General features: G+C 44.7%; 1 protein-coding gene across 1 annotated transcript; it reads left to right on the top strand.

Annotated features, from left to right (window-relative positions):
- Positions 1-17,684: 17,684 nt before the first annotated feature.
- On the top strand, positions 17,685-49,178 carry COMMD8 (COMM domain containing 8). The gene is made up of 5 exons (XM_056557417.1): positions 17,685-17,842; positions 20,118-20,273; positions 24,727-24,879; positions 40,731-40,886; positions 48,724-49,178. The coding sequence occupies exons 1-5, from the start codon at positions 17,777-17,779 to the stop codon at positions 48,742-48,744; spliced, it is 552 nt and encodes a 183-aa protein (XP_056413392.1). The 5' UTR covers positions 17,685-17,776; the 3' UTR covers positions 48,745-49,178.
- The last annotated feature ends 22,911 nt before the right edge of the window (positions 49,179-72,089 follow it).

Genomic DNA, 72,089 nt, shown 5'->3' with positions numbered 1-72,089 from the left:
ACAGCTTAGTGATATGTGTAGGACATCCTGTGGCCACATGTGTTGCCTCTCATGGCAGGGCTTTCTACTGGAACTTTCAGCATGATAATACTTACCCACACACAGCGATTTTTCAACACTTCCTTGGCCTGCATAGTTGCCAGATCTATTACCAATGGATAATTTATGGTGCCAGCTTTGGCAACTAATGAGTGTGCAGTATCTACAGGCCCTTCTGCAACATCTGTTAGCAAATGTGCCACAGAATTCCATATGGAACCTGTATACCTCCATGCCCACTGTATCTCATCTTGTATCCAGGCTAGAAGAAGCCTAACGGGGCCCTAGAGCCTTCTTCCAGTTGCACAGTTTTCCCCAATAAACTTCTGCTTTCGCTCTAATATTGTAATCCTTCCTGTATATCACTGTTAAATTCTTCCGCTTTTTATTAAGGGGGAGATTTATCAAAGCTTGTGTAGAGAAAGAGTGGTGTAGTTGCCCATTGCAACCAATCGAATAGCTTCTTTCCTTTTTAAAAAGGTTTTGCTAAATCTCCATTGTTATTATTTCTTTTTTGTCAATGCATGTAGACAGAAAGTGGATTATGTTATCATGTACACCAGTTACATCACATGTCCCCCCCCCAACTGTCCCTCTTATCAGTCGCCGATATCTCTCTTTTTGCCCCCAGCTATAACAGAACGAAGAGCCATTGGCTTCTCTTTCTGCCAATCTATCTTGTGATTGTTCTGTTCATGACCCGTCACCTCCTGATGCCGGCGGGGCTGGGATTTGCATTGCGGGACACGCCCGCATGCGAATCCCAGCCCGTCACTTACCTAGTGCTTCTCCTGCCTCCTCCTCTGCCTCTCTGCTCTGGCGCGTCCCTGTCACCTAGGGTGCGCGTGCGTCGGAGCTCAGAGATTTAAAGGGCTAGTACGCCCAATAATTAAGTGAACACCTGTGGCTCAGTTATAAGTTCCTCCACCTTCCACACTTCCCTGGTGGATCTTTGTTGCCCTAGTGCCTGAGAGAAAGTGTTTCTGAGTATTGCCTTGCTGTGTATCGTACCCTTTGTTCTGTGACCTGACCTTGCTCCTTTGCCGTCTGCCTACTGATCACCTGCTACGTTCCTGACTTAGCTACTGTGCCGCGTGCCCTGACCTTCTGCTATCCTGACCACGAGTTGCCGTTCCGTACCTGTGCCTCGAATTTCCTTAGCCGCCTGTGTTTTCGAGCTGTGCCAGGGGTAGCGACCTCGGTGCCGCCTGCCGCAGCAAGTCCATCCCTCTTTGCGGCAGGCTCTGGTGAAAACCAGCGGCACCTTAGACTCCATTCCCTGGTACAGTCTGTGTCATCTGCCACACAGGTCCAGCGGATCCACTACCACCGGTGTTCCTGTCTACTGAAACGTGAGTGTTTCAGTAAGATCCGGTCATGGATCCCACTGAGGTACTCCTGCCTGAAGTTGCGGATCTTCCCTCCATTTTGGTGCGACAGTCGCAGCAGTTGATCCGACAGGCGCAGCACTCAATTGTCTGCAGTGATGCAACAACAGCAACCTGCCCCCGCGTCTCCTCCTGTTCCAGCTGCGTCTTCTGGCTCCAAGCTACGTCTACCTCTACCCTCCAAGTCTGCTATCTGGAAAAGCCTTGGCCTTGGCTACTCCTCTTTGGGACCATGGGGACCTGGTTACCTCCAACTTGACGGCGTTTCTGGCCAAATTTCACAGTGTCTTTGAGGAACCCGCACGCGCTTCTTCTGCCGAGATGGCTCTACTGAATCTCAACCAGGGGAACCCTTCTGTTGGGGACAACATGGTTAATTTCCTAACTCTGGCTTCTGAGTTGGCAAGGAACTATGAGGCCTTGTGTGCCCCTTTCAAAAAAGGAGTGTCTAGCAGAATTAAAGACGCCCTTGCTCCCCGAGATCCTCCGTCTTCCTTGTGTGAATTGATCCATCTTGCTACACGTATTGATGTGCGTTTTGCCAAAAGGCAGGAAGAACTACGCTTGGAGAGGGAACCTGCTCGTACCAGGCGATTTCCTCACTTGGCTCCTGTGTTCCAAAGTTCATCTCTACAATTTGGTTCTTCACCGTCTACGGAAGAATCATCTCAATGCTATACTGGAAAAATGCCCATTCGAGAAATCTAGTCTACCGTTTCTTGGCTACATTGTCTCTCATCAAGGCCAGCAGATGGATCCAGATAAATTGTCTGCGGTATTGGATTGGCCACGTCCTTATGGCCTACATGCTATTCAACGCTTACTGGGATTCGCTAACTATTATCGTCAATTTATCCCACATTTTTCTTCTTTGGTTGCTCCAATTGTGGCTCTCACAAAAAAGACTTCTAATCCTAAGTCTTGGTCTCCAGAGGCCGAAGTGGCCTTCTCCCATTTAAAATCTGTGTTTTCCTCTGCTCCCGTGCTTACAAGACCTGATCCGGAGAGGCCCTTTGCTTTGGAGGTTGATACCTCATCTGTTGAAGCCGCTGCCGTTCTTACTCAGAAAAACGCCAAGGGCAAGACTGTAACTTGTGGGTTCTTCTCCAAGATCTTCTCTCCTGCTGAGAGGAATTACTCCATTAGAGATCGTGAACTCCTCGCTATCATGCTTGCTGTGGAGGAATGGAGACATTTATTGGAAGGATCTTCTCATCCAGTCAGCATCTACTCCGACCATAAGAATCTTCTATACCTTCAGTCTGCTCAGCGTTTGAACCCTCGCCAGGCAAAGTGGTCACTGTTCTTTTCTAGGTTCAACTTCTTCATTCACTTCCGTCCAGCAGACAAGAACATCAGGGCTGATGCTCTCTCCAGGTCCTCTGACGTCATTGGTTTGAACTCCACGGATAGGCATATTATTCCTCCTGATTTCTGCCGCTCATGCAGAAATTCTGCAAATTCCTCCAGGAAATCCTTTGTGCCCACCAGATTGAGATGCAAGGTACTGAAATGGGGTCATTCTTCCTTGACTGCAGGTCATCCTGGAATACATAAGACTCTACTTCTAATCTCTCGGCACTATTGGTGGCCCCATCTTGAACATGATGTTTCTGATTAGAAATTAGCGAACTTTTGAAAAATTCTATTCAGCCGATTCACCGAACTTTTCGAATCTATATTAAAAATGGCTATTTCTGGACTACAGAGAGCCTCAATGGGGGTGTAGAACACTTTGCTTTGTTCTAACACGCATATGGAGTGTGCTGGGGTAGTGAAATAATACTGTTATTCAGTATGACATGCTGATTACAGGCATCGCTTTAAGAATCACTGCGGCAGAGCGGCACAATGACAGAGCCTGGAGGTGGCATCAGTATGAGCAGACCATATAGTGGCTGAATGACACAGCGTGGAGGTGTTGGCAGCATGAGGAGACCATATAGTGGCTGAATGACACAGCGTGGAGGTGTTGGCAGCATGAGGAGACCATATAGTGGCTAAATGACACAGCGTGGAGGTGTTGGCAGCATGAGGAGACCATATAGTGGCTGAATGACACAACTTGGATGTGGCTGAAGCATGAGGAGACCATACAGTGTCTGAATTACACAGCGTAGAGGTGTTGGCTGCATGAGGAGACCATATAGGTGCTGAATGACACAGCCTGGAGCTGGCAGCAGCATAAGTAGACACTAGGGCTTCACAATCCCTAAGATTAAAAGATTAATTTTGAAATTTAAATTGAAGATTTATGGTAGCTAATGCTACCATAAACATTTTTAGGCAAGGCCCAGTAAACTATATATTGGCTGAATGACACAGTCTGGAGGTGGCTGAAACATGAGGAGACCATATAGTGGCTGAATGACACAGCCTGGAGTTGACTAAAGCATGAGGAGACCATATAGTGTCTGAATTGCAGAGCCTGGAGTTGGCGGCAGATGAGGAGACAATAGGGCTTCACAATCTCTAAGAATAAAATATGCAAATCATAAAATGTTGCAGTATCTTGTAATACCTTTTTTTATTGGACTAACAGAATTTTGTAGAGACAAGCTTTCGGGATTCCTCCCTTTATCAAGTCCAAAGAATAAAATATGAATTTTGAAATTTCCATTGAAGATGTATGGTACCTAGTGCTACCTAAACATATATAGGTAATGTCCTAGGCTCAGCAGCATCACTAAACCATGTAGTTGCTGAATGACACAGACTGGAGCTGGCTGAAGCATCAGTAAACCATATATTGGATGAATGGCACAGCCTGGAGGTGGCTGAAGCATCAGTAAAACATATATTGGATGAATAGCACAGCCTGGAGGTGGCTGAAGCATCTGTAAACCATTTATTGGATGAATAGCACAGCCTGGAGGTGGCTGAAGCATCTGTAAACCATATATTGGATGAATGGCACAGCCTAGAGGTGGCTAAAGCAACAGAAAACCATATATTTTGTATGAATGGCACAGCCTGGAGGTGGCTGAAGCATCAGTAAACCATATATTGGATGAATGACACAGCCTCGAGGTGTTGGCAACATGAGGAGACCATATAGTTGCTGATTGACACAGCCTGGAGCTGGCAACAGCATGAGCAGACACTAGGGCTTCACAATCCCTAAGATTAAAAGATTAATTTTGAAATTTAAATTGAAGATTTATGGTAGCTGGTGTTACCATTAAATTTTTTAGGCCCAGGCCCAGCAGCATCAGTAAACCATATATTGGCTGAATGACACAGCCTGGAGGTGGCTGAAGCAGGATGAGATTATATAGTGGCTGAATGACACAGCCTGGAGTTGGCTGAAGCATGAGAAGAGACCATATAGTGGCTGAATGAGACAGCCTGGAGGTGGCAGCAGCAGCATCAGGAGTCCTGAAAGTGACCCGGTGACAGAGTGGTGCGGTGGGTGGCATTGCCAGTACCCGGTGACGAAGGTGAGTGAAAAAAGGTCTGATGCAGAGGAATATTTGTAACTGGAGAGCCTTAATTCTGTTTGGCACTATCCATATTTGTGAAGTGTTGGTGTGGCACCATGGTCAATCTACTCTGATGCATCAGGCATTGGTGGTTGGAAATCCTGGCTGATCCATGCCTGATTCATCTTCACAAAGGTCAGTCTCTCCACATTTTTCATGGACAGATGAGTTCTCCTTGGGGTGACTATGGCCCCCGCCGCACTAAACACCCGCTCTGATGGCACACTACTGGCCGGGCAGGAAAGCTTTTCCAGGGCAAACTCTGCTAGTTGCGGCCAAAGAGCAAGTTTGGCTGTCCAGAAGTCCAGCAGATCTTCAAGGTGTGTTGGCATGGGCATGTAAAGGTATGCCACCACCTGCTGGTTCAGGTCCTGCTCCAGGTGTACCTGCTGCTGATCAGTTGCTTCACTTTGCGGGTGAAGAAAGCTACTCATCAGCGAGATTCAGGCTGCTGCTGATGGAGCTGGTACTGCTCCTGCCACCCCACCCCTCCTCAGCAGCCTTGGGTGGAAGGTGAGCGCAGGGGGCCCCCTGATTCAGACGTGCGAGAGGATGGACAATGGCGCCGATAGGCATCGGCCAACTGACTACATAGGATGCCTCTGTAGTAGGTCACTTTGTCCTCCCTCTCAGTGGGTGTAAAAAAGGCCCCTATTTTGTAGCGGTAGCGAGGGTCCAATAAGAAGGAGATCCAGAAGTCATCCCGCTGCCGAATGGTGATAATTCGGCTGTCACTATGCATGCAGGTGAGCATGCATCGTGCCATTTGTGCAAGTGACTTGGAGGGACTCCTTGCCTTCATCTCCACTGCATACTGCCAAGGTGTGTCTGGGTCCTCTGTCTCACCTTCCTCATAACCCTCTAGCTCCTCTGGCTGCTCCTGCTTCTCCTCTCCTGTCAGATCACTAGAAAAACTGCCCATTTGGTGAAACCTAAACTGTGCTCCACTGTGCCCCTCCTCCTCCAGTTCAGCCCCCACAGGGCTCATGTGGCCGTGAGATGTAGGCGCCATGTCTCCAGTGCCCTGACCAGCCATTGTTTTCAACACATGTGTAAGAACTGAAGCAGTGGAATGATGTAGTTTATCCCGTAATCCTGGTGACTGACTAATAATGTGGCTTCCTCAAAGGGCCTGAGCATACGGCAGGTGTCACGTATGAGCTGCCACTGGTTCACACTGAAGTTACACAGGGGAGTACCCCTATCCGCTTGGATCATCAGGAAATCGGTGATGGCTTTTCTCTGTTCGTACAGTCAGTCCAACATATGGAGGGTGGAATTCCAACATGTGGCAACGTCACAAATCAGACTATGTTGGGGGATACCGTTCTGACGCTACAGCTCAAGGAGGGTGTGCTTTGCGGTGTATGAGTGGCTGAAGTGCATGCAAAGTTTCCTTCCCATTGTTAGAGGTCTTGTAAATGGCGGGAAGACTTCAGGAACTGCTTCACAACCAGATTGAACATGTGTGCCATGCAGGGCACATGGCTCAGCCTTCCCAGTCGCCACGCATGCAAGATGTTCTTCCCGTTGTCAGTCACGATGGTTCCCATTTCCAGTTTTCGTGGAGTAAGCCATGCTCCAATTTCTTTACGAATGACTGTTAGCAGTTTATCCCCTGTGTAACTCTTTTTGCCAAGGCAAACCATGTAAAGAACAGCGTGACACAGCCGTGCCCTGCACACATGGCATGCTGAAGGGCCAGTGAGACTCGTCCGGGCAGTGGAGGCTGAGGACACAGTGGAGGATGAGGAGACGGAGTCGCACACTGTCACAGGACCAACAGGCTGAAAGCGTGGAGGAGGAAGCGGCGTGACCTGTCCAAGTTGGTGTTGTGGCTGTGCAGGAACCACATTCACCCAATGAGCCGTAAAGGACATGTATTGTCCCTGACCATAGTTACAGCTCTAGACGTCGGCACTGCCGTGCACTTTGGTACACATACCGACAGGCTCAAGGACTGGCCCACCTTCTCTTCCACAAAATTGTGCAGGGCTGGTACTGCCTTCTTCGCAAAGAAATGATGGCTTGGTACTCTCCACCTCAGCTCGGCACAAGCCATCAGTTCTCTGAAAGGTGCAGAGTCCACCACTTGAAAAGGGAGGGACTGCAGCACCAGCAACTTGGACAGGAGCACATTCAGCTTCTGTGCCATTGGATAAGTGGGCGCATACTGTTGCCTCTTGGACATGGCTTTGCCGATGGATTGTTGGTGGAATAGCTGACTAAAAGTAGGAGGAGCAGGAGCATCTGGAGTGACAGAAGGAGGGTATGACACACAGCTCCCTTCGGCTGAGGTGCTGGAGCCTTGGCTGGCTGAGAGAGGGAGCGGTGTGTCACTGGGTGATGCAGCAGGCTGGACCACTACATCAGAGCTACGGTTCTCCAGGCCGCTTTATGGTGGCGAAGCATATGTTGACGCAGGGCCGTGGTGCCAACATTGGGACCCTGGCCACACTTCCCCTTCTGCCGACATATCTTGCATGTGGCTATGTGAACCTCCTCCGGATGCTTGATGAAAAACTGCCACACCGCCTAATAGCTGATTTTCCCATCAACAGTCTGCACTAATTGACTGCTTCTGTCGCCGTCTCCAGGAACCCCTGTTACACTACCTCCGGGGAAGGTAGGCTGCCGCAAAGCAGGTGGTCTTCCTTGGGCACATTTGGCTCCAGAATTTCCACTTCTGCCACCATGCTGACTGCCAACCATGCTACCACCTTGCTGGCTCAGCTGCTGCCTTACAGGCAACCTGCAACTCTCTTCTCCTGATGATGATGAAGCCCCTTCTGCACCCGGCTCCCAATTGTGTTTGGCTTCATCATCATCAACAAGTGTCTGCATGTCACTGATGTCTTCCTCAGGTTTCTAAACAGTGTCCGCTTCAGGACCCTGGACCCTGGCAACACCGCCTCCCATGTCACTCTCCTCATCACTACTTGCCCGCCTAGCGGGGGAAGCGGCAAATGTCTCCTCCACTTCTTGGCTGGGCAGTAGCTGCTGACTGTCCTCTATTAGATCGTCCTCAGTGAATAGTGGAGCTGAACCCACATCATAAGATACATCTTTAGGGGAGGAAACAACATAGGACAGAGGCAATGGGAGGACAGGGACTGCTCCTGGGCCATGCCAACTGAGGGCTGTGTCTGAAGAACCCACCGACTGCTGACAGTGGGCATCAGATGTCACTTGTGATGAAGTGGATGACCGTGTTAACCAATCGATGACGGCAGATGGGTTGCTGGTCGAGACACGACTGCAAGCTGATAAGCTCAGGCCTCTCGCTGCTGCCACTCGCACTTAGTCTGCTGCGACCTCTGCCTGATGAATTTAGGCCTCTGCCACTCCTCTGTGCATGTCCTGGCAACTCTCTGCCTGACATACTTATTGCGTATATGAGGGGAGTACAATACGCTTCACTACGCTTAAAACAGTATTTCACAGTATCTAGGCCAGAAAAATGCGGTACAGTACGCTTAAAAAACTTATTGGAGTAAAACACCAGCTAGTGATAATTTTTGGCTGTCCTTTCACAGTATGTAGGCCCTTGCCAGATTGACAGGTACAAAATAGTACACTACTTAGATGTAGATATGTGGTATGCATTTATGAGGGCAGAAAAATGTGCTACTGTACGCTTCAAAAATTATTTGCGTAAAACACCAGCCGGTGATTACTTTTGCCTGGACTTTCAAAGTATGTAGGCCCTTGACAGATTAACAGGTACAAAATAGGACACTACTTAGATGTACATATGTGGTATGCACTTATGAGGGCAGAAACATGCGCTACAGTACACTTAAAAAAACGTGTTTTAGTAAAACACCAGCCGTGATTACTTTTGCCTGGACGTTCACAATATCTAGGCCTTGACAGATTAACAGGTTTAAAATAGTACACTACTTAGATGTAGGTATGTGGTATGCACTTATGAGGGCAGAAGAATACGCTACAGTATTGAAGTAAAACACCAGCCGGTGATTATTTTTGGCTGTCCTTTCACAGTATGTAGGCCCTTGCCAGATTAACAGGTACAAAATAGTACACTACTTAGATGTAGGTATGTGGTATGCACTAATGAGAGCAGAAAAATGTGCTACTGTACACTTCAAAAATTATTTGCGTAAAACACCAGCCGGTGATTACTTTTGGCTGTCCTTTCACAGTATGCAGGCCCTTGACAGATTAACAGGCACAAAATAGTACACCACTTAGATGTATGAGGGCAGAAAAAATGCAGTACAGTACGCTTAAAAAACTTATTTTAGTAAAACACCAGCTGGTGATAACTTTTTCCTGGACTTCCATAGTATGTAGGCCCTTGACAGATTAACAGGGACAAAATAATACACTACTTAGATGTACGTATATGGTATGCACTTATGAGGGCAGAAAAAATGCGGTACAGTACACTTAAAAAAAAACTATTTTTGCACAACACCAGCAGTACACAACAGTGCAACGTTTCGCCAATAGGCTTCTTCCGGCTCACTGGTATGACGTGGTGTCGGCGCACTAGATATACGTCTGCGACAGCCGGCACCATGACAACCAGGATACACAAACCTACAGCGTAAGCGCCAACAGGCGCTGACACTGAGGTATCCCGTTAGCACATGCGCAATTGCGCCACAGCACCAAGACAGGTAAGTGACAGTGACAATAATATAAATACAGTAAGGTAAATAGAAAAAAGAATACAAAATACATTAAAAAACAATATGTAAAATAACTTTTACAAAAAAAACACTCACGTCATTCTTATCATTTAGTCCAGCCGGACCAACGGCGTCTGTTCTCAGGATCCAGGTGGATTCTTTCTGGAGCAATCGTCTGTTGCGGTCGCCACCATCTTTTATTGCATTAACCACCTCCAGTCCTGAGAAAGACAGTGCATTAATATTTCCTAAGTGCATAGTTCTTATATGCTCTATTAATCTGGTACAACCCTTGCCCGTATGGATGGAGCGCAAGTGCTCCTGTATCCTGATATATAAACAGCGGATGGTTTTACCAATGTAAAACCTTCCGCAGGTACATTTAAGCATATACAGTGGTCCCTCAACATACGATGGTAATTCGTTCCAAACGACCCATCGTTTGTAGAATCCATCGTATGTTGAGGGATCCGTGCAATGTAAAGTATAGGAAGCTGTACTCACCTGTCCCCGCCGCTCCGGACCAGGTCCTCACCGCTCCCGATGCTGTCCCAGGGGCTCCCGATGCTGTCCCGCTGCTCCGGTGTCTTCTTCGCGATCCTCCGGCTTCTTCCGCATCTTCTGCAGGGTCCGGGCCTTGCTTTCTGGTGTCGTTATTACGCTGCTGCGCTGGCGCGGCGTGCATAGTGACGTAATAACGACGCCGGAAAGCGAGGCCCGGACCCTGGAGAAGATGCGGAAGATGCCGGAGGATCGCAAAGTGGACCCGGAGCAGCGGGAATAGGTAAGCGAACCTGCCCGGGATGCTTAAACTGCTATCCGACAGCAGCTTAAGCATTTTGCGCTGTCGGATAGCAGTTAATGTGAAGGCCATCGTATGTCGATTTTATCATATGTCCGGGCCATCTCATGTCGGGGGGTTACTGTACACTGCATACTTTGTTTTACAGGTAATAAATTGTGTCACAGTCCACTCAATACCTCCCACTCTGCAGAACTTATTCTCGTTATTATACTGGCACATTGAACAATGCCTACATCTAAAATTACCTCTGGGTGCAGACCTCTCTAACCAGTTTTTATCACTATCTACTAGCCGTGTGCAACGGGTGTGGACGGATATTTGATTGGGGTAGTCGTAGACAACAGAGGCGACGACACGTCAACCCTGTAAAAAGGTGCAAGAATTCTGGACCACAGACTCGGACTCCAGTATCTCTGATGATCAGAATGCTTCCGCCAGACCCCAAACTCCAGGTACCCCCCCTTTAGGCGGAGTACAAGGCGGGGGCACCGCAAAAAATCCATACCAAGGACGGGGAGGCTTCAAGAGGAAACAAGTAATATAGAGACACTAATGATGTCGGGTAAGCCCAATATTGACAATGTAATTAATTTATCTGGGTCTGAACTATCCCCTGATTGTCTGTCATTACTATCTCGGGGACTTAATTTTTGTTTACCTGAAGACTTTGATTTTGCTGATTTCCAAGTGGACTTGTTTAAGTCGATACGTAAAATGGACCTGTTCAAGCATTTTGCAAAAAAAGAGATATGTATTCCCTCTAAAAAACCTTGGTCCCTATCACCATTGGTTCATTGGGCTTTAGCATCTTTACTGACTTGACTCAGGATGTAGAGGATACTGCTATGTTACTATGCAGTCTGAATGATGCACATATGTTTGATGAAGACCCAGGTGACATAACAGGTGTAGAGCCATTTATAGGTGAAAATCCATAAACTTTCTGTCCCCCCAAAAAAAATTATGGGGGTTGTTACAGAGATGTTTACTAAATTGGTTACTAGTGAAGTGTGCTCTCTCATGTATCCTGTAACTGCCAAGAATCTATCAGTAAGTGAGCAACATGCTTTGAAATGGCTCAAAAATCAACATCACCTAGTTTTCCGCAGAGCGGATAAAGGGGGCAACATCGTGGTGCTGGCGAGAGAACAGTATATTGCTGAGTCTCTTCGCCAGCTCCACGATGTGGAGGTTTACACACCACTTAAGTCCGACCCAACGGTAAAGTATCAGGATCTACTTCAGTCACTCCTGCGTAAATATGTGGAAAGGGGAGCAATTTATTTTAACACTGCTGACAAGCCTTTTCCTAAGTATCCACGTAAGCCATATTGGTATCATCTCCCCAAGGTTCATAAGTCGCTGAGCCACCCCCCGGGCCGTCCTATCTACTCGGGGGTTGGCTCAGTGACTGAGAACCTTTCCAGGTATGTGGACTGGTTAATCTCCCCAATGCTAAAACAAATGCCAACATATCTTAAAGATTCTGGCGAGTTTCTTCGAGCAGTGCAGGACATCCATTGGCAGAATGGGTATTACCTCGGGTCCATTGACGTGGAAAGTCTCTACACCCGGATCCCCCAAGTTGAAGGGGTCCGGGTGTTGGGACAATTCTTGCAGGATTTGAACAAGCCCCAGGTGGTAGTGGACTTCATTTGTGAGGCAATGGAGTTTATATTATCACACAATGCGTTTAGATTTCATGACAACTGGTATCGCCAGGATTCTGTTTCAGCGTTCTGTTTCTTTTGCTAATCTTTTTTTAGCAGCGTTTGAGAAGAGATATATTTTTTCTGACCATAATCCTTTTACTGGTCAAATAGTCACTCTTCTCCGCTATATAGACGATGTTTATTGTATTGCCCCAGTGCAGTTTACGGATTTTATGGAATATCTGAACAGGGACACTAAGATGAACATGAAATTTACTTCGGTATTTGGAGATCAGACCCTGGACTTCCTGGACTTGAGGGTGATTGGGACATCGGATGGATTAACCAAGACAGGTTTTAGAAAGAAAACGGCAACAAATTTGTTGCTCCATTATGATAGTCATCATACCCCTCACGTCAAAAAGGCCCTGCCATATGGGCAATTTGTACGCCTTAGGCGACTTAATAGTGAAGACCAAGGTTTCGAGTTACAGGGACGAGAATTATCCATACGTCTAATTGAGAGAGGCTATCCCCCCAATGAGATAGATATTGCATGAAATAAAGCTAGGGCTCTAAGTCAAAACCAACTTCTATTCCCTAAAAAGAAAACAGAAAAAAGTCAAAAGAGGTTTATTTTTTCGTTCCAGCATTCTTCCATGAATAACATTATCCAAGCCGCCATTAGGAGACACTGGCATTTAATCGAAAATGATACCGACCTGGGGCTGATAGCTAAAAGGCAACCAATTTTTTCCTATCGACGGACGTGCACGCTGGGCAACCAGCTTGGTTGCACCCGGCTAGTAGATAGTGATAAAAACTGGTTAGAGAGGTCTCCATCCAGAGGTAATTTTAGATGTAGGCATTGTCCAATGTGCCAGTATAATAACGAGAATAAGTTCTGCAGAGTGGGAGGTATTGAGTGGACTGTGACACAATTTATTACCTGTAAAACAAAGTATGTAGTGTATATGCTTAAATGTACCTGCAGAAGGTTTTACATTGGTAAAACCATCCACTGTTTATATATCAGGATACAGGAGCACTTGCGCTCCAACCATACGGGCAAGGGTTGTACCAGATTAATAGAGCATATAAGAACTATACACTCAGGAAATATTAATGCACTGTCTTTCTCAGGACTGGAGGTGGTTAATGCAATAAAAGATGGTGACGATCGCCACAGACGCTTGCTCCAGAAAGAATCCACCTGGATCCTGAGAACAGACGCCGTTGGTCCGGCTGGACTAAACAATAAGAATGACATGAGTGTTTTTTTGTAAAAGTTATTTTACATATTGTTTTTTTAATGTATTTTGTATTCTTTTTTCTATTTATCTTACTGTATTTATATTATTGTCACTGTCACTTACCTGTCTTGGTGCTGTAGCGCAATTGCGCATGCGCCAAATGGATACCTCGGTGTCAGCGCCTGTCGGCGCTTGCGCTGTAGGTTTGTGTATCCTGGTTGTCATGGTGTCGGCTGTCGCAGATGTATATATCTAGCGCGCCGGCGCCACGTCATACCAGTGAGCCGGAAGAAGCCTATTGGCGAAATGTTGCTCTATTGTGTACCTGCTGTACCCGTTGTGTCTCGAGGAATAAAGCTGCAAGATTCATCCAGTGAGTTGCCGTCTATTCTATCTTTGTTGTGCTATCATTGAACTTTGGTCTGTTGGACTGAGCACCGCTGGAAGCGGGACCCGAGACGGTGTATATACAGTGTCCTGTACGTGTATAACATTTGACTGCTAGTTGTTTGCTCGTTAGCGGTATTGGTGCTAGCCTGACTTCTCCATTGCCCGAGTACACAACAGTGCTGCAGCACAAAAAAGCAGTGTACTAAACACAAAATTGCACTCTGTCAAAGACTATTAGGAATGGACTGCGGGGTATTATACCATCTACAGACTAGTATAACAAGCAGATGATTTGTTGTGGAACAAAGACACAGAATTGCGCAGAAAAATTATTCCTGCCTCCACTGCTAAGGTTTATGAAGTTGAGGCAGCTTGTTTAAATGTATGAGGCAACACACAGCTATCTGCCCCTCTCTGGAATGCAATGCTGAAGAAGGTGACTGGGAGGTTAATGGCTGTAGTAAAAATCCATTTCAGTGAAAATAACACTCTGTCCACCAGAACGCTTATGTGACTAGGATACAAAAAACTCTGCTGGAATGAGCTTTTCTATGTAACACACGCATGCTGTCCATCCTATCTCTCTGCAGTGCAATGAATGATATGACGAGCCGCAAAATGGCTGCCGAATATATAGGGCTGTGACATCACAGGGGTGACTGGCTGCTGATAGGCTGCATCCTGCATGTTTTTCAGGGTCATCCCGCCTACTTCCTTTCCCGCCTTCTTTCCCAGCGTTCTTTGTCCCATGTACTAACATGTGGATCCGTCATTTTAGATTCCCTAGCGCCTGGGCCGCAGTAAATGGAGTTTAATGAAGCGATTCACGCAATAGAATCGTGGCGATATTCACATTCGTTGCAAATCGAATATTTCATGAAATTCGTAACGAATTCGGGTTCGTCAACTTCAATTTGCTCATCTCTATTTCTGATTTTGGCCGTTCCTGTGATACTTGTGCCCGTGACAAAACTCCTTGGCAGAGACCTGCTGGACTCTTACAGCCTTTACCCATTCTGGAGACACCCTGGTTCCATATCGCTATGGATTTTATCACCAATCTGCCACCATCTCGTTATTACAATGTCATTTGGGTCGTTGTAGACCGGTTTTCCAAGATGGCTAATTTCATTCCCCTACCAGGTCTTCCTTCTTCCCCGCAGCTGGCAAAGTACTTCTTGCTGCATATCTTTCGTCTACATGGTCTTCCTCAGCATATCGTTTCGGATCTTGGAATGCAGTTTGTCTCTAAGTTCTGGCGGGCCCTTTGTACCCGTTTGGACATCAATCTGGACCTTTCCTCGGCCTACCACCCTCTGTCCAACGGTCAGGTGGAGAGGGTTAATGAAATTCTTGAGACTTATTTTCGTCATTTAGTTTGCTTGCCAAGACGATTGGGTCGACCTTCTTCCCTGGGCTGAATTTTCATATAATCATAAGGATTCCGAGTCCACGAGGTCGTCTCCCTTTTTTGTTGTCTACGGACTCCATCTCCGTTCTCCTCTTCCACTCCCAGTTTCCTCCGGAGTGCCTGTTGTTGATGAGCTGGTCCGTGACTTCTCCACCATCTTCGCATGAAGGTGCAGGCTGATAAGAGTAGAAGACCTCCTCCATCCTTCTCTCCTGGTGACATGGTGTGGCTTTCCTCCAAATACATTCGATTAATGATCCCCTGCTATAAGCTCGGTCCTCGCTACCTTGGTCCCTTTCAAGTTTTGCAAAAAATCAACCCAGTCTCCTACAAACTTTGTCTACCTTCTACGTTACGTATTCCCAATTCCTTCTACGTCTCTCTCCTCAAGCCTCTTGTCATAAACTGGTTTTCTCAAAAGAATCTTGTCCCTACGCCAGTCTCCGGCTCTTCTGATATCTTCAAAGTTAAAGAGATTCTTGCCACAAAAAACGTGAGAGGTAGACTATTTTTTCTCTTTGTCTGGGAGGGTTACAGTCCTGAGGAGAGATCTTAGGAGCCAGAGAAGAATATTCTGGACCATGACCTTCTCAAGAGTTTTCTGAACCGTAAAAGGAGGGGGAGACCAAAGAGGGGGGGGGGGGGTACTGTTATGATAAGCACTCTGGCCATCTCCTGATGCCGGCGTGGTTGGCATTCACATCGCGGGACGTGCCGCATGTGAATCCCAGCCCGTCACTTACCTAGTGCTTCTCCTGCCTCCTTCTCTCCTCCGGTGCGCGTGTCCCAGTCCTCTAGAGCGTGCACGCAGGAGCTCTGGGATTTAAAGGGACAGTATGCCCAATAATTCAGTGAACACCTGTGGCTCAGTTATAAGTTCCTCCATTTCCCACACTTCCCTGTCGGATGTTTGATGCCCTAGAGAGAAAGCGTTTCTGAGTATTGCCTTGACGTGTATCGTACCTTTTGTTCTGTGACCTGACCTTGCTCCTTTGCCGCCTGCTTACCGACCACCTGCTATGTTCCTGACTTCGCTACTGTGCTGCCTGCCCTGACCTTCTGCTATCCTGACCACGAGTTGTCATTCCCTACCTGTGTCTCGAATTTCCTCAGCCGCCTGTGTGGTCGAGCCATGCCATTGGTAGCAACCTGGGTGCCGCCTGCTGCAGCAAGTCCATCCCACTTTGCGGCGGGCTCTGGTGAAAACCAGCGACACCTTAGACTCCGCTCCCTGATATGGTCCATGTCATCTGCCACACAGGTCCAGTGGATCCACTACCACCAGTGTTCCTGTATACTGAAACGTGAGTGTTACAGTGATTGCTGGATGCATTATACGACAGTCACAAGGGGCCGCTTTCCACCTCTCTGACACACATGCCATCGAGAGCAGAGGAAGGAGAAAAGAGGATCAGCCATGCTCTGGACTACACGGGACCCAACAACCAGGTATGTTTTTTCTGTTTTCTTTTTGTTACTATTGATGGGGTAACTACCTATAGGGGGGTGCTACCTATGGAGGAGCGGGAACAACTATATACAGGTGGGCAATTATATATAAGGGGGTAACTATACACAAGGGGTGCTATCTGGGGGGGGGGGTCTGCCTACAAGTGGAAACTATATACAGGTGGGCAACTATCTACATGGATACAGCTATATACAAGTGGGCAACTATATACAAGGGGCACTATCTATAGGGAGGTCTGTCTACAGGGGGCAACTATATACAGGGGGGCAACTATAAACAGGAGGCCAACTATATACATGGGTGCAACTATCTACAAGGGGAACTATCTAGGGAGGTCTGTCTACAGGGGGTAGCAATCTAGGGGGCTCCACCTACTCGTGGCATCTACCTAATGGGGGGAACTAAACTAAACCTAACTACGTAATGGTGGGACCTACCTACTCTTCCCTAACCCACTTATCCACCCACAATTGTAATACACCAAGGAGGGCATTATTACTGTTTGGGGCACTGGTCTTGGAAAGAGTCTATAATGTTTTTTCCAGTCAAGTTCTGCAGAGACGTAACTGAAAGAAATCATCATATTGGTCTGAGCATGGATGGAGAATAAAAAGTGTGCAGTGTTTTTATTTTGTGTATTGACTTGCGCCAAATTTTATTTTCGCAATTTTTATATTTTCTGGGCCGGTTCTTATTTTTTTGCGGTTCCAGGGAGCAGAGTTAGCGCTGCACCAGTTGGTGAATTTATCACTTGAACTCAATTATTATTATTTGTGCAAATGTACTCCAGTGACCTAATAGTCTAGGAATGTTTGTGAGTTTTTCATCTTTTTTTTTTTTGTTTTTGTTTGCACTATCCAGGGAATTCTGTCAAGTGACGTACGCCACATTTTACGCAGTAACTGGGAAAACCACACGCATGCGCAGCTTGTTTTGCATTGCACACAAATCTGTACTAACGATAAGGGGCTGACGCTAATTTTGCGCTGCTAGTAAGCCCAGATTCAGTCTGTGAACAGACAATCACATCACTGTCTCTGCGCACTGTGGCCACGTGACGTCATCAACTGCCTCCCAGCAAGCCTGAGTTTTTCTACTATCCAGCCCGCAGCTTACGTCACACACCCTCGCCCCGTTCACGTGACTCAGGCAGCCGCCGCCTGTGATTGGCTGTGGGACTAGGAAGTGTTAAGCTGCTGGTCATGTGATGAGCGTGAGGCTGCGGACATGGACGGGACTGCGGAGGGCACACTGGGGCTTATTGAGAAGCTGCCGGTAGCTCAGTGCCCGCAGGTGAGTACAGCTCCCCCGTCCGCTGAGTCAGGGGTAAGACAGGGGTGCTGAATTATACCTGGGAATTGTAGTTCCTGTAGAGATGAACGTCATGTCTGAGATAATGTCAACTCTAGCACTTCTTGTATTACAAGCGTAGGGACACCCTAGAACAGTGTTTCCCTACCAGTGTGCCTCCAGCTGTTGAAAATGACAACTCCCAGCATGCCTGGGCAGCCAAAGACTGTTGGGCATGCTGGGAGTTGCAATTTTACAACAGCTGAAGGCACATTGGTTGGAAAACCCTGCCATAAAGGTACAGTGGTCCTCATTATCACAGACACATGTCCAACAATATGGGCCATAAATCTGAAGGGACAACTCATGACAGAAGAAATCTATATATATCAGCAGGTTTAAGGGGTTTGTCCAGGTATAATCCCCTACCATAGTGGTCTCCAAACTGCGGACCTCCAGATATTGCAAAACTACAACTCCCAGCATGCCCGGACAGCCAACGGCTGTCCGGGCATGCTGGGAGTTGTAGTTTTGCAACATCTGCAGGTCCGCTGGTTGAAGACCACTTCCCTACCACATCTGATGTCAGATGCAGCTGTGTACTAGGAGGTTGGGTCACAGAGGTGGTCATTTATGGTCAGATCAGGTGAGAGAATAGGCCTGGACTGACCAAGCTGGAAAGTTTACTTGTCATTTATAAAGGGAAAAAAAAACTTGATGCTTCAAAGAAACATGTAAAAAGTTTTTATCAGCTTTGGTCTCGGAGATCCCTCCCATTAGAATGAGCAGGGAGAAGAACACTGTTTAGGGGTACTCCAATAAGTAGGGATGTCCCAATAATAATGCTATCGGCGCCAATAGAAGTACTTGTGCAAATGTCCCCTATATCTATCCTGATACAATAATAAATTAAAATCCCTCTCACTTCTCCTCCTGTCCTGCACTAAGGCCTCTTCATCATTCGTTCTGTCATCAGGAGTGGTGCAGGAGCCGCCAGGCACGATGTGGTTATTTATTTAATCAAAGGGCAGGTCCTGCACTACTCCGGAAACAGGGTAAAGGGTGCATTCACACCACGTTTTGTACATACGGGTGCCGGCGGGGGGAGGGGCAAAACGGGCACTCCCGTGCCCTGGCCGGATCAGCCCGTGACTCCATTTTCTATAATGATCCGACCGGAGTCAAACAGTGACTGCAGTCGGCTCAGTTTTGACCCGTATGCGGTTTCCTGACCGGACCAAAACCGCATGCGGGTCAAAACTGAGCCGACCGCAGTCACCGTTTGACACCGGTCGGATCATTAAAGTAAATGGAGTCACGGGCTGATCCGGCCGGGGCACGGGAGCGTCCGGTTTGCCCCTCCCCCCGCCGGATCCGGCACCCGTATGTACAAAACGTGGTGTGAATGCATTCTAAGGTAGAAGGTCCTGCACCAATAACAGAGGACAGGATGCACAAGGTATGCTGAGTGGGACTTTTCAGCAGCAGCTTTTCTCAGAGAAAAAAAAAAAAAACAGGGAAAAAACACCAGGACCTCATGGAGAATGGGATCTGCAGCAGACAAACAAGAGACCAGGGCTTGGTAAGGATCATTTTTTTCTGTTGACTCCATCCTCCGACACCATATTACACAGACACACAGGGGTTGGACAGGAGTCAGGCGAACGGGATCTGTGGCAGACCTACGTAGATCAGGGCTAGGTAAGTATCAGTTTTTTATGTTTTCCCTGTGCCGCAGCGCCATTTTAAGGGTGTTGGGTATAAAATGGTGTTTGGGGGAGATGAGACATGAAATGGCGGGATTTTACTATTTGTTTATTATATCGCAATTGCATATTGAAATCACAATTTTTACCTCCATAATTGCAATATGTCATTTTACCCTAAATTGTGCAGCCCTACCGCTCGTCTAGTATAGCTGGACAGAGGTCACTGCGATCCAGAGAGTGAAGTCCATAACCTTTATCTTCTCTCCATTCAGTTTAATGATCGGTAGTGGTCCCGCACTGAGACCCCAATCTATCAAGTCTTTCTAAATGATAGGTACACTTTAAAAACTGGTGGCCTATCCCCATTATAAGCAAGGGTCTGACTGCAAAAGAGGCCATGAAGGAAGCTTTACATGTATCTGATGCCTGAGGATTCCTGAATCCTGACCTGCTACATGCCTGATGCCGAGTATGTTCCATGTTGGAAGGAATAAGTTATACAAATCTGTTCTTCCGAGAGAGTTTTCTAACCTTTTTTTCAGGTGTTTGTGCTGTAATTTTTCTTTCAGTTTCTTCACAAAGTTATCGATGGAGTTTGTGGCAGGGCGAAGCCTCGATTTCAGGACTATGGCAGCATCTGGAACTTAAGGGAATGGCTGGAAGTCTTAGACAGCACCACTGCTTTTATTAAAACTCGTGTTGGCAAAGATGGAGGCTCCGAAGAGGTAGGGTGTCTCACTATACATTCAGGAGCAAAGATACTTGAGCTGTTTTCAGTTAAAGCAGCTTTAAAGGGGTACTCCGGGGAACTTAACCCATAGCCCATCCTTTCCTTCTCCCTAACCTAAGTATTTTTCTAAATATTCATTACCTATATAGAACAGTTTCCCTGTTGCAGCTGTCACTTACATGCAGGGAGTGGTAGAAAAACGTCATCCTCTCATCCACTCTGTCTTGAGAAGGTGGGGGCTAGTCTAAGTGCTCCAAGACAAAACCACATGACCTATGTCCTGTTTGGCTTTACAGTGTCTGGATGAAAGCCCCAACCCCCCTCCCCTCCCTGTGTCACGTTCTAGCAGAGAAGCAGCCCAGCGTCTCCTCAGAGTAGACAGGGAGATAATGAAAGATCCTAGCACAGGAGCCTTATCTGGAGATGCTGGGCTATGTCTCATGTAGCTTTTATCTTTAGACTACTGCCGTTTAGAGGATGACATGAGTTATTGCTGGGGAGGTATAGTTTCAAACAAACAATAAGAATCGTTCGGCAGACAGCGCTCAGCCGCGCTGACTGCTGGGAGTTGTAGTTTTTACAGGCAAGCATGGGGGAAAATACAAAAGTCCCAGAGGACACCAGGGGCCACAGGAGTGGACAGAATCAAAAGAAAACCGCACAGGAGACACAGACAAGGTACTGTGGAGGCTTTGGGGCATTTTTTTTCTTTAGTTCCCTGGAGTACATGTTTAACACCGTGTTTACCTTGTCAATTGGAAGTATACACCTGGAGGACTTCCTAATGTTTACCTCTGGATACCACTGTGAGCCACTGAAATCCATTGCCCCTAGGCTCCCATGTTAGTGCTGTCTGGCATAATAGACTGCACTATGCCAAAGAGCAAAAACAAAGGTATGTGGACGTATACCAGCCTGGCAGAGGCAGAAAGATCAGTCTTTTGGCCTTTGATGGATGAATGAGGGCCTAGGGTTATGGAAGCTTATTTTGTTGCATATAACAAATGAACACTGCAAAATGCAGAACAAAAACAGACTACATGGAAAATAAAGCACAAGTGATTTCCTAAAGTGTCAGGATTTACTATAATTTATGGCAGAAATTAATGAAAGTCCCAGATGAAGTCGACACAAACTCATTAGTAGGTTAAAGGGGTAGTCCAGTGGTGAAAAACTTATCCCCTATCCTAAGGATAGGGGATAAGTTTGAGATCGCTGGGGGGCCGACCGCTGGGGCCCCCTGCGATCTCTCTGTACGGGGGCCAGGCTCTCCGGCCAGATAGCGGGGCCGACACGCCCCCTCAATACATCTCTATGGCAGAACCAGAGATTGCCAAAGGCAGCGCTTCGGCTCTGCCATAGAGTTGTATTGAGGGGGCGTGTCAGCCGCCGCTCCGTGCGGAGGTCGACACGCCCCCTTCCCGCGGGCTGTCGGGGCCAGCGGTCGGACCCCCCGCGATCTCAAACTTCTCCCCTATCCTTAGGATAGGGGATAAGTTGTTCACCACTGGGTTCACCACTGGACTACTCCTTTAACAGTAAATTTCAGTTCAAAGCTGGAGAAAGTACTTCACCTCTTAGTACATTTGATGCATCTAAGACTCTTTATGGGATGCAAAACATAACATTATGCCTGTATTTTTAGGGTATGTTGGGCATTTAGATTCTGTTTTTGGACATGGAAAGTGCATTGATTTCTGTGTGGTGTCACTGTCCCAAACCTGCTCCCATTGACTTCAGTGAGAGTGGGGGAGATGTGTGGAAAAGACACAACTTTAATATTTCTTTTCACAGGGACATATGATGTCTTGTTTTTTTGCAGGACTTTTTTTTCTTTGTAATGACACCTTTTATTTTGTCATGGGTCAATACAATTAAAATGATACCCATGTTTACATCGTTTTTCTATTATTGTAATGCTTTATAAAAAAAAAGTCAAACTTTTAAAAGTCAGACTTTGAAACAAATTATGTATGCTTAGAATCACCCTTTTCTGAGCCCCTGTAACTTTTAGGGGCCGTATCAGGCTAATTTTTTTTGTACCATGGTATGTAGTTTTCATTGGTACCATTTTTCTATGCTTTTTAGTAATTTTATTTTCTGATATGATGGGATCAAAAGAAACAGCAATACTGGCTTTTTTAATGTTTTATAGCGTTTACCGTGGATTCATAAACATTATATTTAATTTGTTAATACATTTATGGAAGTGGGGGTACAAAATGTTTTATTTTTAATAAATGGGCACTGTCACCAACTTTATTTTTTGATATGTTGTAGTACTTATGTACTACAACATATCTCTAATATACTTTTATAATTTTTTTTTTTTATTAAAAAGGTTTCATTTACATTTAAAAACCGGCTACTGAAAAAGGACTGATTTTGGAGTGGCAATCAGTCCTTTTTCAGTTAGGCTGCACTCGCTCCCTGCCTGTCAATCAGACAGGCGGGAGCGAGCGCATTGGCTCCCCGGCCACTGGGTGGGAGGCCACTCCTCCCGCACATCGCCGCCTCGTTGCCGCCACTGTCCCTGCACGCCCGCTGCCGGACTCTGCAGTAACTGCAAGTGTAATGAGGGAACGGGGTATGCGGGGGGGGGGGGGGGGGGAGGAATTGGCTAGTGCCGTAGCGGGGGGGGGGGGGGGGGGCTAGCAAGAAAAAGAAAATAGGATGGTGGGAGCTACCCTTTAACATTTTTATTAGGGGAAGGGCTTTTAAAGCTTTAAGTCCCCATAAGGGACTTTTTTTTATGCAATCACTGGATTGCATTCGCCGGACAGTGCTAGGCTATTACATAGCATTGTACAGTAAGATCGGTGCTCCACTGATACAGCCTGTTCTTCAGCTTGTATTAGATGAGCGGCGATCAGACAGCACGGAAAAGACCTCTGGCCAAAGAGCCCCTCTAAATCACTGGCACCTCCATAGCATTGATCAAGGCATCTAAAGGGTTAGTGGAGGACATCAGTGTGATCCCTGATGTCCACCAAAAGCGGTGATACCCCGGCTCCGCATATCCTTAAAGGGGTACTCCGGTGAAAAACTATTTTTTTAAATCAACTGGTGCCAGAAAGTTAAACAGATTGTAAATTACTTATTTTCAGTCTGACCACAGTGCTCTCTGCTTACACCTTTGTCTGTCTCAGGAACTGTCAAGAGCAGGATAGGTTTGCTTGGGGATTTGCTCCTACTCTTGACAGTTCCTGAGACAGACAGGTATCAGCAGAGAGCACTGTGGTCAGACAGCAGCTGATAAGTACTGGAAGGACTAGGATTTTGAAATAGGAGTAATTTACAAATCTGTTTAATGTTCTGACAGCAGTGGATTAAAAAAAAAAGTTCTAGAAATTCATAATCCTGACATTTTTCCAGGTTTTAATTCCTCCTTGTAAACTACTATTGACTATTAAGATTTATGGTTCGTTTGAAGATGCCCTCATCAGAATTACTGTTGGATGTGTTTCTAACTGTATTTAGGGACGTGTATCCATAGGAATCTCTACATAGCTGAGACGTTATCATATCTATTGTTTCCATTTGCCCCTCTACCTTTATCGACACTGAGGTCAACATGTTAGTCTTGTTTGGCTTTTTTTTTTTTTCTAGTTTTTTTTCTTTATGCTATGTATTGTATTACAAATACCTTTGATTATACTTCCAAAACTTTAATAAAAACCTTTGAAGAAAAAAAAAGGTTTTTCACTGGAGTACCCATTTAAGAAGTTAAAGTCAATAGAAGCTTCGTTATTGCTATCAACCACGTTGCCCACGACGTGTTACACACGTGCTTTATGCCCGTGTTAACCCACCCTAACTTTTTAGTTCAATCTTCTGTTTGTGTGCAATACAAAAAAAAAAATTCTGTTTTTGTTTAGTAATTTGCAAAAGTCCGAAATGGATCCATAAGGGAGGAGAAGTATAAGTCCTTCATTGTTATTTCCTATTCCTTTTGAATACACTTCTGGCTTTGGCTCAAACTGCCACTGCAGTTTTCCAAAAACTGCCAGAAAAAAAACCAAGTGGAAACTTAGCCGTTAAAATACCTCAGTTTTTCGGCTGTTTTTTGCATGAGAAACAGACATTTTTTTAAGATGATAATAAACAATCCTTACTCTAAGGGAGTTTGACTTAAAGAGGATGGACACGTCTTAGCTGTTTTAATAAAAGACTTATGATGATAATATTTGACTTAACTGTGTCCGGTTGATATTGATGAATATCTGTCCCATTTAATCCCTTAGTCTTGTCCATAAGATGGCTGCATATGGAGAAGCATGTAACCATACGTATCACTCTGCTTGCTCCACTGAGCCTGAATAAGGGAACACAAGTAAAGTGAAAGCATTTAGCATGTATCAATACCATCAATAAATGAGTATATGCAGGATATTTGCCATATTTAATAACTCTGTGTTTTTTTTTTTTTTAATAATTTTTTCCTAAAGATATCTAATGAACTAAGTGGAATAAATCCAGAATATAAAGAAGTGATCATTAAATGCATAAAAAGTAGAAAACCTGAAATCAGAGAAGCCTTAGTGGAGAACGTGTGTGCTATGTCATCTGCATACTTACAAGACTTTGACTGGCAGCTAAAGGTATGTGCATCTTTTTGGTGTCATGTATTTTAGATATGTTGCTTTATTCCTTTATGGTGTTCTTGTTTTTAGGGGCACATACAGGACTCCATCTGAAGGCTCTGAAGAATAATGTTTTGGACTCATAGTTTGTCTAAAACATTTATGTAACAATGCTTGCAAATAGTTTAAAAAAGACAAATAAAAGTCAGCTTTTTGGTTATGGCACTCTGGAGATATCCTGTGGTAAAAAAATAACCATTGAAGGGAGTTATGTGCAGACGATAGATGCACGCAACTGGATTTATTCATGTGTGCATCACAGTAGTGCCCCCATCCCTCAGAAAATTGTGTCCCTCCATTCTGCATTTCCCCAAGTTTTACAGTATGCCCTTCGATTTCTCTATTTCTTACAGTTGCGCCCCCCCCCCCCCCCCAAGTTACAGCAGGCCTTTTGTCTGCTTTCCCACCAGTCATGCCTCCCTTTTACATTTACTGCAGTCACAACAAGCTTCCCTTCTATAATAGTAATCTTAATTTTTATAGTGCCAATGGATTCCACAGCACTTTACATTTCTGAGGTTACAAATATAGACAAAATTCAGACATTTGTAGAGTAGTAATCTATCATACAGGAGGAATTAGGGCCCTGCACATGTTAACTTACTATCAATTTCCCTACAGGCCTTCCTTCCACCTTCACACTATTCACAACCTGCTTCATTGAACCTTGCCACAAGACTCAATAGGCTTCCCCTCTATTTCCTAATAGTCACAACTGGCCTCATTTTATGTTTATTAACTAGTAACCACAGGCCTCCACTCTACTTCCCTTCTACTCACAACAGACTCCCCTTCCATTAGTGATCATAACTGGAATAGCCTACCTTTTTGCCTTCAGCACGCAGTCAGAGCAAGGCCATTGGACGAAAAAGTAGACCATTTGTGAGACTTGACTTACATAGTTACATAGTTACATAGTTACATAGTTAGTACGGTCGAAAAAAGACATATGTCCATCAAGTTCAACCAGGGAATTAAGGGGTAGGGATGTGGCGCGATATTGGGGAAGGGATGAGATTTTATATTTCTTCATAAGCATTAATCTTATTTTGTTCCAGGAATGTATCTAATCCTGTTTTAAAGCTGTTAATTGTTCCTGCTGTGACCAGTTCCTGAGGTAGACCGTTCCATAAATTCACAGTCCTCACGGTAAAGAAGGCGTGTCGCCCCTTGAGACTAAACTTTTTCTTCTCCAGACGGAGGGAGTGCCCCCTCGTCCTTTGGGGGGGTTTAACCTGGAACAGTTTTTCTCCATATTTTTTGTATGGGCCATTAATATACTTATATACGTTTATCATATCCCCCCTTAAACGTCTCTTCTCAAGACTAAACAATTGTAACTCCTTTAATCGCTCCTCATAGCTAAGATGTTCCATGCCCCACATTAGTTTAGTCGCGCGTCTCTGCACCCTTTCCAACTCCGCAGTGTCCCTTTTATGGACAGGTGACCAAAACTGAACAGCATATTCCAGGTGAGGCCGTACCAATGCTTTATAAAGGGGGAGTATTATGTCCCTGTCCCTTGAGTCCATGCCTCTTTTGATACATGACAATATCCTGCCGGCTTTGGAAGCAGCAGCCTGACATTGCATGCTATTCTGTAGTCTGTGATCTACAAGTACACCCAGATCCTTCTCTACCAGTGACTCTGCCAGTTTAATCCCCCCTAAGACATACGATGCATGCAGGTTATTAGTACCCAGATGCATAACTTTACATTTATCCACATTGAACCTCATTTGCCAAGTGGATGCCCAGACACTTAGTCTATCCAAGTCATCTTGTAACTTATACACATCCTCTATAGACTGTACCGTGCTACAAAGCTTGGTGTCATCTGCAAAGATAGAAACAGAGCTGTTAATACCATCCTCTATATCATTGATAAATAAATTAAACAACAGCGGTCCCAGTACTGAACCTTGGGGTACACCACTAATAACCGGGGACCAATCAGAGTACGAATCATTGACCACCACTCTCTGGGTACGATCCATGAGCCAGTGTTCAATCCAGTTACAAACTAAAATTTCCAAACCCAAAGACCTTAACTTACCTGTCAGACGTCTATGAGGGACAGTATCAAACGCTTTAGCAAAATCCAGAAACACTATATCCACAGCCATTCCTCTGTCAAGGCTTCTACTCACCTCTTCATAAAAGCAAATTAGATTGGTTTGACAACTTCTATCCTTAGTAAACCCATGCTGGCTATCACTTATAATACAATTATCCCCTATGTATTCCTGTATGTAATCCCTTATAAGTCCTTCAAACAATTTACCCACAATGCACGTTAAACTTACCGGTCTATAGTTTCCTGGGGAAGACCTAGAGCCCTTTTTGAAGATTGGCACCACATTCGCCTTGCGCCAGTCCCTTGGCACAATACCAGACACCAGAGAATCTCTAAATATCATGAACAGGGGTACAGATATTACTGAACTTACCTCTCTAAGAACTCTTGGGTGTAGTCCATCCGGTCCTGGGGATTTGCTTACATTTATATCACTTAACTTACCTTGTACCATCTCTACATTAAGCCAGTTCAGTACATTACATGATGTGTTACCAGCACTGACCTGGCCAATGTCAGCTCCTTTTTCCATAGTGTATACAGAACTAAAGAACCCATTCAGTAGCTCCGCCTTCTCTTGATCGCCTGTGACAACCTCCCCATTATCATTATTAAGGGGTCCTACATGCTCTGTCCTTGGTTTTTTTGCATTTATATATCTAAAAAAATATTTAGGATTAGTTTTGCTTTCTTTGGCCACCTGTCTCTCATTTAGAATTTTTGCTGTTTTTATTACATTTTTACAGATTTTATTAAGCTCCTTGTACTGTTTAAATGTTATAGCTGACCCATCAGATTTGTATTTTTTGAACGCAATTTTTTTGTTGTTTATTGCTCTTTTAACATCATGTGTCAGCCATGTAGGATTTAGTTTTAATCGTTTATATTTGTTCCCCTTTGGTATATATTTAGATGTATAGTTATTTAGAGTTGATTTAAAGATGTCCCACTTACCTTCTGTATCAGTATTTGAGAACACCTCCCCCCAGTCTATGTCCTGTAGTGCAGCCCTCAGCCCAGGGAAGTTTGCCTTTTTAAAGTTATATGTTTTTGCCTTCCCCGCCTGTCTTTGTTTTCTACATTTTAAGTCAAAAGTAACTATATTGTGGTCGCTATTACCAAGGTTTTCCCGCACAGTTACATTACCAACCAGCTCTGCGTTGTTGGAAATTATTAGATCCAACAAGGCATCACTTCTTGTTGGGTCCTCCACAAACTGGCCCATAAAATTATCCTGCAATAAATTTAGGAATTTGTAACTGGATGAATTGGGGTCGAGGGGGTGGAAATCCCACTCACCTTTAGTAGATTACAGACAAAATGTTAGTTCTAATAGTTGATAGCCCTAAAGGGGTACTCTTCCCCCAGACATGTTATCCCCCTATCCAAAGGATAGGTCTCTGGGCTGGCGCTGCAGCGTTAGTCACGGAAGCCTGGGGCTGCTGTGATCGTGACATCACGCCACGCCCCCTCCATTCATGTCTATGGGAGGGGGCGTGATGGCTAGTACACAGACTTTTTGTCTTCTTACATAGACATGAATGGAGGGGGCATGGCGACTGTGATCTCCAGTCATCCGGCACGGAGCGGAGTTCACTCTGTGCACCGGATGACTGGGGTGCCGTGGCAGAGATCGCGGGACCCCAGTAGATGGACTCCCGCGATCAGATATGTTATCTTCTAACCTTTAAAGGGGTACTCCGCCCCTAGACATCTTATCTCCTATTCAAAGAATAGGGGATAAGATGTCTGATTGCCGGGGTCCCACCGCTGGGGACCCCTGCGATCTCTCCTGCAGCACCCCCGTTCATGAGCTGCACGGAGTGAAGATTGCTCTGTGGTTGATGACGGGCGATACAGGGGCCGGAGTATCATGACGTCACAGGTCCGCCCTCTCGTGATGTCACGACCTGCCCCCTTATTGAAAGCCTATGGGAGGGGACATCCTGTGGGTTCAGCTCCTTTTGACACGAGGCTGATCGAGGAGCCAGTAAAACAAGTAAAAAGACTGATGGTTATGTAATAGTGCTGCTTTTATTTGAGTTAGTAGGAGAAAGCTCTTTATTGGGACAATGAATTTTTGGACAAAGGATCGTTTAGCATTTCAAGATGCATTGTTCTAAGAATGGTATTGGCTGTTAACTAATGGCTGTATGACCAATTACTCTCCCAGCATCTTTTTGTACCACTATGTACCTCAATGTGCAGTACCACAGCTCTAGAATATACACCGAAAATTAAGGGAACACTAAGATAACACATCCTAGATCTGAATGAGTTAACTAATCGTATGAAATACTTTTGTCTTTACATAGTTGAATGTGCTGACAACAAAATCACACAAAAATTATCAATGGAAATCAAATTTATCAACCCATGGAGGTCTGGATGATATGGAGTCACGCTCAAAATCAAAGTGGAAAACCACACTATAGGCTGATCCAACTTTGATGTAATGTCCTTAAAACAAGTCAAAATGAGGCTCAGTAGTGTGTGTGGCCTCCACGTGCCCATATGACCTCCATACAATGCCTGGGCATGCTCCTGATGAGGTGTCGGATGGTCTCCTGAGGGATGTCCTCCCAGACCTGGACTAAAGCATCCGCCAACTCCTGGACAGTGTGGTGCAACGTGGCATTGGTGGATGGAGCGAAACATGATGTCCCAGATGTGCTCAATCGGATTAAGTATGCAGGAACTGCTGACACACTCCAGCCACATGAGGTCTAGCATTGTCTTACATTAGGAGGAACCCTGGGCCAACCACACCAGCATATGGCCTCACAAGGGGTCTGAGGACCTCATCTCGGTACCTAATAGCTGTCAGGCTACTTCTGGCAAGCACATGGAGGGCTGTGCGGCCCCCAAAGAAATGGCACCCCACACCATTACTGACCCACCGCCAAACCGGTCATGATGGAGGATGTTGCAGGCAACAGAACGTTCTCTACAGCGTCTCCAGACGCTGTCACGTCTGTCACATGTGCTCAGTGTGAACCTACTTTCATCTGTGAAGAGCACAGGGCCCCAGTGGCAAATTTGCCAATCTTGGTGTTCTCTGGCAAATGCCAAACGTCCTGCATGGTGTTGGGCTGTAAGCACCCCCCTGTGGACGTTGGGCCCTCATACCACTCTCATGGAGTCTGTTTCTGACCGTTTGAGTGCACACATGCACATTTGTGGCCTGCTGGAGGTCATTTTGCAGGGCTATAGCAGTGCTCCTCCTTGCATAAAGGCTGAGGTAGCGGTCCTGCTGCTGGGTCGTTGCCCTCCTACGGCCTCCTCCACGTCTCCTGATGTACTGGCCTATCTCCTTGTAGCGCCTACATGCTCTGGACACTACGCTGACAAACACAGCAAACCTTCTTGCCACAGCTCGCATTGATGTGCCATCCTGGATGAGCTGCATTACCTGAACCACTTGTGTGGGTTATAGACTCCGTCTCATGCTACCACTAGAGTGAAAGCACCGCCAGCATTCAAAAGTGACCAAAACATCAGCCAGGAAGCATAGGAACTGAGAAGTGGTATGTGGGAACACCTGCAGAACCACTCCTTTATTGGGGATGTCGTACTAATTGCCTATAATTTGCACCTGTTGTCTGTTCCATTTGCACAACAGCATGTGAAATTTATTGTCAATCAGTGTTGCTTCCTGAGTGGACAGTGTGATTTCACAGAAGTGTGATTGACTTGGAGTTACATTGTGTTGTTTAAGTGTTCCCATTATTTTTTTTGAGCAGTGTAGATGCAGACCTGTTGGTTCTATGTCAAGAAGGCCAATAATTGCCTCTATAAATAATTGTGTGTTTCATGTAAAGAGTTTTTCACATCATCGCGTCTAGTCTAAGCTTAGTGGAAGGATTTACGAACCAAGAGTTATCTATAGATGTAATTATAAAATGGTATTACTGACGTACAGGCATATGGCTTGCTTCCACCCGCCTCTGTCTCAGTAATAGCCCCTTGTAATTACACAGATGGCCGGGGTCATCCCTAGTCTGAGAGGTCTTTACACCTGTGAAATGCAATTATAGCAAATGTGTTCCTACAAAGAACATACTCATTAAGTTAAATTGAAAACAGCATGCGCATCGCATTGAAACATACCGGGATGATCCGCGGCACCCCACGCCACTGGAAAAGAAATGCCTGAGAAGGACTTATTTACAATAGAAAGCATGGTTTTATTATCAAGGCCTTCAGTGGCCAGCCTGCAGTCTGCTGCTTCAATGTGATTGCTCCCAAACATTGTCTTTAGTACGACCAAGGAATCTATGATGAGCTAGTGCAAAGATTTGTTGGCGTATCAACCCGTTGCTGGAATATAAGTGAATATCAATCATAAGAACCTTTTTATATAGTGTTAACATATTCTGTAGCACTGTACAACAAAGAAATTATATGTAGATAGCAACATTCAACAATTATCAATTCAAACAAGAGAAATGAGGACCCTGCTCACAAGTGCTCACAATTTATGGGGCAGTAGGGGGGATAAAAAATAGGGTAGTACACAAACAAGTTGGATGAGCCAGTTGCATGGCATTAGCTGTGTATGCAACGATGTGAAGTGCATGGACATTGGAAAAATCTGGTAGTTTTTTTTATAAACAGTGCCACACCTGTCAGTGGATTGTGCTGACCATGGGCACTAAGTGACTTTACAGAAGAAAAAAAAAACCAGAACAAAGCGTTAAGAACTGTGGTTATAGCATCATGTTGTTTATCCAACACAATAAACAGTGTAAAATAAGAATAATAATAATAAAATAAAAATGCTGGTTTGCCGGTTTTCTATTCATCTTGCCTCCCAAAACTGTATAAAAAGTTCTATATACCCTAAAATAGTACCAATACTACTACAATTTGGTTTGCAAAAGAAAAAGCTGTTAAGTTATGGATTTTGGATTGATTTCGATTGATGTGAAGAAAAAAAAAAAAACAAATAGTAAACAATAACTACATAAATTTGGCATAGTTGTAATCGTAGTGACCTGTTGAAAGGAAATGTATCCAGTAATTTACACTGCATCGTGAGCAGCATTTAAAAAAACAAAAAAACAGACTAAATAGAATTTCTTTTCCTTTACCACCACCCAACCGCCCCCAAAAAAGGCATTTAAAGGGAACCAATCATGTGATTTCACTATATATAACACATGGCAACGCATTATGTATGGTAAAATCTTCATCCTTATTATCCTTGGGACACGTTCTTGCCTGCAAGAAGGGGAAGGATATGACGTTTAAAAGTCTTCCCTGCCGCCCCATAAGTAGTCCTCTGGGCGGGGAGCTATACTTGCCTAATCCTGTCTTCTCTCCTTTAATCACGCCCCCCTCATCATGATTGACGGCCTGTGTCACTGCTCTGCTTTCAAAGTAGATGGAGCGAAGCCATGTCTTTGCTCAAGTCTTCACAAATCCCTCTGTAATATTATCCTCCTCTGTGCTGATCACTTTACCCAGTTTAGTGTCATCTGCAAATATAGAGATTCTACTCTGTAATCCTTCTACAAGGTCATTAACACCGTGCCTCAAAACAGCATTTATAAACGGTGCTTCGGCACGGCAGGGTTATGAAGCGAGCTCAGGAGCTGAGCTTGTATCATACCCGCACGGTCCCGGCTGCTATTAGCAGCCAGGACCCATGACTAATGACGGACATCGCCGTTCAGGTAGATGTCCGGCATTATCTCTCTAAGCTGCGGCCATCAAAGTTGATCGCCCCATCTAAAGTGAAAGTGAAAGCTTCCCGGCAGCTCATTCAGGCTGATTGGGACCATCGCGGTGAAAATGCTATGTCGGGATCAACTAGGACGCATCAGGAGGGTGCCTTACCTGCCTCCTGTGCGTCCGATCGGCGATTGATTGCTCAAAGCCTGAAATCCAGACTTGAGCAATCGACCGCCGATAACACTGATCAATGCAATGTAATGGCATTGATCAGTGTATTGAATTGATATACTGCATGTTATAGTCCCTTATGGGGGCTATAACATTGCAAAAAAAAAAATTGAGAAAAAAAAGTTAATAAAGATGATTTAAAGGGGTACTCCGCCCCTGGACATCTTATCCTCTATCCAAAAGATAGGGGATAAGATGTCAGGTCGCCGGGGTCCCGCTGCTGGGGACCCCCTGGATCTACCATGCAGCACCCACCTGTATCGGCTTCCGGAACTGCTGGAGGTCCTCAGGCTGAGTCCATCTTGACCACCGGGACGGAAGATCATGACGTCACGACTCCGCCCCTGTGTGATGTCACACCCCGCCCCTCAATGCAAGTCTATGGGAGGGGGCGTGACAGCGATCTGACATCCTTTGGATAGGGGATAAGATGTCTAGGGGCGGAGTACCCCTTTAACCCCCTTCCCTAATAAAAGTCTGAATCACCCCCCTTTTTCCCATAAAAAAAAAAAGTGTAGATAAAAATAAACATGGTATCACCGCGTGCGTAAATGTCCGAACTATAAAAATATTGTTAATCGAACCGCACGGTCAATGGCGTACGCACAAAAAATTCCAAAATAACGTATTTTTGGGCACTCTTTATACCATTAAAAAAAATTTATAAGAACCGATCAAAATGGCCGATAAAAACAAAAATGATACCGATAAAAACTTCAGTTCACGGCGCAAAAGATGAGCCCTCACACCGCCCCGTATGAAGAAAAATAAGTTATAGGGGTCAGAAGATGACAATTATAAACGTATACATTTTCCTGCATGTAGTTATGATTTTTTCCAGAAGTACGACAAAATCAAACCTACATAAGAAGTGTATCATTTTAATCGTATGGACCTAGATTTTTAGGTAAAATGACTGATGTCATTACAAAGTAGAATTGGTGGCGCAAAAAATAAGCCATCATATGGATTTTTAGGTGCAAAATTGAAAGGGTTATGATTTTTAAAAGGTAAGGAGGAAAAAACGAAAGTGGAAAAATGCTTAAGGGGTTAAAGGAAATCTGTCATCAGTGTCGCCTGCACTAACCTGTTGGTACAGACAGGTAGTGCAGGTGACACTGATGACAACAGTACTTACCTTGTTCTGTGCAGTATTTCTCCGGTATCTTCGGCTCTGGGCCTGGCTTGGAGCATGTGCGGAGCTTCGTGACGTCACCACTGCTGTTCTCTGCTGGGTCCTGCTGCTAGAGAACAGCAGCGGTGATGTCACTAAGCTCTGAATATTGCAAAGAGGTGGACCCGGTACTGACCCCTGCAGTACCCCACTTGTCACCCAACCAGAGCAAGTTCCATTGATCCCCATTCTCTGCTTTCCATAACCAAGCCAGATGCCTAACCATTTACATATTATACTCCCCTAGTCCCAGTATCAGATGCCTCAGAAATGTCCAGATATACAACATCCACAGCTTCACCCCAGTCAAATCAAGTGAGCTCCACATAGAAGCTGATCAGATTAATCTGATTGAACCTATCCAGCATTAACCCATGTTGGTGCTGTGTTATGTTATTATAATTGAGATACTCCAGAATAGCATCTCTCGGAAAACCCTCAAAATTTTTTTTTGTCACAACAGATATTAAAGGGGTATTCTGGCCATAGACATCTTATCCCCTATCCTTTGACCCTTTTTTTGATTCTTTTGCTAAGCACCAGTCCTGTGGAACAAGTCTTGTCATTATAGAATCTTTAAATATAAGTAATAAGGGTCTGTCCAGCAAGGTGGTGCTTAATTCCAGCCAAACTTCTGGACCTCTTGATTTGTGTGTTTTAATGTTAATAATGCGATGCCACACTTGGCTTAAACAATTGAGATTTGCTGAAGAATTTATCATCATACCTTTTCATTTCATCTGGCATTGCATTTTCCTGTGTACAGTAGAGAAAAAGGCTTTTAATACATAGGCTTTTTCCACCTCCTCCTCCACCATTACATCCAGATTATTTACCGTATTTTTTCTTTCTGTTGTAGTTTTTCTCTCTATTGCAGTTTTTGCTTATTTTATTTATTTTTTACAGAATGTGTTCTCCTTTTTTAATTTTTTATGCTTTCCCACTACATTCTTGATTCAGTAGTCTGAATGCTTTCCTTTATCACCTCACTGTGTTTCCCCCCCCCCCCCCCCCCTATTTCTAACACACTTATTCCTGTGTTGTGTACAAGATCTATTCAGGATGCTCTAAAACATGTCCCATTAATACAGGACTTCCATTCTCACGATCAGTGGGGGCCCCAGCAGATATATCTACACCGATCAAACTTATGTCATCTATTCTTTTTAAAGGCATACTCTGCACATAGACATCTTATCCCCTATGCAACGGATAGGGGAAAAGATGTTTAATTGCAGGGGTCCCGCCACTGGAATCCCCGCGATCTCCGTGCAGCACCCGTGCCACAACCGGCATTCTAAACCAGTCACTCCCTATCCAATAGAATTGTATTGAGTGGGCGTGGCTTGACGTCACGTCTCCGGCCCCGAAAACCCAGCGTTCTAAACATACTGTTAAGAATGCCGGGTGCGGCACACGTGCTGCCTGGAGATTGCAGGAGACCCCTGTGATCAGACATCTTATCCCCTATCCTTTGGATAGAGGATAAGATGTCTGTGGGCAGAGTACCCCTTTAAATGTGCAGTAAGGTTTAATGACTGTGATGTGCCAGCCTGCCTCCAAACCTCAATGCCCACACAGGGCTGCCACTAGGTAGCCCTGTGTGTGTGCTCATAGGAGCATATGCAGCGTTTTTCCCACTGTGCAGTGGATTTTGCCCAGTATGAAATATGCTGTGTATACGCTATGTGTAACCCTACCCTAAAAATAATACACACTTAATAGTGTGGCAACCCTTTCATTCCTCCTGAACTCGTCCTGCAAAAAAGAAGCCCTTTACAGCTCTTGAAAAGTGGAGATGAAAAAAAATAAAAAATATTGTCACAGGAGTAGATAAAGCAGACGTTGATTACTGCAATGAACAATATAAACACATTGTAAACCGCTCTTTATTAATGCAATCCTTATCCCCCCCAAAAAAGAGAGAAACAATGTAAATCCATCAGTTATCTTCTCCAGAAAGCTCTGTCTATTTTACTTTCGACTACAGGTAATCAGGAGATGTTGCAGCCCAGTTTGAAGGGAACTAAATAGCCTACATGCCCTTTGTGACCTCTGTGACCCTAATCTATCCAAGCTAACATTCAATTTCACAATGGTGGATTTTCATTAGGACCTAGACAGTTGCAATGTGAAACAAAGTGAGTAATACGGGGAACACGGGATTGGCAATTTTTAGTAAAAAGAAATGTCTACTGCAATTTCTTGAGTTGCACGATGAAGGTCATTGGTTTGTTCATCAGGAGTTACTATGAACCCTAAGCTTGGAGTATTTTTTATTTGCACTCTCTTTTTCTATGAGTGTGCCTGAGTGTCTGGCAGTGTTCTCTTCAGTGCTCTATCCTCCTGGTAATGAGGTGCCGGGTCCCTGGAGAATACAGTTTTTCATCCGACATTTTGTTGCACAATTCAAAATAAATAAAAAGAATTGCAAATGTAATATAGTTGCCATTTCTGAGCTCTTAGACTTGCACTACTTGCATTTTCACCCTTGGCTAAGTAGAGGTTCTTTATCTCTATTTTTTTTTTTTTTCTGCGAATTGGTTTTGAACAAATGAAACATTGCAAAATGATGAATTTTAAGTGAATTTCTGAACTGAAATAGCTCCTACAGAAATAACAGAAAGCATCATGTTGTTCTGAGCCCATCTGCCGCTTGATATCGATTTATCTCTCTGATTGAATTGTAGCGGTGGTCTGAATGCAAAGCCGAAGATGTGAGAAACGGAGAACATTCCTCTCATTAGGAGCTGTGCCTAAGAGTCTGTATGATTTCATACATTTATTCATTGATTTGTCAGTGGCATTGTAGTGGAGGACTGAACAGAGAGAATGACATCATCCTTCATTCCTAGGGTAATAGATATGTTTTTATGGTCAGAGAAGACCCGTACAGTGTCAGTCAGCAACATCTGCTCTGGCACCAGAACCGGTCTTGGCATCAGCGGTGCTGAGAATAAAGTTATAGGTATGAAATCCATTCTACGTGATGTAATGATCATTGCATCAGTTTCCAGAGCTGCAGTGTGACTTCTGCTCAGAGTTGATGTTTCTGCTCTTATGAAAATTGCTGTGTTCTGTGCCAGATAATCTTGTCAAGCCATTATTTCTGATTAAAATGAGAGGTCTGCTGGTGTTCCTCCAGTGTGAACTGAACTTTTAATCTTGTTTTCCACCATCTGATTGTCTGTGATCAATGTATATGTACGTGTGCATATTTAGATACCGTATATACTCGAGTATAAGCCGACCCGAATATAAGCCGAGGCCCCTAATTTCACCCCAAAAACCCAGGAAAAGTTATTGACTTGACTATAAGCCTAGGGTGGGAAATACATCATCCCCCACCGTCATCATCCAGACCCCCGTCATCACCCAGACCCCCGTCATCATCCCCCCCCCCCCTTCATCATCACCGCCTGTCAATCCCTTCATCAGTCGTCTTCAACCTGCGGACCTCCAGATGTTACAGAACTTAACTCCCAGCATGCCCGGACAGCCGATGGCTGTCCGGGCATGCTGGGAGTTGTAGTTTTGCAACATCTGGAGGTCCGCAGGTTGAAGACCACTGATGGGATTGACAGGTGGAGAGTTCACTCGAGTATTGTTCTAAAGAACTCATATGCCATTGATGACCACCCTTCCAGTTGCTATCTCATTTACATTCACATGATATATACTAACCTCTTGTGTACAAAGGCCTTTAGAGAAGTCCAGATATACAACATCCACAGCTTCACCACGGTCCAATCTATAACTGACCTCCTCATAGGAGCTGATCAGATTAGTCTGACAGGACCGATCCCTCATAAACCCACATTGGTGCTGTGTTAGAAGTTTTTTTTCCTAAAAAATACTCCAGAAAAGCATCTCACAGAAACCTCGCTAAAACCTTACCCCCAACAGATGTTAGGCTAGGTTCAGACTACGGAATTTCCGCCGGAATTTTCGCTTTGAAAATTCCGGAAGAAATTCCGCTTACTATAATGCATAGTGTAGTGAATGGTTTTCCGTTCACAAATTCACACTTCGGAATTTGTGAAGCGGAAAATCCGGATGAAAAATCCGCTAGAAAATTTCCGCCTGAAGAAAGGGGTTGCTCTTTCTTCAGGCGGAAATCCTAGCGGAACACATAGCAGTCTATATAGGAGACTGCAGTGTCCGCGCGGTCCTAGCGCCGACTAATTCAGTCGGCGCAGGCGGAACTCGGAATCTCCGGGCGGAAACTTTCTTCCCGGAGATTCCGTAGTCTGAACCTAGCCTTAAAGGGGTACTCCGGTGGAAAACTTTTTTTTTTTTTTTTTTAAATCAACTGGTGCCAGAAAGTTAAACAGATTTGTAAATTACCTCTATTAAAAAAAAATCTTATTCCTTCAAATACTTATTAGCTGCTGAATACTACAGAGGAAATTATTTTCTTTTTGGAACACAGTGCTTTCTGCTGACACCTCTGTCCATTTTAGGAACTGTCCATAGGGAAATATGTTTGCTATGGGGATTTTCTCCTACTCCGTGCTCGTGATGTCAGCAGAGAGCTCTGTGTTCCAAAAAGAAAAGAATTTCCTCTGTAATATTCAGCAGCTAAAAAGTACTGGAAGGATTAAGATTCTTTAATAGAAGTCATTTACAAATCTGTAACTTTCTGGCACCAGTTGATTTAAAATAAATAAAAGTTTTCCACCGGAGTACCCCTTTAAACTTACTGGCCTATAGTTCCCAGGATCCCTTTTTGACTGCCACCACATATGCTAAGTGCCAGTCCTGTGGGACAATGCCTGACATCTTTATTGGGACATTACAGAGTACCTGTTATCAAACCATATTTTCTAAACTAACTCAGATTATATTCCCTAACTACTCCTAACGCCCTCCTGCCCTTATTTTTTTCCCCCAAGCTTTAAAAATCTCTGTATCATACCTTTCCACTTGCTCACACTGTGTGAGCTCCCAGCAGGCGCAATGTCACTGAAGACTGTGAAAGCTGTGCCTCACCATGCCCTGCACACACTTCCTGAGTTTGGTCTCCTGCCAGGCCTGGAGGAGGGGGTGTGCCAACCCCCGCATGGAGGGGCAACTGACACGCCCCCTTCATGTATCCCATAGAGATACATGGAGGGGGTGTGTTGGCTGTAGCTTCCTGCGGGGATCGGAATTTACAGGGTGGGCCAATTCTATGGATACACCTTAATAAAATGGGAATGGTTGGTAATAATAACTTCCTGTTTGTGGCACATTAGTATATGTGAGGGGAGAAACTTTTCAAGATGGGTGGTGACCATGGCGGCCATTTTGAAGTTGGCCATTTTGAAGCCAACTTTTGTTTTTTCAATAGGAAGAGGGTCATGTGACACATCAAACTTATTGGGAATTTCACAAGAAAACAATGATGTGCTTGGTTTTAACGCAACTTTATTCTTTCATGAGTGTACAAGTTTCTGACCACTTATAAAATGTGTTCAATGTGCTGCCCATTGTGTTGGATTGTCAATGCAACCCTCTTCTGTCACTCTTCACACACTGATAGCAACACCGCAGGAGAAATGCTAGCACAGGCTTCCAGTATCCGTAGTTTCAGGTGCTGCACATCTCGTATCTTCACAGCGTAGACAATTGCCTTCAGATGACCCCAAAGATAAAAGTCTAAGGGGGTCAGATCGGGAGACCTTGGGGGCCATTCAACTGGCCCACAACGACCAATCCACTTTCCAGGAAACTGTTCATCTAGGAATGCTTGGACCTGACATCCATAATGTGGTGGTGCGCCATCTTGCTGGAAAAACTCAGGGAACGTGCCAGCTTCAGTGCATAAAGAGGGAAACACATCATCATGTAGGCCACTGGATATGCAAAATTGCCACATGATGATGTGTTTCCCTCTTTATGTACTGAAGCTGGCACGTTCCCTGAGTTTTTCCAGCAAGATGTTGCACCACCACATTATGGATGTCAGGTCCGAGCATTCCTAGATGAACAGTTTCCTGGAAAGTGGATTGGTCGTCGTGGGCCAGTTGAATGGCTCCCAAGGTCTCCCAATCTGACCCCCTTAGATTTTATCTTTGGGGTCATCTGAAGGCAATTGTCTATGCTGTGAAGATACGAGATGTGCAGCACCTGAAACTACGGATACTGGAAGCCTGTGCTAGCATTTCTCCTGCGGTGTTGCTATCAGTGTGTGAAGAGTGGGAGAAGAGGTTTGCATTGACAATCCCACACAATGGGCAGCACATTGAACACATTTTATAAGTGGTCAGAAACTTGTAAATAACTCATGAAAGAATAAAGTTATGTTAAAACCAAGCACATCATTGTTTTCTTGTGAAATTCCCAATAAGTTTGATGTGTCACATGACCCTCTTCCTATTGAAAAAACAAAAGTTGCATTCAAAATGGCCAACTTCAAAATGGCCACCATGGTCACCACCCATCTTGTGTTGCAGCAGCTTTGGGCAGGGAACTGCTCTTTCAGACTTGGAGCAGCCATGTATTGTATGGTTATCAATTCGTTTTCCCGACTGGGCACGGAAAAATTAAATATTAACTTTTATTTTTTTAACCATTTACACACATGCTGGCGTTTTTATTTTTTTTATTTTTTTTGTGCAGTTTATAATTCTGCAGCTTTCTAAGTATTTTTATGTTTTTACCCTTTAGCTTGCTATGTCAAGTGATAAGCTTTCTACATTGCAAATGCCACTTGTGAATCTCGACCTGGATATTGTAGAAAATGGAGCAATTGCACCAGTGTCCATTGAGATGAATAAAGAAGAGCTGCAGAATCTTATCAATTCTCTAGAGGCAGCTAACAAGGTATGTGTTGGCCTTTTATCTGTCCTATTATCCCAGATCACCTTTCTTCTTCTAGAATATATCTGCTGCGTCTGGATATCGCTGAATGCTTTGACATGACATCTGCAGGATTTATTTGGATTGGATTTCCTTGCTACCTTATACAAATGTATTACTGGAAATTGAATGGAACATCTTTCCTTTTATACGGGGATATAAGGTTATTAAATGTGAGGACAGGAACTGATCTTTCTGCATGATTTATATGGATTCTAAAAAAGGCTCCATATTTAATCAATTAGGAAATTACTTTTCTGTTGGATTAGACATTCTTTTGTAAGAATTCCACACCTAGAGAATTTTATTATAATTTTAAAGTAGAATGGGCTGAAAAACATATATATCCCTATAATCTGTATAAAAAGCATATGTATAAATAACAGTCACGGCCATAAATGTTGGCACCCCTGAAATTTTTCTAGAAAATGAAGTATTTCTCACAGAAAAGGGTTGCAGTAACTCATGTTTTGCTATACACATGTTTATTCCCTTTGTGTGTATTGGAACTAAACCAAAAAAGGGAGGAAAAAAAGCAAATTGGACATAATGTCACACCAAACTCCAAAAATGGGCTTGACAAAATTATTGGCACCCTTTCAAAATTGTGGAACAATAAGATTGTTTCAAGCATGTGATGCTCCATTAAACTCACCTGGGGCAAGTAACAGGTGTGGGCAAGATAAAAACCACACCTAAAAGGAGAGAAGTTCACTTAGTCTTTGCATTGTGTGTCTGTGTGTGCCACACTAAGCATGAACAACAGAAAGAGGAGAAGAGGACTTGAGAACACAATTTTGGTTCTCAAGTCCTCCAATCTCAAGGTTAAAGGGGTACTCCGGTGAAAAACTTATTTTTTTTTTATTTATTTTTTTAAATCAACTGGTGCCAGAAAGTTAAACAGATTTGTAAATTACTTCTATTAAAAAATCTTAATCCTTCCTGTACTTATTAGCTGCTGAATACTACAGTGGAAATTATTTTCCGTTTGAAACACATAGCTGTCTGCTGACATCATGAGCACAGTGCTCTCTGCTGACATCTCTGTCCATTTTTAGGAACTGTTCAGGGTAAAAGGAAATCCCCATAGCAAACATATGCTGTTCTGGACAGTTCATAAAATGGACAGAGATGTCAGCAGAGAGCACTGTGCTCGTGATGTCAGCAGACAGTTCTGTGTTTCAAAAAGAAAATAATTTCCGCTGTAGTATTCAGCAGCTAATAAGTACAGGAAGGATTAAGATTTTTTAATAGAAGTAATTTAGAAATCTGTTTAACTTTCTGGCACCAGTTGATTTAAAAAAAAAAGTTTTTCACCAGAGTACCCCTTTAAAAGTCAATCTCCAGAGATCTAGATTTGCCTTTGTCCACAGTGCGCAACATTATCAAGAAGTTTGCAACCCCTGGCACTGTAGCTAATCTCCCTGAGCGTGGACAGAAGAGAAAAATTGATGAAAGGTGTCAACGCAGGATAGTCCTGATTAGTGGATAAGCAGCCCCAAACAAGTTCCAAAGATATTCAAGCTGTCCTGCAGGCTCAGGGAGCATCAGTGTCAGCGCGAACTATCCGTCGACATTTAAATAAATGGCTATGGCAGGAGACCCAGGAGGACCCCACTGCTGACACAGAGACCTAAAAAGCAAGACTACATTTTGCCAAAATAAACTTGAGTAAGCCAAAATCCTTCTGGGAAAATGTCTTGTGGACAGATAAGATCAACATAGAACTTTTTGGTAAAGCACATCATTCTACTGATGAGGCCTACAAAGATAGGAACACAGTACCTACAGTGAAATATGTTAGAGGTTCAATTATGTTTTGGGCTTGTTTTGCTGGCACTGGGTGCCTTGATTGTGTGCAAGGCATCATGAAATCTGAGTATTACCAACGGATTTTGGGTCGCACTGTACAGCCCAGTGTAAGAAAGCTGGGTTTGCATCCAAGATCTTGGGTCTTCCAGCAGGACAATGACCCCAAAACATACGTCAAAAAGCCCCCAGAAATGGATGACAACAAAGTGCTGGAGAGTTCTTAAGTGGTCAGCAATGAGTCCAGATCTAAATCCCATTGAACACCTGGGGAGAGATCTTAAAATTTCTGTTGGGAAAAGGCGCCTTCCAATAAGAGAGACATGGAGCAGTTTGCAAAGGAAGAGTGGTCCAACATTCCGGCTGAGAGGTGTAAGAGGCTTATTGATGGTTATAGGAAGCGACTGATTTCAGTTATGTTTTCCAAAGGGTATGCAACCAAATATTAAGTTAAGGGTGCCAATAATTTTGTCCAGCCCATTTTTGGAGTTTGGTGTGACATTATGTCCAATTTGCATTTTTTTCCTCCCTTTTTTTTGGTTTAGTTCCAATACACACAAAGGGAATAAACATGTGTATAGCAAAACATGTTACTGCAATCCTTTTCTGTGAGAAATACTTCATTTTCTTGAAAAATTTCGACACATTGGAAAAATTATTTTATTTTAACCTCTTAAGCCCATTTTCACCTTAAGCACCCAGCTAATTTTATTTTAGTGTTTTTGTTTTTTCCTCCTCGCCTTCTAAAATTCATAACTCTTTTTTTTTTTTCCATTCCCAGACCCATATGAGGGCTTGTTTTTTGCGTGACCAGTTGTACTTTGTAATGATATCACTCATTTTGCCTTTAAATGTATGGTAAACCCCCAAAAATGTTTTTTGTGTAAGGAAATTTAAACGAAAATCATAATTTTGCTAATTTGGGGGGCTTCGTTTTCGCACTGTACACTTTACGGTAAAAAATATATGTTTTCTTTATTCTCTGGGTCAATACAATTAAAATGATACCCATGGTTACATACTTTTCTATTATTGTACTGCTTTTAAAAAATCTCAAACTTTTTTACAAAATCAGTATGTTTAAAATTACCCTATTTTGACCACCTCTAACTCTCTTATTTTACTGCATTCAGGGATTTGTGAGGGCTCAATTTTTGCACCATAATCTATAGCGCGATTGCTGATGTCCGCCATTACCGGCCGGTCCGCGGCTGCTGACAGCCGCCGGAACCCGCCAGGAATGAAGCGAGTACATCTCCTGCGCTTGTATCACAGCCCCACCTTAAATGTACAGCGCTAAGAGGTGCTATGAAGCACCGTACATTTACGATGTATGTCCTTAAGGGGTAAAAAAAACCACTCCCCCCACAGCCCTCGTTAACCATTTTATTAAGGAAAAAAATCCAGTTCATCCGCAGTAGCCCCCAAATCCGCCGTAATCCTCTGCATACACGGAGCTGAAACAAGAAGAAATGAAAAGAAAAAAAATTGGTTAGGACATTTTTGGCGCTCTCCGCTGGGGAGAATGCCCATAATGCAATGTCTTCCCAAACAGGGAGCCTCCAATTGTTACAAAACTACAACTCACAGCATGCCCAGACAGCCTTTGGCTGTCTGGGCATGCTGGGAGTTGTAGTTTAGCAACAGCTGGAGTCTCCCTGTCTGGGAGGACACTGGCAGAAGGGTCTGTTCACGTTATACAAAATGTACAATGTGAACAGACCCTCACACCTTTACCAGCCTGGCTCCCGTCTGTAGCTCCACCACCTAATAATGTTATCACTAGGGGCGGGGCTACACAGACACAGCTGGGACTGGAGGGAGGTAAGGGGACATCTTCATCTTCTGTATACACTATATCTATAGATTTCTGTATATAGTGTATACTGCCCAAAGGGTTAACCTACACTGTCCAGCAGTGTAAGTTAACTCTTTCCTTGCCGGGCTGGCTGCACAGCTCAGCAAGGGGTTAAGTGAGCCAGCAATGTGTATACTGTATACACATTGCCGGCTCCCTGTAAGTTCTTGCTGGGCAGTAGATATACGACATATATCTACTGCTCACCATCAGCTGTGTCCCAAAATTCACATCAGGACGATCGCAACAGTTGTCTGGAGTGACACTTGCTGCGATCTGTCCCTTACTGCAGGTACTACTGCTCCCAACATGGAGCACACTCTGCTCCATGCTGGGAGCTGTAGTATCTGTACTAATAGACAGATGGCCTAGGTGTCACTTCTGACACCCGTTGCCATCTGTCTATTAATGCAGGTACTACAGCTCCCAGCATGGAGCAGAGTGTGCTCAATGTTGGGAGTAGTAGTACCTGCAGTTAAGATCAGATCACATTGGGTGTCACTCCTGACACCCGCTGCGATCCTCTGGTATAAGGTATAGAAGTGGGCTGCAGCTGGACTTGTCTGGTCCCCTGTCCGACACTATACTCCGCTGTGATGTGAGGTTATCTTCACTTCACAGATTCGTATATGCCGCTGTGAGCTGTGAGTGTCCGACACCATCTGGCCAATTACAGCTCTGGGGAAAGCTCCCAGACAGGTGCGGCGTGCCGCCCGCTTTTATAGCTTATAACATAGGATCGCAGCGGGTGTCAGAAGTGATCTGCGATCTGTCTATTATTACAGGTATTACTACTCACATCATGGAACAGTCTGTTCCATGCTGGGAGTAGTACTACCTAAAAAAATCTAAAAAAAAATAAAAAGTAATAAAACACACACATTTTATTGAACACATAATTAAAATACATTACTAATAAAGTTTTACAAAATTAATTATAAATAATATAATATTTTTATAAATAAATGGCCCCTTTCTAAATTTTTTATATTGCAGGCTGATTTTTAGTTCTCTGCCTGCCCACATAAATTGATCCCTGTTTAAAAATTAATAAAAATTTATGTTCTAAAAAAATCTAAATTTCTTAAATTTTTTTCATCACTTCTGTATCTTTTTTTATTTTTTTATGGTACCCTACGAAATATATAACAAAAAGGGTATCTCCATCACTTTTTTGGATCGCTTAAGTCCAAAGAAAGAAACTGCCTGCAAAAATGCCAAAATTTAAACCCACATGGCGTTTTTTTTTGGCCTTTTTTACTCAAAATACCACAATGCCATACTCTGAATTTGAGGACATTTTTGAAAACCAGCCTCTGAGCCCAAAAGAGCTGAAAAACGCCCAAAAGATAAAAAAAAAAAACGCCAAAATGAAAAACTCCAAGTGGATCTGGCATTTTGCAGTTCACTATTGACTTGCAGCTAACATCTGGCCGTGCGGCAAAATGGACGTTTTTGTTGGCTTTTTTGCATGAAAAACCTCAGTGAAATTCTAGCCTAATGCACGAATCAAGATGACATCTCCATTGTCCTAAGCTGCACTGTGACAGAAGGGAAATTATTCCTGCCCGAGGGGAAAAAAATTATATATTTTTTATTATTTACAAGTAAAGTATTTTGTCTATTATAACAATTTACAGAACAAATCTTAGTCTCTGTTTACATGCGCTTCAGATGCCCTCAGAAATTGTGTAATATTTGAAAGGAAAGAATAGGTTAACATGGAGCATTATTTTTCCTGGTAAAATCAGACACCTCAGCATTACTCAACTGATCCAGTTATTAGTAGTGGTGCAACCAAAAGAAAATTTGGGGCAGAGACCTAAAATTTCCCAAAGTTACAACTCTGACGCATTGTTGTGCTACAGACTGATTAGCAATCTGTGTCTCTCTAGCTGGTGTAGAAGTACAACTCCCAGGATGGCCTGAGAGCCTTAGTTCTTCACCAGCTGCTGAGCCACCGATAGTATCGGGCACTATCGCCGAACGTCTTTCCTTATTTCTTCCCTGGCCTCAGCTTTACACCACGATCTCCTGCCATGTGCCGGTTAGCCCCTTTGTTAGCCACACCCAACGATCCTTTCGGCACCAATTTATTTTCTTTTGGTACGAGGCTGATAATTTTTGGCAGTCAAAATTTTGGTGCATCCCTAGTTATGTCAGTAGGGTCCACCTGGTATCTATTGTATGATTAGTTCATCACAGCAAGAACTCTGTACTCTTGTGCCAGAACGGAAAAGTGAAGTTGACAATGCAGATATTTTGGTCTTTGAAAAACACTTCTTTTGGGTCTATTTACATGGCAGAATTTCCACTTGCAGAATTCCGCCTCAAATTAAATCCCATAGATTTCTATGGGATTCCACACTCCCATTCACACTTCTGAATTTCCGCAAGCGGAAATTCAGAAGTGTGAATGGGAGTGCGGAATCCCATAGAAGTTTATGGGCTTTAATTTGAGGCAAAATTCCGCAAGTGGAAAATCTGCCGTCTGAATAGATCCTTTCTGTGATTGTGGCCGACAGGCTCCCTCTACAGTGATGTTTTACAGAACCTGAAATGTTGTGGTATTTCAGAGGAATCATAGTTCTAAAGCTTGTTGGGAATGAGGCTTCAAGTCATTGGGTCAGATCCATGGCAGCCTTTCTCAACCCTGCTGGTTCTGATCGATTTATCTCTCCCTATACCTAAATATGGGGAGATCGATCAGTTAGGGTGTGAGGGGTGGGGAGAAGCTGTTTGGGACCACCTGACGACTGAGTCCTGTTTCTGACCAGTGTTCTAAATATCATTACTCTAAAATGCTGTAGCATTTCATAGTAAATCCTTATTATGGTGTACAGATGAAACCTATCATTGTTTCATGCTGGTGGCGTTTGATGAAGAGAAACTCTGTCAGCAGCTTTCCTGCGGTGAGTGCTGCTCTCTGGTATATAGTTCTGCATAATCTGTTCTTAATTGCCCTATGACAAAAAAAAGCCTTATCATGTGTGTTGTTAGATACATAGGCCCTGATGTATCAAAATGTGTGAGGGAAAACAGCAACCTATCACAGCTCAGCTTTCACTTTACCACAGCTCGCTACAATAGGAAACCTGAGCGGTGACTGGTTGCTCAGAGCAAAATCCCTCCAATTTTACTCTGACACATTTCAGTAAATCAGGGCCGCAGAGAGCAGGTTTATGAATACAGCTTTAGGGTACGTTCAGATGAGCGGATCCACAACGTATTTTACGCCTCGCATCCGCCGCCGAAGGACTGCTACAGGGTGCCTTTAGTTGTACCTGCTCAGAGCAGCAATACGCAGATACGATCAGACACACTGCGACGTGGGAGTCACCGCACGCATGCGCAGTATACTCTCACATTGTGGCTGCTCTCGGCCTAGCTCAGGGAGCAGGGGGAGCAGACACGATGTGTGCGAGTACACCGCGCATGCGCGTCTCGCACATCAAAGCAGTGTGTCTGCTCGTAGTGATGTAGTGCCACTCCGAGCAAGCACATCTAAAGTAGGGGTCCTTCGGCGGCGGATCTGCAGCATAAAATACACTGTGGATCTGCTCGTCTGGAGGTACCCTTAGGGTATGTTTACAAAGGCAGATTTAATAGCGAGTTTGCAGCTCAATTCACAGCGTGGCACTTGCTGAAAACTTTTTTTTAAAGTACCCTTACAAGAGATAAAATAAAAAGACAATAAAAAAAAAAGGTACGAGTCACATTTTACAATGTTGTAATGTTCAGGCACATGTGTCCAGGAATGCGCAAAGGCGTTGGCTCAGACACTGTAGTCATAGAAACAACAAGTAGAATCCTCTGGAAAGTGAAGTAAAAAAAAATCAAATTCTTTCATTTGTTAATGTTAAAAAAATAAAATAAAAAAAAATACAAACAAAACAACACATTGCATATATCACAACATACTGTTATGTGACCTATATGCAGGATGTCGTTTTGTTTGTATTTTTGTTATTTTCTAAATTAAGGATTCTACTTCTTGTTCCTCAAAATACAATTGCTTACTATAGCCTGTAATGAATGTACTGTACAGTGCCCTCCATATTTTAGAAGAATGAAATGCCCTATAGTACAACAATAGATTGAAAACAAATAAACTTTTTTTTTTTTTGTCTGCAGGTCGTCCTTCAACTGAAATGAAGATTTGGGTGATTGGTTTTCACCAGCTTTATGACAAGGCCCTGCTGAAGCCCTTAGTCTTGTTGTGGTAGCAAAAAGTGGGACATTACCAGCCGTGCTTCAGTGGGCATTCATAGTTTACATGTGTATGAATCTGCTATATCCTGGCAGGTGCCCCAGAATTCTCCCCCCAAAACGGGTGTGGCTTCTCTTAGTATTGCAGTGGTGTACATGACTTTAATGTACTTTTTTCTTTTCTTAAAAGGCAATTGACATTTCTTTTATAGTTCTTGGTTCTTATATACAGTCCATGTTATAAACATGCAGGTAGGATTGTTATGTAAAGTATATCTCCTTTTTGTATTATAAGTGACAGTAAAATGTAAAATATATTGAATCATTACATGAGAACATGCTTTGTATTTTGAAGATAATAAAGCCATGTTTTATTTGTATTGTTAGCAGAGTTTAAAAGAAACGTTAAAGTGATTATCCAGGTTTAAAAAATTACATGTAATAAGTAAGGAGGAGGACTCAGCCGATTTGGGCCTTAAAGGAGTATTCCGCCCCTAGACATCTTATCCCCTATCCAAAGGATAGGGGATAAGATGTCAGATCGCCGGGGTCGCGCTGCTGGGGACCCCCGGGATCTTGTCTGCGCCTCCCCGCTATCATTATTCGCTCCGTGCGTAATGACTGGCTATACAGGGGCCGGAGCATCGTTATGTCACGGCTCCGCCCCCTCGCAACGGCCCGCCCCTCAATACAAGTCTATGGGAGGGGGCGTGGCGGCCCCATAGACTTGCATTAAGGGGCAGGCCGTTCACCGTACGGTATCATTAACATTTTATTTTAATAGTTCGGATATTTACGCATGCGGCGATACCAAATATTTATATAAAATATTTTTTTTTACACTTTTTGGGGGTGAAATAGGGAAAATGGGACAATTAACGTTTTTATTGGGGGGGAGGGGGTTTTTCACTTTTTTTTACTTTTTTATTTTTACTTTTATTTTTACACTTTAATAGTCCCCATAGGGGACTATTTATAGCATTCATTTATAGCAATCAGTATTATCGGTCATCTTCTGCTCTGGTATGCTCGATCGCAGACCAGAGCAGAAGATCCGTGGAAGGCAGCCGGAGGCAGGTGAGGGGACTTCCGTCTGCCGTTCTGGATGATCGGATCACCGCGGCAGCTATCAGCAGCCAGGACCTGCCGCTCATGACCCAGGCATCGCTCCGATGCTCGCGGTTATGTATAGGACATAAATGTACGTCCTGGTGCGTTCAGTACCAGCTCACCAGGACGTACATTTACGTCCGGCGTCATTAAGGGGTTAAGTTCTGTCCGATGCCACCATTTTACTGTGGTACCACCTGACCAGGACTACTGCCTTTTCAGCTGTCAGCGATGTTTCATATTTTTAACTTCCATAATGTGCAGAGCCGAGTATGAAAAGTCACAGATCATGTGGCATTTCATTCCTACTCCGTGGCCCCTCCCCCCACCAATAACATCACACCCGGCCACTGATCTCGTGCCCTGTCTCCTCCCTGCTGCAGAGCTTCACTGCTTACTGACCAAATTATACAGCAAAGCTCTGTATGGTAGGTCAAATGAAATACGTATGTCACATTTGTGCTCCTACTGGCTTTGTGTACTGCAGTGCATATATGTTGGCAAAATGAACAGGCCCCAGCCAGGGCAGAAGGGCCTGTTTATTTTGTGAAAAATCAAGGGGGCCTGCCCCTAACCCTGCACTGTCTGCAGGCCAGCCCTCCTGCTTACAAGGTCACAGGCTCAGCTTTGCCATATACAGTGTCCTCCTGTCTGTCACCTGTCTGTCAGCAGGGCCCCTCTCCTTTCTGTCTACTGTCTCCTGCTGCTGTATATACTCTGTATACAACTCTTAAAGGGGTATTCCAGGATTTTTTTTTATTTGACTATGCTACAGGGGCTGTAAAGTTAGTGTAGTTCATAATATAGTGTCTGTTAATGTGAGTGACGGTTTTCTCACAATTCTGTGATTTTCACCCCAATATTTTTTTTTTATCAGCATACAAAATGACTGTCTCAGATTGTTTCTAGCTTGCAATGTGGCCGAAACCTGACTCACTAGTCAGCTGATGACAGGGAGCCTGTCTGCTTCAATGGGTGGAGCGATCGCTTGGTGGGAGAGAGAACAATCTGCAACTAATTCAACAGCTGTAGGCACCCTGATTGAAAACTACAGGTCTTTTGATGGATGCAGCTTATTTATGTTTCAATGGGTGGGGTGGCTGATGTGTGGGAGGGAAGAAATGGAATTGTGGGATTTGTAGTCAAAAAAAGACAAACAGGAAATACCAGTTCACAAAAAGCTAGCCACAGTGTTATGGTAATCTCACAACATAGCCATTTAGCCCCAAGACAAGTGCAGATCCTTCCTAAGCTTGTCCATTACTGCCTGCAAGGTACGTACTAAAATCACCTTATGGTGGATGACCCCTTTAAATCGTGACGGGGGGGGAGGGGTCAGCTGAAGTGGAGCAGGGGTCGGCTGAAGTGGAGCTGGAGACACCAGACAAGATAGAGACCCCTGGAGCTTTCTAATCCAGCATAAAAAGTTTTTGTATGTATGGTGTATATGTGTGTATTTATGTAATGTCTGTGTTGGTATTATGGATGTATAGATGTAATGTGCATGTATTTGTTTAATGTGTACAATATGTGTTGTGTGTTTTTATGATTTATGCGCATACATTATATATTGTGCACATCTGTGTGTGTATGTAATGTGTACTTGTATAGAGTGGTGGATTATTATATGGGTAGTCTTGGCAGCCCCAAGGTCTCAAGGGTACTACCCATGGCTGCCCTAAATGTCCATATTCTGCTGAGGATCAGAATTGCAGACTGTACAGGAGGAGAAATACATTATATTTTATGTGAGCAGAGGTGTCTTTAAGGTGTGGGCACACAGGGGCCCCACAATCTTCTATTGCCCGAGGGGCCCATGAGGTGTCAGTCCACCCCTGGTTGCAAGTATAATACGTAGTTGTAGCAGAGACAGATGTGTCCACACATAACCCCTTAACGACCAAGGACATAAATTTACATCCTGGTGCTCTGGTGCTGCGGCACATAGCGCACCAGGACGTATATTTATGTCCTGTACATGACCGCGAGCATTGGAGCGCTGCTCGGATCATGTGCAGCTGGTCCTGGCTGCTGATCGCAGCCAGGGACCCGCCGGTAATGGCCGACATCCGATGCTGTGATCAATACAGATCACTATATCTGAGGCATAAATATGGATGACCGGATCACCCGCAGCGCTTCCGCGGTGATCTGATCATCCAGAACGTCGCACGGAGGTTGCCTCACCTACCTTCCACGGGTCTTCTGCTCTGGTCTGAGATCGAGCAGAAGATCACCGATAACACTGATTAGTGCTATGCCCTATGCATAGCACTGAACAGTATTAGTAAAAGGATTGCTATAAATAGTCCCCTATGGGGCCTATTAAAGTGTAAAAATAAAAGTAAAAAAATTTGAAAAATCCCCTCCCCCAATAAAAATGTAAAACGTTCCCATTTTACCCCCATAAAGTGTATAAAAAAAATAAAAAAATTAACACATATTTGGTATCGCCACATGCGTAAATGTCCGAACTATGAAAATATAATGTTAATGATCCAGTACGGTGAATGTTAAAAAAAAATTAACAAAATTCGCAAAATTGCTGCTTTAGTCACATTTTATTTGATTTTTTTTTTTTAAGCGCAACAATAGAAAATTATGTAATCATGAGTATCATTTTAATCTTATTGACCAACAGAATAAAGAACACATGTCATTTTTACCGTAAATTGTTCGGCGTGAAAACAAAACCTTCCAAAACTAGCAAAATTGCAGTTTTCTTTTTAATTTCCCCACACAAATAGTATTTTTTTGGTTGCACCATACATTTTATGGTAAAATGAGTGCTGTCATTATGCAGGACAACTGCTTGCCTAAAAAAACAAGCCCTAATACTGGTAAAAGAGTTACGATATTTAGAAGACGAGGAGGAAAATTGGCCTGGTCCTTAACCCCTTAAAAGAGAACTCCAGAATATAAAAATTGTCCCCCATACTGCCGGCAGTAAAAAAATAAACATGTACATACCTTCCTCCACTCCCCCGGGGCCTCCGGTAACCGTCTCCGGTCTCCGCCGCAATCCTTTTCCTGGTTGCTGGTGGTCGGCGAGTCATACTGCGCTCAGCCAATCACCGGCCGCAGCGAAGTCCCGACTCGGCCGGCAATAGGCTGAGCGGCAGTGTGAGAACGCTTTAAGACCCCGATAAAAGTTGGTCAGAAAATGTTCCCAACTTTTCCCAATAGTATATAGAGAGGAATCCTGCATGTCTGAAACAACTTTTCCCACTAGTAAAAACCCGAAACTCTTAGTAAATGATGCCCTGTAACTTGTTTTTTTCTTCCGCTTTCCACAATCCGAAAATAACGGGCTTCACACTGCCGGAGACTACCGGCAGTGTGAATGTAGCCTACGACTGAGTGACAGCCATTGCCATTGGAGCAAAGGGGCATTGTTTACCGCCTTCTCTGAGGAATAGTGTATTTATAACAGGTACATGTTCCCATGGTTTAGAGAGGGAAATGTATTAAAACCTGTACAGAGGAACAGTGGAGCAGTTACCGAGAGCAACTAGTCAGATTCCAGCTATCATTTTTCAGACTTTATATACAAAAACAATCTAATTGGTTGTTATGGGCAACCGCTCCGCTCTTTAGGATTTTATAAATCTCCCTCGTAGTCTCTAAGGGGGAGATTTATCAAAACCTGTGCAAAGGAAAAGTTGACCAGTTGCCCATAGCAACCAATCAGATTGCTTCTTTCATTTTGCAAAGGCCTTGTTAAAAATGAAAGAAGCAATCTGATTGGTTGCTATGGGCAACTGAGCAACTTTTCCTCTGCACAGCTTTTGATAAATCTCCCCCAAAGTTTTTGACACCAGGGGTAGCGCTTTGTCACCTTTAAAAACTAAAAAAAAAGTATGGGGAAGCACGCAGAAAAGAAAAAAAGTGCAGCTACACAAAGAAGCTCCCATTGAAATTTATAGGAGCTTGAGGGTTGCCCCCCGCCCTGTTACCACGCCCCGTTTAGTATTAAACCTATTTATTGTAACTTTAAAAAAAAAACACATTAAAAATATGGTAGATTATATTTATTAATAGTTTTTATGTATAGTTTTATTAATTTATACATTTACTAGTTTTATTTTATTTACAATAAATAAATTGGGTGGTAGTAATTGCTGCTTAGATGTTTCTTGAGGTTAGACGTCGCTGGCCATAATAGAATCCCCATCTTGATCATAACTAAAATTATATATTTTTTTCTATTTAGTTGGTCATTCAGCATGAATTTCAGCTTTGCTATGAGATTTGGCCTCTCTCCTAGCTGGCAGTGTTGCAGTCACAGGCGGAGGAGGTGTCGCAGTCACAGGCGGAGGAGGTGTTGCAGTCCCAGCTGGTGATTTTGTGGTCACAGCTGTCGGTGTTGTGGTCTTAGCTAGTGGTGTTGCAGTCACAGTCGGCGGTGTTGCGATCACAGCCAGCTTTGCTGATCGTGGCGGCTTCTCTTTCTCAACTCGCAGCTTTGCCTTTTCAAATGCCTTCTCTATTGTAGACGGCTTTAATCGGTGCAGCGGTTTTCCTCCCCAAGGCGGTGACATCGCTGCACAAGCTCTCCCAACCTCTACCCAAATCCTCTCTTTCACTCAGTAGTCCTTCTCCAACTAGACTGACTAGCACTAGGGTCAGGGCTGGAACCCTCATTTGTTAATAGTAATATTAATGCCAATATTATGCCCCATACAGGGCTGTGGCCAGACCACACACAGCTGATGATATCTCCTCTTTGAAATCTATGGTTTTACATATCCGGAAACAATAATAAAATATATAATATGGTCCTTATGTAACATCTATTCATTACAATACACTGGTGTTATAGTTTTCTCTTTTCTCTCAAAGTTCTTTTGTGTCCAGCGCTTACACCAGAGTCTCAATAAAAGCCTATAACAGTGTCTCCCAATCAGTGTGCCTGCAGCTGTTGCAAAACTACAACAACACCTAGCCTATTCAGTAGCCCACCAAGTATCAATATTAGTCACAATAATTCAATATCAATAGTTAAAACTACATCTGGACAAAGCCAAGGCCATGGGATAAATACTCAATAGATCTCAGTCTCTGACTTCACCTTAAAGATATATATTAGGGGCTTCACCACAGAGTTTTCAGTGTCCTCCATATGTTCCCCAGCAGTTGGTTCCATGGCTGCAGCCCCCACCTCCATATCCAAGGCTGTAGACTTTCTTAATAAATGTTCAGGTATTGCTATGATTTGTAGTTTGCTATACAGTAGACATCTTCTTGCTTTATAGAGGACCTGTCACCAAAAAGTATAAAAGCATTTTACAGTAGGTAGGAGGTAAATATAACCAAAGGGCTGTAAATTCAGTCATTATATTATGAGAGAATTACCATGGAAACAGCCTGAGAGAGCAGCCATTTTGAGATGGCTAGTTCTGCTTGCTGTGTACGCACAGGGCAGCCCCCCAGATTCCAAGCTTGTGTGTGCATGGATTCTAGGCTTGTGTGCACTGCAGTCATAGCCTCTTATCAGCAGCAGGGTACATTTTGGGTTCTGGTGTATGTATGCTTAGAATATCTCATGCTGTCTATTGGGCCAGTGTAGCTAAGCATATCGGGGGAGATTTATCAAATCCTGCCCAGAGGAAAAGTTGCTCATAGCAACCAGTCAGATCGCTTCTTTAATTTTTCAGAGACCTTTTCAAAAATGAAAGAAGCAATCTGATTGGTTGCTATGGGCAACTCAGCAACTTTTCCTCTGGGCAGATCCATCCCCGGTTTTATAATTACCTGTGCCCGGGGTCCACACTACATCTGGCTCCGGTGGTGTCCCCCTGAGCTGTCACTGTGCACACTGACGGTGATGTCACGTCGCGCACGTCATGTCACTCGTCATTGCGGACAGCGTAACGCAGGACGCAGCAGGAGCCAGAAGTAGCGTGGGCCCCGAGAACAGGTAATTATAAAACCGGGGATGGGGGAGGCAATGGGGCCGGGGCGGTGCGGTGGGTCGGGCAGTTGCGGTGCGGGGCATTATCGGCTTATCAGCAAGGTAATTGCCGATACCGATAATGCCCAAAATCGTGATTATCGGCCAAACCGATAATCGGTCGATCCCTAGTGGTCACCTTTCTTGCACAAATAGACCGGCCATGCAAATTTGCATAATTGATTATATAGGCATTGCATGAATTATGTATGCATGATATAAGAGATCTAATACATACGAGGTGGATTGAAATGGCACAGGTAGGATTAGGGGGGAGAGGTGTTGAAATGGCACGGGGGAATCAGACAAAAGGTTTGAAATGGCACAGAGGGGGATTTGAGTTATGGACTGAAATGGCACAGGGGGGTTGAAATGGCACAGGGAGGATCAGAGGTGGGATTGAAATGGCACAGGGGGGGGGGGGGGTCTGAGGCTGGGAGTAAAAATTGAAATGGCAAAGGTGGAATCAGAGGCGGGGCCATTTCAATTTATTCCCCCCCCAATTCCCCAGCCATATGCATTATGAGCCATATGATTCTCCCTAAATCCCTGCTGCTGGCCTGGTACTGCCCACTAAGACCAATGAGCTGAGGCGGCGGCTGCTGCAGGCAGGGCCAGAGCTACTCCAGGCGTGGACTTACAACTCAAGGGGCCCGCGTGCAATAGAAGATCAAAGCCCGGATTGTGTGCCCATCCATGTTTTCGGCAGGGCAGATATGGGGGGGGGGGGGGGGGGGTTACAGGGCAGATATAATGGGGGACAGCTGGACTCATGAGCGAGTACAGCAGAGTAGATATGGGGGGGGGGGATTACAGGACACATGAGGGGACTCTAGCAGGGCACAAGAACATATGACCGCCCTTTCCCATCTTTCTACACTCACCCAGCCCTGCTACAGTGTGACAGGGCTTCCTCATCTGCTTCCTCACACAGGGTTGAGCATGCAGGGGAGGAGCTGCTGCATTCCTCTACACACAGCTCCCTGCAATATCAGGCTCAGCCAGAAGCAGCTGACGATCTCTACTTGTTTTGGGTCCCGGTATAGGGGGATATCATACCTCCACCTTTTGCTGAGAGCAAAGAGGGTCAAGCCATGCCCCCTAACCACAGCCACACCCGCACATGCAGAATTGGAATCCCAGCAATAATATTGTCATCTAAGTTTAGAAGGACATTCCTAGACTGACAGACAAAAACATCATTACCACTACAGACCATATAAGTGATCACATACAGTTACATTCGATGACTCGCCAGTGACGTCTTCTCTGATCGGAGTCGTTCACTTTCCTTTTTCTTCTCCCTCCGGCCCAGACTGTCATGATGATTTCTTCTCATCTATGGAGGACCTGCCAGAAAAAATATTTTAGGCTCTGCACTACTGCTCTACAGTCATGGCCGTAAATGTTGGCACCCCTGAAATTTTTCTAGAAAATTAAGTACTTCTCACAGAAAAGGATTGCAATAACACGTTTTGCTATACACATGTTTATTCCCTTTGTGTATATTGGAACTAAACCAAAAAATCTAGGAACAAAAAAAAGCTAATTGGACATAATGCCACACCAAACTTCAAAAATGGTCTGGACAAAATTATTGGCACCCTTTCAAAATTGTGGAAAAGATAAAATTGTTTCAAGCATGTGATGCTCCTTTAAACTCAGCTGGGGCAAGTAACAGGTGTGGGCAATATAAAAATTACACCTGAAGGCAGATAAAAAGGAGAGAAGTTCACTTAGTCATTGCATTGTGTGTCTGTGTGCGCCGCACTAAGCATGGACAACAGAAAGAGAAGAGAACTGTCTGAGGACTTGTGAACCAAAATTGTGGTAAAATATCAACAATCTCAAGGTTACAAGTCCATCTCCAGAGATCTAGATTTGCCTTTGTCCACGGTGCGCAACATTATCAAGAAGTTTGCAACCCATGGCACTGTAGCTAATCTCCCTGGGCGTGGACAGAAGAGAAAAATTGATGAAAGGTGTCCACGCAGGATAGTCCGGATGGTGGATAAGCAGCCCCAAACAAGTTCCAAAGATATTCAAGCTGTCCTGCAGGCTCAGGGGGCATCAGTGTCAGCGAGAACTATCCGACGACATTTAAATTAAATGAAACGCTATGGCAGGAGACCCAGGAGGACCCCACTGCTGACACAGACATAAAAAGCAAGACTACATTTTGCCAAAATAAACTTGAGTAAGCCAAAATCCTTTTGGAAAAACATCTTGTGGACAGATGAGACCAAGATAGAGTTTTTTGGTAAAACACATCATTCTACTGTCAGGGGTGTGGAAATTTTATAAAAAACTACTTGTCCACGGGACTAAAATGGAGCAAAATCTACTTGTCCCTCATGACGATCCACTTGTCCGGCCAATTTTCGCTTTTACGCTCTAATTTTTTCCTCCTCGCCCTATAATAGCCATAACTACCTACTATAATGATACCTTTTAATTTTTCAATAACATATATTCTCTGAACCAAAATATATATATATATATATATTAAGGGAAGTGATATTGAAATAGTAAAAGATAATTTTGCAGATTTGGTGGTTTTTCTTTTCTGCGCCATTTACCTTGTGGTTGAGGTAACATGTTAGTTTTATACTTTAGGCGCCTGATTACAGCAATACCAGATTTGTATCGTTTACGTCATGTTTTACTAATTCTGAACGTTTTCTAATTTTTTTAATTGCCATTTTTTAACCCCTGTAGCTTTATTTTTTTTTTCCCGCATACCAGGCTGTATGAGGGCTCATGTTTTGCGCCATAATCTGTTTTCTGTATCGGTACCATCTTGGTATTGATCTGACTTTTTAATCGCTTTTTAACTTTTTTTTATGGGATATTATAAAAATTGCAAGTCTGTGGTTTGGTATTTTTATTACATTTACCGTACGGGATACATAATGTTATATTTTAATAGGTTGTACAATTACGCACAAAGCGATACCAAATATGTTTATTTTTATTATGTTTGCATGTTTGTATATAGGAAAAGGGGGTGATTTGAACTTTTAACATGGAAGGGGTTAATGCAGCGGTCTTCAAACTGTGGCCCTCCAGATGTTGAAAAACTACAACTCCCAGCATGCCCGGACAGTCCTGGCATGCTGGGAATTGTAGTTTTGTAACATCTGGAGGGGCACAGTTTGAAGACCACTGGGTTAATGTGTCTTTCAAACTTTTATTAAAACTTTTTTTTTTTTTTTTTTTTTTTTTACACTTTATTACACTTATAGGAGGAATCATTAGATTCTTCAGACAGATGAATAGATTCTATTGAACTCTATTAATCTGTGTGCTCTGTGGTCCATTGATAGAGCCTGGTCCAGCCAGGATCTATCAATGACAGAGCCGGGACAGGAGGAAGCAGAGGTAAGTCCTCCGGCTACCTCTATAGTGGATCCCCCCCCCTAAAGGGGGGGGGGCGATCCACCCCACTAGCCCACCAGGGAGCATTCACATCTCCCTTTAGATGCCGCTGTCAGCTTTGACAGCGGCGATCTAAAGGGTTAATAGCCAGCCGTGGCGATCACCGCATGCTGGCTATTAGCGGCGGCCCCCGGCTACTGAAAACAGCCAGGGGCTGCAGAGTATGGAGCGGCCAGGAATCCCGAGCCCGCTCCATACAGACTGCAGATCGCCACCGCACTTGTCAGGTCCGGCCCTGCTTGCCCGGGCTAAGGGCCGGACAATTTCACCTGCTCGGCGCCCAAAACTGTTTGTCGGGCCTCGGGCGATAGGAATTCCACATCCCTGTGGGGAGCCCCACCTGATGATGAGATAGGGGTTCCCAATAGGTGTACAGGTCCCCAGATATATATGACCCCTAGGGCAGGGCGGTTTACCTGTTCATACTGAATAATGGTAATTTTATATATAAAATTTTCACCGCCCGCACATAAGGATAATGGGGCATCTTCTATGTGCCGGGACCTGTGTGTCACAGTGGGGGAGTGAGCTGTGACACACTGTGCAGCCAGTATACCGCTGTTTCTCCAACCAGGGAGCCTCTAGCTGTTGCAAAACTACAACTCCCAGCATGCCCAGACAGCCATTGGCTGAGCATGCTGGGAGTTGTAGTTTTGCAACAGCTGGAGGCACCACCTGGTTGGGAAACACTGTGCAGCCAGTATACCGCTGTTTCTCCAACCAGAAAGCCTCCAGCTGTTGCAAAACTACAACTCCCAGCATGCCCAGACAGCCACTGGCTGAGCATGCTGGGAGTTGTAGTTTTGCAACAGCTGGAGGCACCACCTGGTTGGGAAACACTGTGCAGCCAGTATACCGCTGTTTCTCCAACCAGGAAGCCTCCAGCTGTTGCAAAACTACAACTCCCAGCATGCCCAGACAGCCACTGGCTGAGCATGCTGGGAGTTGTAGTTTTGCAACAGCTGGAGGCACCACCTGGTTGGGAAACACTGTGCAGCCAGTATACCGCTGTTTCTCCAACCAGGAAGCCTCCAGCTGTTGCAAAACTACAACTCCCAGCATGCCCAGACAGCCACTGGCTGTCTGAGCATGCTGGGAGTTGTAGTTTTGCAACAGCTGGAGGCACCACCTGGTTGGGAAACACTGGGCAGACAGTATACCGCTGTTTCTCCAACCAGGGAGCCTGTAGCTGTTACAAAACTACAACTCCCAGCATGCCCAGACAGCCATTGGCTGTCCGAGCATGCTGGGAGTTGTAGTTTTGCAACTGCTGGAGGCACCACCTGGTTGGGAAACACTGTGCAGCCAGTATACCGCTGTTTCTCCAACCAGGAAGCCTCCAGCTGTTGCAAAACTACAACTCCCAGCATGCCCAGACAGCCACTGGCTGTCTGAGCATGCTGGGAGTTGTAGTTTTGCAACAGCTGGAGGCACCACCTGGTTGGGAAACACTGGGCAGACAGTATACCGCTGTTTCTCCAACCAGGGAGCCTCTAGCTGTTGCAAAACTACAACTCCCAGCATGCCCAGACAGCCATTGGCTGTCCGAGCATGCTGGGAGTTGTAGTTTTGCAACAGCTGGAGGCACCACCTGGTTGGGAAACACTGTGCAGCCAGTATACCGCTGTTTCTCCAACCAGGGAGTCTCTAGCTGTTGCAAAACTACAACTCCCAGCATGCCCAGACAGCCATTGGCTGTCCGAGCATGCTGGGAGTTGTAGTTTTGCAACAGCTGGAGGCACCACCTGGTTGGGAAACACTGTGCAGCCAGTATACCGCTGTTTCTCCAACCAGGAAGCCTCCAGCTGTTGCAAAACTACAACTCCCAGCATGCCCAGACAGCCACTGGCTGTCTGAGCATGCTGGGAGTTGTAGTTTTGCAACAGCTGGAGGCACCACCTGGTTGGGAAACACTGGGCAGACAGTATACCGCTGTTTCTCCAACCAGGGAGCCTCTAGCTGTTACAAAACTACAACTCCCAGCATGCCCAGACAGCCATTGGCTGTCCGAGCATGCTGGGAGTTGTAGTTTTGCAACTGCTGGAGGCACCACCTGGTTGGGAAACACTGTGCAGACAGTATACCGCTGTTTCTCCAACCAGGAGGCCTCCAGCTGTTGCAAAACTACAACTCCCTGCATGCTCGGACAGCCAATGGCTGTCTGGGCATGCTGGGAGTTGTAGTTTTCCAACAGCTGGAGACCAACCTGATAAAGAGATAGGGGTTCCCAATTGATGTACAGACCCCCAAATATACATGATCACCTAGGTAGGGTTCCTATTTAAACAATTATACCCCCTTAAAAATATCTCTATGGACGTTTTACACTTACTGCTGCCTGTAAAGATCGCAGGACCTTGCCGGGGGATGCACGATGCGCGGGCCGGGGGATGCGCGGGCCAGGGGATGCGCGATGCACGATGCGCGGGCCGGGGAATGCACGATGAGCACGTCAAGTGACGTCATCCCAGGCTCCGCACGGGACGTCAGCGTCACGCCGCTGCCTATGCGTCCCGGCGTCCTGCGCTTCCTATGACGTCACGGATAGTGCGCACCGCTTCAGGAAGGAGGCCGCAGGTACAATACACACGCTGCGCACACATTTAAAATTCTTCCGGCATTTAGCGCTGCTTGCCCGAAGCCGGGCTAAATGCTGGAAGAATCCACCTGCCTGGTGCTCAAAACTGCATGTCCCGGGCGTCGGGCTATATAATTTCCACATCCCTGACTGTTTACCAAAAACGGAATGAGGCCTACAAAGAAAAGAACACAGTACCTACAGTGAAATATGGTGGAGGTTCAATGATGTTTTGGGGTTGTTCTGCTGCCTCTGGCACTGGGTGCCTTAAATGTGTGCAAGGCATCATGAAATCTGAGGATTACCAATGGATTTTGGGTCGTACTGTACAGCCCAGTGTCAGAAAGCTGGGTTTGTGTCCGAGATCTTGGGTCTTCCAGCAGGACAATGGCCCCAAACACATGTCAAAAAGCCCCCAGAAATGGATGGCAACAAAGTGCTGGAGAGTTCTGAAGTGGCAGCAATGAGTCCAGATCTAAATCCCATTGAACACCTGTGGAGAGATCTTAAAATTGCTGTTCGGAAAAGACGCCTTCCAATAAGAGAGACCTGGAGCAGTTTGCAATGGAAGAGTGGTCCAACATTCCGGCTGAGAGGTGTAAGAAGCTTATTGATGGTTATAGGAAGCGACTGATTTCAGTTATGTTTTCCAAAGGGTGTGCAACTAAATATTAAGTTAAGGGTTCCAATAATTTTGTCCAGCCCATTTTTGGAGTTTGGTGTGACATTATGTCCAATTTGTTTTTTTCCCCTCCTTTTTTGGTTTAGATCCAATACACATAAAAGGAATAAACATGTGTTACTGCAATCCTGTAGTTCCCCCTTTACATAGGTGCCCTGAGTAGGTAATCTGCCCTACTGTATAAGACCACCCCCCCCAGATACAGTAGCTACCTCCTGTAGGTAGACCCCCCCCCCCCCTTAGTTAGCTGACCCCTGTAGGTAGACCCCATCTAGACACCTGCCCCCTATATGTAGACCTCCGCCCTAGTTAGCTGCCCCCTGTAGGTAGATCCCATCTAGATAGCTGCCACCTGTAGGTAGACCCTCTGGAGATGGTTGTCCCTGTAGGAAGAAGCCTCTATATAGTTGCCCCCCTGTAGGTAGACCCTCCTAAATAGTTGGCCCTTTGTAGAGATTAACCCCCTTTCCCCTGTAGGTAGCAGTCTTAAAGGGGTACTCCAGGGAAGTTAAGGAAAATTAAAATGCCCCAAAGCCACCACAATACCTGTTCTTTGTCCCCTGTAGTTATTCATGTGGTTTTGGCAGCTCCTGTGGCAATTGTTGTCTCTTAAATACTTTTTTTTCCTTACCTGCAGCACAAACTACAACTCCCAGAATTCAGTGCAGGTCTGTGTAATGGCTGCCAGCCAACTGCTTTCACTATCTGTGTGCAGGCTTACACTGCAGATCACACACACACACACCTGTGTGAGAGAAAAAGTGGAGGGATTTTCCCACAGCAACCAGCTAACAAGCTGAGGTAAAGTGAAAGCCGAGCTGTGATTGGCTGCATATGGGGAAATCTATCCACTTTTTCTCTCACACAGTCTGATAAATCTGGGCCACTGTACATGTCTTTTCTTTTAAACAATGCCTCCTGCTATGAGTTTTTCTGTGTTCTGAATGGCAGCATATTCAAAAGAAAAACAGCAGCTATGTGCTCAGTTGTGACTAAGAATCTTTCCTATCACAAGCTCCTCACACAGGTAGGGGAGGGGTGGCTGTACAGCCAGAGCTCTAGCCCAATCAGAAATCAGACATAGATCAGGTGGTGTTGTCTTGATGGGAGGGGCTGCTCTCACTGAGGAGACAACGTGGATCTAAAAAATTAATTTTTCTCACACTTCCTGCATGTAAGTGACAGCTGAAAGAGGAAAACTGTTGTATATAGCTAATGAATGATATTTAGACAAATACATAGGTTGGTGAGAGGGAAAGAATGGGCTATGGATTTAGTTCCCCGGAGTACCTCTTTAAGTTTGAGGCAGCAGCTAAAAGGAGGAGAGGAGGCATGTCAGGGGAGAGGGGTGTGTAGAAACTGGCCAATCCTGATGAGGGTTTACTACCCTGCCAACGTTTATTACTCTTTCAGAACATCAGCGGTCACAAAAGAGAATGACAGGGTAAAGACTCAATGACTCTTTGCTCTGTCAAAGCTTGACACTGCAAAGTGGGAGAGTGTCAGCAAAAAGCAGGACTGTCTCGCCTAAATCAGGACAGTTCGGGAGCATGGTATACACACTGCACAAGCCCAAGCACATACACCTATATGTATAATGCACACTCCAGACGCACCTGCACATGCATCCAACCACAACCACTTGCATTCACATTACACACACTCACATTTTACACCGCATGCAGACACATTACAGATAGTGTGATGGCCACCGGGGAGAATAGCATAAGAAAAAAATACTGCTTGAGCCATCTTTTTCTGCCGCTACTCCAGCTACAAAACAGCAGCGCCGACGGACCATATTTACTATAATGGGGTCTATCAGTACCCGCTGTTGACCGTTGTGCCCCGTCAAAATGATGGCCGTCAATCTAAAAAAAAAAAAAGTAGTTTGATGGCTGTTCTCAACAGCAGTGTGAAAGAAGCCTAAGTACAGTATATATGCACACACCGCACACACTCCAGGCATTTTGCACAACTGAATGCGCAAACTGCAGACACTGTGCACATCTACTGCTGGATACTTTGCGCAGTGTGCACAGAGCTTATATGTAGACACAAATTCTGCATGTCTATGGTACATACACACACTACCCAGATTCATACACTCACCATGCATACAACCACTGTACATATAATACATGCACACACTGTGCTCTCCACACACAAACACAATGCATTACAACCAATTGGAGGATCAGATCCTGGACTCCAAAGTGATCAGCTATAAGGGTAAGAGGGAGGACATGAGAACATGTGGGTGAAGGGGACCATGGCAGAGGGGGTGCAGCATAGATGTAGGTGGAGGGGATCATGGCAGAGGGGGCATACAGCATACATGTAGGTGGAGGGGCACTATGGCAGAGTGGGCATACATGTGTGGAGGGGCAGCATGGCAGAGGGGGCATACAGCATACATGTAGGTGGAGGGGACCATGGCAGAGGGGACATACAGCATACATGTAGGGGGAGGGGCACCATGGCAGAGGGGGCATACAGCATACATGTAGGTGGAGGGGACCATGGCAGAGGGGACATACAGCATACATGTAGGGGGAGGGGCACCATGGCAGAGGGGGCATACAGCATATATGTAGGTGGAGGGGCACCATGGCAGAGGGGGCATACAGCATACATGTAGGTGGAGGGGCACTATGGCAGAGGGGGCATACAGCATACATGTAGGTGGAGGGGCACTATGGCAGAGGGGGTATACAGCATACATGTAGGTGGAGAGGCACCATGGCAGAGGGGGTATCGAGCATACATGTAGGTGGAGGGGCACTACGGCAGAGGGGGTATACAGCATACATGTAGGTGGAGGGCACTATGGCAGAGGGGGTATACAGCATACATGTAGGTGGAGGGGACCATGGCAGAGGGGGTATACAGCATACATGTAGGTGGAGGGGCACTATGGCAGAGGGGGAATACAGCATACATGTAGGTGGAGGGGCACCATGGCAGAGGGGGTATAGAGCATACATGTAGGTGGAGGGCACCATGGCAGAGGGGGAATACAGCATACATGTAGATGGAGGGGCACTATGGCAGAGGGGGCATACAGCATACATGTAGGTGGAGGGGCACTATGGCAGAGGGGGCATACATGTAGGTGGAGGGGGCATACAGCATACATGTAGGTGGAGGGCACTATGGCAGAGGTGGTATACAGCATACATGTAGGTGGAGGGGCACTATGGCAGAGGGGGCATACAGCATACATGTAGGTGGAGGGCACTATGGCAGAGGGGGTATACAGCATACATGTAGGTGGAGAGGCACCATGGCAGAGGGGGTATAGAGCATACATGTAGGTTGAGGGGCACTACGGCAGAGGGGGTATACAGCATACATGTAGGTGGAGGGCACTATGGCAGAGGGGGTATACAGCATACATGTAGGTGGAGGGGACCATGGCAGAGGGGGTATACAGCATACATGTAGGTGGAGGGGCACTATGGCAGAGGGGGAATACAGCATACATGTAGGTGGAGGGGCACTATGGCAGAGGGGGAATACAGCATACATGTAGGTGGAGGGGCACCATGGCAGAGGGGGTATAGAGCATACATGTAGGTGGAGGGCACCATGGCAGAGGGGGAATACAGCATACATGTAGATGGAGGGGCACTATGGCAGAGGGGGCATACATCATACATGTAGATGGAGGGGCACTATGGCAGAGGGGGCATACATGTAGGTGGAGGGGGCATACAGCATACATGTAGGTGGAGGGCACTATGGCAGAGGTGGTATACAGCATACATGTAGGTGGAGGGGCACTATGGCAGAGGGGGCATACAGCATACATGTAGGTGGAGGGCACTATGGCAGAGGGGGTATACAGCATACATGTAGGTGGAGAGGCACCATGGCAGAGGGGGTATAGAGCATACATGTAGGTTGAGGGGCACTACGGCAGAGGGGGTATACAGCATACATGTAGGTGGAGGGCACTATGGCAGAGGGGGTATACAGCATACATGTAGGTGGAGGGGACCATGGCAGAGGGGGTATACAGCATACATGTAGGTGGAGGGGCACTATGGCAGAGGGGGAATACAGCATACATGTAGGTGGAGGGGCACTATGGCAGAGGGGGAATACAGCATACATGTAGGTGGAAGGGCACCATGGCAGAGGGGGTATAGAGCATACATGTAGGTGGAGGGGCACTATGGCAGAGGGGGAATACAGCATACATGTAGGTGGAAGGGCACCATGGCAGAGGGGGAATACAGCATACATGTAGATGGAGGGGCACTATGGCAGAGGGGGCATACATGTAGGTGGAGGGGCACTATGGCAGAGGGGGTATACAGCCTGCAGCAGTCCCACCTCCATGTATTAGGAGGGTCCATGCCTTCACCGCTGCTGCCCTAGAGTTTCTGCCCCTCTCTATTCAGTGAAGCTGCCACCAGTCTCCTCTGCTCAGGATCTAGATCAGCCATTACTACTATCCAGGACATGTGCAGTTACCTCTGGGCTGATCACTTCAGCTCCACACACAGACCGACCCGCTCCTCCATCTGCAGGCATCGCTCACCTTCTGTAAGAGGAAGCCTCTGATTGGTTGACACAAGCGCCCCTCCCAGGCAGCATAACCAATCAGTGCTTCCTCTTAGCTCCGGGGAGACACATGACAGAGCAGACACTGAATGATCTCCATAGCCCTGCTCTGTACAGTGTCCATGTTTAGTGTGAAGTAAGCAGCTGGGGGCTCCTTGCAGTAGCGCTGGTTCTGCGGGGGAAATCCCAGAAGCAGGACATGAAGGGGCAGTACCGGAATGTCCCGCTGGGTCCCGGCGGTTGGGAGATATGGGAAATGTGTAATACAGAGTGGGGAGAGGGATCACAGCACAGCGGAGGAATCACATACTGAGAAGCCTGTGCTGGAGCAGCCCAGGACCAGGAAGTGCAGTGAATAAATTATGCAAATGAGCTGACTGCAGAGGGGAAGAGGCAGGGAAGCTTCTCTGCGCTCCTCTGGTCACCAGTTACTGATGTCTTGCTGCCTTGTAAAAAAGAACATGCTGGTAGCGGCCTCATTGCCCTGGGCTGGTACTTTACATACAAAATTACCAGCAGGAAAATGGAAGTACTGACTGAGTGGCAAGCCTAAATATAACAGATATATAGCAGGATTTCGATTATCATGGGATTAGATACACAGGCACAGCAACAAACTATCACAGAGAGTAGGCTTATACACACTGCAATTATCAGAAGATAAGGTGCATAGCCACCGCAGCATTGTATCAAACATGACAGGCGTATATACGCCAGCTCAATAGACAGTATCATACATGATAGGCTTAGAGACACCTTCAAACTGTATAACACGACAAGCTTACATATACAAGAAATGGTATATCCCCAAAATTAGGCTACGGTACACCTTCTTAGTAAACTGTATTACATGACAAACTTACATGTACAATACATGATATATCCCAAAAATTAGGGATGTCCCGATACCATTATTTTAAGACTGAGTACGAGTATCGATACTTTTTTTAAAGTACTCACCAATACCAATTACCGATAATTTATTTTAAATGTCATGTGACTGGGCTTTTTTTTATGGGAAAAAGGGGTGTTTTCAGTTTTTAATAGGAGAAAGGGTTAATTCACATTTATTTATAAAAATAAGGGATTATTACATGCAATCTGTAGATTGCATACACTGATGAATGCTATTCCATAGCATAGCATTGATCAGTGTTATTGGCGCTCCTTTACTACTGCCTGAAATGGTTGGCTGCATTATAGGAGCAACGATCGGACGGCATAAAGCACAGTAAGGGACCTTTGGCTGTCCTCTCAGCTGATCAGGACACCGCAATTTCACCGCGATGATCCCGAACAGAATCTCTAAGCTTCTGGCAGTTATCTTCAGGACTTTTAGATGTCGCAATCAACTTTGATTGCGGCGTCTAAAGGGTTAATGCCGGACATCTCCGCGATCTGTGATGTCCGGAATTAGCCACAGGTCCTGGCTATGACGCGCACTACAAGGTTCGCGCACTGTATAGCACAGGGCACCTCCACCATACCTGCTGGCAAAGGGTCCCGCTGGCAGGTATTGGATTAGGTATCGGGAACATTTGCATGAGTACAATCCCTACCATAAAAATAGGCTTAGATACACCTACTCACTAATAGTGTTGCTCGCTATTATTCGCAATGCCGATTTTATTTGCGAATATCGCGAATTTGCGAATATAGCACTATATATTTGCCATTACAAATATTTGTTTTTTATTTTTTTCCACAGTACACATCACAGTCATCATCCCTCTCTGCTTCCAGCTTGTGTGGTGTAAAGAAGGCTCTAATACTACTGTGTGAGACTGGCGTGCTAATTTTTGCATATGCAAATTTTATGAATATGCAAATTTAGCAAATATATGACGAATATTCGTCCATATATTCGTGAAATATCGCAAATTCGAATATGGCCTATGCCGCTCAACACTACTCACTAATACAGCATCTAACATGACAGTGTAACTTATCCATTATATATATAAACCTAACATGTTCAATACTGTGTTAGTGAGCTAATGTATAAAAGCCCATTATTTTGTATATCTAAGCATGTATTGTGTGATACTTTGTGCACATCTGGTGTATCTAAGCCTATCGTGTATGATACAGTGTGCTTAAACTGGTAGCTGGTGTATATAATTTGATGCTGTCCTGCTGAAGTATTTAACCCAGGCTGGAATGGAACTAAGGCACACAGGCTCCCACCAGCCCACATACTATGTCACCTGTCAGGGTGGTTTGTGCTAGCATGATACTTAAAAAAAAAAAAAAAAATTAGTGAATAAGAAAAAATAACATTCACCAAACAGCAAGAAAGGAAACGGGGCACTCATGATTTTTCTCTTCTCCTGACTTTATTTTGGAGGTTTTTACAGCAGCAGGGATGCCAGGTAGGTGTTAAATCGCATCAGACCAGCACTGAACGGGAGCCATGATGGTAAGAGCTATTTCGCGCCGCTCCCGACACTTCTCCAGAAAAAATGGAACGCTTCACGAATTTGCATGTCATCCTTGCGCAAATTCGTGAAGCGTTCCATATTTTTCTGGAGAAGTGTCGGGAGCAGCGCAAAATAGCTCTTACCATCATGGCTTCCGTTCAGTGTTGGTCTGATGCGATTTAACATCTACCTGGCATCCCTGCTGCTGTAAAAACCTCCAAAATAAAGTCCGGAGAAGAGAAAATCATGAGTGCCCTGTTTCCTTTCTTGCTGTTTGGTGAATATTACTTTGTGCTTGTGGGGGTTTGCATCACGAGATGATCTTAGGACTGCATCCACACTACGCGTACTGGTCACTGCCGTTATCGGGTCCTTGGAGCATATAATACCGCTAGTGCTGACAGCTCTGTCTCTTAATTACAAGAAAAAATAACAGATTTTCCTTTACCTGTTTTCCTATACAGTCTTGCCCCCACAAAAATAAATAAATTATATATGTAACTGTATCTTAGCTTAGAAACTGTCAGGGAAATTCAATGGATCCCTCCAAATATGTTGTTGAGGCCAAATTGGAAGTTATAATTGATCAGGCATGAGAGAAGAGTAAAGACACAGACCCCAAAGCTATATACACAATCTTCTGACGTTTACTACAGAACACATGATTCTTATACAAGAAAGGATGGCACACTGCCAGATTATTCGTAGAGTGCAGGAAGATCAGGATGTGTGTCTTCAAGCTAGACAGCCTTGAAACTTCCTGCTAACTCAACAGTTATGGCCTTGAACAGATTTCCAGGTTATAATTATTAGTAAAGTTCATATTTAGTTCATAATGAAGGTATATAGACAAGATGGCAGATTATAGACAACATGGCTGATGATATACAAGATGGTGTATAATATATAAAAAAGGATAATATAATAACGTATAACAAGCGGACTTCCTTCACAATCCCCCATTAAAAATTTAGAAAAAATTAAAGGGGTTATCCACCATAAGGTGATTTTAGTACATACCTGGCAGACAGTAATGGACATGCTTAGGAAGGATCTGCACTTGTCTTGGGCTAAATGGCTATGTTGTGAGATTACCATAACACTCTGGCTAGCTTTCCGTGAACTTGTATTTCCTGTTTTCAGTTTTCTTGTTTGCCTACAAATTCCATGATTCCATTTTCCTCCTTCCAACCCATCAGCTACCCCACCCATTGAAACTAAATGAGCTGCAGACCTGTGGTCTTCAATCAGGGTGCCTCCAGCTGTTGCATTAGTTGCAGATTGATCCCTCCACCCATTGAAGCAGACAGTCTCCCTGTCATCAGCTGACTAGTGAGTCAGGTCTCGACTGCATTGCAAGCTGGGAAAAATTCCGAGACAGCAGTCATTTTGTATGCTGTTAAAAATAAATATTGGGGTGAAAATCACATAAGAATTGTGAGAAAACCGTCGCACACAGGTAAAGACACTATATTATGAACTACACTAACTTTACAGCCCCTGTAGCATAGTCAAATACAAGAAAATTCCCGGAATACCCCTTTAAGACATGATGGATCCCAGGTACTTTAGGGGTGCAAAACCACTCCTTCTGGACTTTCCCTAATTATCACTTCTTTTCTTCTGCCAGGTTCCCCAATTTCCGTGTCTTCTGTTTTCTAATTTTTGATTATTTCAGGAATGAGGGAATCCATTCTTTATTCCATAGGAGTCATACTTTGCATATATGAGCAGCATAGGTTAAATAGCTTGAAAACTGAGTATATAAACAGCATATAGAAGAGGAAGAAATCCAGCTCAAAGATGCTTACGATCACGGCTTTATTTCAGGCCAGCACACACGGACAGGTAGACAATGACGCACCCTTAGTCGTATACTGATTGCACAGATACACAGATATATATAGGGAGAACAATTCCCCCTGGCCACACCTTGTGGGAATTGTTCTCCCTATATAAACCCATGTATCTCTGCTATCAGTATTTGACTAAGAGTGCACCTGCGCTTGAAACACGTCATTGTCTACCTGTCCGTGTGTGCTGGCCTGAAATAATGCCGTGATCTTAAGCATCTTTGAGCTAGATTTCTTCCTCTTCTCTTTGCACTGGTGTGCCGTCCAGCACTTACATTCGTGCTCCGGCCGACATGTTTGGGTGAGCTGGTATAGCTTTCTTTTCTATATGAATAGTAGTATCAAAAATATTTGTAACATAACATGCATAATACCTGAAAACCACTCCCCAATACCCTTAAACCAGTTCACAGGGTCTAGTGATGAGAATGTCTCACTCCACCAGGAATCATTCCTTTTTATTATGTTCATCATACTTCTGTCTCAGTCTCTGTATGTCCTGGAGTGTCCTACGGGCTTTTACATTTTCATCAGTGTCTATGCAATGACAGCAGGCTGGTCCTAAAATTTGGCACATACCCCCTTGAGCTGCCTTCAGGTAATCTAGCACAAGTGTAGGTTGATTAGTCACCATTATCAGTTGATTTTGGACCGGTATGGAGGTATTAAGGTCATCTAGAATGTC

Source organism: Hyla sarda, chromosome 1, assembly GCF_029499605.1.
Source record: "Hyla sarda isolate aHylSar1 chromosome 1, aHylSar1.hap1, whole genome shotgun sequence".
NCBI classification, from domain to species: domain Eukaryota; kingdom Metazoa; phylum Chordata; class Amphibia; order Anura; family Hylidae; genus Hyla; species Hyla sarda.
The sequence above is the reverse complement of the archived record's forward strand: the minus strand, read 5'-3'. Positions and strand labels throughout refer to the sequence as shown.

What these genes read in the sequence shown, in the direction of transcription:
- COMMD8 (XM_056557417.1), top strand. Translation starts at nt 17,777, where the DNA reads ATGGACGGGACTGCGGAGGGCACACTGGGGCTTATTGAGAAGCTGCCG. An exon ending in ACTTTGACTGGCAGCTAAAG is followed by an intron (nt 24,880 to 40,730) that starts GTATGTGCATCT and finishes TTTACCCTTTAG; the next exon opens with CTTGCTATGTCAAGTGATAA. An exon ending in CTCTAGAGGCAGCTAACAAG is followed by an intron (nt 40,887 to 48,723) that starts GTATGTGTTGGC and finishes TTTTGTCTGCAG; the next exon opens with GTCGTCCTTCAACTGAAATG.